General features: G+C 34.1%; 1 protein-coding gene across 1 annotated transcript; it reads left to right on the forward strand.

The window, feature by feature from the left end:
- The first annotated feature begins 21466 nt into the window (after window positions 1–21466).
- Window positions 21467–39381, forward strand: LOC119640521 (protein teashirt). Its single transcript, XM_038038608.1, has 3 exons — window positions 21467–22006; window positions 34874–38377; window positions 38884–39381. Exons 1-2 carry the CDS (start codon window positions 21954–21956, stop codon window positions 37710–37712), a joined length of 2892 nt encoding a protein of 963 aa, XP_037894536.1. The 5' UTR covers window positions 21467–21953; the 3' UTR covers window positions 37713–38377; window positions 38884–39381.
- The last annotated feature ends 32708 nt before the right edge of the window (window positions 39382–72089 follow it).

Below are 72089 nucleotides of genomic sequence, written 5' to 3' on the forward strand. Positions count from 1 at the left end.
GGCTTTTTCGTATAAACTTTTTGCTTATAAATTATGAAAATCATTGACATTAAATCATAAAAATTGTGACAAGAAAATGTTTAATAATTCTCACGCGCACACACAAATCACTAACCTTCTTCTTTTTGTTTACCACCGAGCGTTTGGAATGTATTCATTTTATCAAAACGCCTGCAACGCCAAGAATCATCAAATCCTGAATCGAGGTAAGAATGCCCTTCCGTCCGTCTGTCTGTCTGTGTATACAATATCTCTATGGAAATGAAATATTCTTCTTGTCTTTATTGGTTCAATCGTTTGTCCGAAACCTTGCCTTTGCGTTTTCGCAAAAGTGAAGCGAGACGAGGGTAATCGCGTATAAGAGATGTGCTGAACACTTCGTAACATCATGTAAGGCAAGCGTCTTTGATCAAATCCGTCTAACTACCATCCCACCACCACTCTCTATCGAGCAATAAAGAAGACAGAAGATGGACGTGCTGAGGATTTCGTACATTACATGTGCTTTGTACGTGCTTCCTTGTATACGGGATACGAAACTGTGAACACCTCTGTTTTTTCAAAAACGAAATTTTCTCGTTATTTACACTCGTCGGCAGATACAGTTATTCAAGAGGAATTTCCATGAAAATTGAAAATATTGAGCATTGAAGTTTCATTTTATTTCCGTTTTTCTTCTCAGATAGGTAGAAAGTAGTGAGTATACAAATGATTCGGCCATAGCTGAATATAATTTTTTTATTTCTTACTCCTAATTATTAATCGCTTTTTATATTTGTCGTTTTGGTATTGTTTTCCTTAAGCATTAATTCTATATAAAAATGACCAATAATCGATATCTGAAAATTTCAGTACTATTTTCTAAATATTCTACCAAAAGTTCGATTAATAAAAGTGTCTCAGTAGCGATCAGTGTAGTGCTTGCAAATAATGCTTTTAAATGCATCTGACTATTCAATTATTCATTTGTTCTTCGCATATGACAGACGGACAAGGAAAAATCGTTGGGCGCTAAGTAAGCTATTCGGATCTTTCGAGGTCACAAGCAAAATCAGAAGGCTTCTTTCGTGTCAACTGAATGAATTAATATCATAAATACCTGCAGACATTTAATATCGTCATTTATTGTTCAAAAAAGTTGTTTTTGCAGACTGTGCATCAAGTGAGAACTGTGTGGTAAAAATTAATAGCTACTCAGGGAGATTAAACAATCGATTGCTTTTCCCAAAGTGTAAAATCTTCCATTCTCGTAGTGAAAAGAAGAACGACAAAAATTTTTCTCAATTTTTTAAAAGAGAAAGAAAAGTATTACAATAATAATCTGTAGCGAATTAATATTTTTAAAGCATAAAAACAAAAATGTATTTCCTAAAAATATTAGAAAAAGGCAACACCGGCCCCTTTCTTGCAAAGTGCTATCCACTTAAAAGGTTTTTTCGAACACAGTGTGATTGGTCCAAATATGAACTGAATTGAAGAACAAAAAGCTTAATTTACATGCCTACAGGCGGTTAAACCAGCAAGACTTTTTAAAAATATTGAAATTATTTACTGGCCGTCTGCGTTAGTTAGTACCGCGCAATTATATTTGACGAAAGCTTAGAAAGGTTGATATTTGATCACGAATTCCATTCTTTAGATCATGTAAGCATTGAGAATTTCCTTATATCTCTGCATGAAAAATCTTCGTTGTATCTCTTAAATATAAGGACAGGTTTGCCTTAGAAGGATATTTCAATTCGTTTATATTGTTGTCCTCTACCTAACTAGCGGTACAAAGGTATATTACATCTGTGCGGATGTACACAACATCCAAAAAGGCTTATCATAGACTCAACTTTTATTACACTGACTGATTCATCAGAAAGTGAAACTAAATTGATTTCAGAAAGTGAATTTGTTCTCTCGCCTTCAAACTACAGGCCATAGTCTTTGAGATATTTTGATGAATTTTGGTTCACTGACTGGCTTTCGCCCAACTGAAAACGGTTCGGATTGAAATATTTTTTCGGCCTTTCTACTTATTAACGCCTTTTTTTGAAAAGTTGTTAAGTGAATAGCTATAGGGTTGTGTAGGGTATTTAATGGTGGGCAATAGCGTTTTACCTTGTTTTTGTGCTAAATTATTTAGATTATTAAACAACAGATAAAGTTATTCTTGAAATTGTCAGCAATTATTAAAAATACTCTCTTATCACAATTATGCTAACAGCTAACGAGCTCAATTATTTGATCCAGTGCAACACCTCCGTGTTGTATGCCATCCCTGTTGACAATGTGCAATTTCAAAGGCTATCAATTAGCTTAAATTGACCATTAATTAAAGTGATAAGTAAAATTGACATAAATTCACTCTCGCAAATTACTCGAATGCCTGGGAAATAAAGCCTATAGTAACAACAACAACAACAACAACAACAACAACAAGTGCAACAACAAAACTTAAAAACTATTTGAAAAACCCTCCAAAAAACAGACATAAAAAAACTATTTTATAAAATCATTTAAACACACTCGAGTTCAGTAAAGAAGTAGTGTTTCATAGAGAAGATAAAAAAGTAAATAACAAATTTCATTGTAGGACAAAATCCCTGCTCATAATATACGCGGCCCAGAGTTTCAAGTATTTTTTCATGTTGATCCGTAGAGCTTAAGGGGTGACGCCTATAATTTTATTCCGCAATGTTGTCTACAGTTATTGTTTGTGGGTAGTTTGTTCGCGTCTGAACTACCCTTTCAGTCCGTTTGGGCGTTGAGAGCTTTAGGATATTTATAGACGTGGGACGAGATAAGTGAGTGAATGGTATGGTATGAATACTGAAAAAAAAGAAAAAACAAAAAAAAACAAAAAATTATTATAAAACATTTTGTTTATAATTTGTTGTCGCTGACGGTGTAGCTGGTCAAAACATAACTAACAGAAAAAGCAGCTATAGCATCATCGTCATCACCATCACCAGCCGTGTAGTCATCATCAACAACAACATCATCATCACTTGTGATAACCAGTGCAGCTACAGCAGAGAATACAACACAGGCACAACTTTATTGGAAAACATAGTAGATATTGCGCCTGCTGGTTGGTATTGTGTGTTGTATATCCTGGCGATAGTGATGTTCGTAGTTTTGTATATGAAAAAAATGTTTTTTATTCGCGCTTTCATAAATTTGCCTCTTCATTTACATGTAATTCGATTAAAGCTGTGGCTTCACCATAATTCTCTTACTCCCATATCCCAGTGTATAAGTAAATACCGACACACTCATTTATATTTATACGTACTTGTACACATCTGTATGTATAACTAAATATGTATATACAAATAAATAAATAGTAGTGGTAGTAGCAGCATAAGCAATATATATATAGGTCTGCCGCTTGTTTTCGTTTGGGCTTTTTATGACAGAGCGTTCACAAATTCGTGTTTTGTCATAATGATAATTTCGCCAACCGTCCAACGCTTTTGTTGACGATATTTTTGTTTTGTTGTTAGTGCTACTACTACTACTACTACTACTATTCTACTACTTAAGTTATCGTAGACGACGGGATTTTTTTTTTAATTATCAATCGGTCGGCTTCTAGCTTGGTTGAGTTAGAAAAGAACACTGATCCGCTGCTCCTATGTTAATATTTTATGCTTTCTTTTAACGCTCTCTCTACTCTGTTCATAAACACTACGTTGCACTGCTTTGCTTAGCTTTTCTGTTCTGTTTTCTTCAAGTTAACTGGGTGTCATAATAATTCTATGCTTTGATTGAGAAAAAATGTGCCGCGTTCTTCTGTGTTCAAAAAATAATCTTCCTTTTTATTTGTTTTTGTGATTTTCAGGAATATCGTAATAAAATTAAGTAAATATTTGAGGTAGAGCCGATAGCCTGTGTTGCTAGTGCTCAATGTCTCTTTTTTTAGTCTAAGAATTCAATTCATTAGTCTAAAATTAAAATAATAATAATAATAATATTTGAGGTAATTAAAAATGAATTTATTAAATAATTTAAAAGAAATAATTTCAATTCACAGAGCCCTTGACAATCGGCATTATAAATTTAAGGCAATGTTTCAACTTCTTATAACCTTCTATAATCTTGAATTAATGAACAATGTTCTTGTGTCAAAGTTCACATTTCTCTGCTTCGACATCTAAACTACTGCTAAAAGTAGAGCTCAACAAAGTTGGCGTAATCACATATATAAATGATAGACAACCTGGAAAACCATAAAAAATCGAAAGGAACTTTACATTTACTTTACTTAAGAGGCAAACCACTGCAACAGTCTTAAAGAAAGCCTTTATTTTTGAAAATTTTTTTTTTTTGGAGGAAAGTGACGACGTAACAGATAAATAATAATAACAGACTAATAACATACTCGAAGATGTTATTGTATTAATATATCCAAGCGTTCAAAAATTTTTTTTCCCTAAAGAAGCAATAGGCGAAGTACAGTAAGTAATGTAAAGGACCATAGGACACAAAGTGTTCATCTATATAGCTATATATGTACTAAAAGTGAAAGCGAGAGCGTTAGGTTATGATATAAGAGCATTGCTCTTTGTGCGAAAAAGCTCAAGTTTTCAATTTTTTGGATCAATTAAATTCTTACCACGCCCATAATCATCTTTTTTCGATTATTTTTGACTATTTAAGGTGTCATTTGAGTCAAAATAAAAAATTGATTTTTTGAAAAATGGTACAACCGTTTCCCCTCTTATCACTAGAACTACCGGTATTTTGCATGCATACATTTCTAGTGAAATCTTCCGAATTGAAAGTTATAGGACACGAAAGTGAAAGACAAAAATAAGAAATCATTTGTCAATGTTCTTCCGTAATTCACGGCGGGCGTTTGTACAGGCACATCAGTAGCGTTTTGAACTTGGATTCCCCGCATCTTGGATCGGTCAACGATTAGCTGTGCAGCATTCAACTTCTTGTCTCTATTTTGTCATCGTGGCAACTCCGCATAGAAAAGGGATTAACATCAACATGATCCCTTTTGGTAGAAATAGGAGTTAGTCACCGGTATCTCGAAAACTAGAGCAGATAGACGAAAGTAAAAGTCAACACACAATTTTGGCAACTTATATGCGGTATGAACGTTCTCTTTGTGAATATAGAAAGAAAGAAACCGAACTCAGGATTTTATAAAAAAATCTTTTTTTTTTTTGTCGGTATATCGCCACACATCTTTTTCTTGCGGCCGGGACGTAAGGTAACTAAAGCAGACCATCTGAAGTAGCAACCTTCTATATAACTTCGTACAAGTAGTAGCGAATGACAAACGTGACATAAAAACCTAAGGTATTAATAGTAGACTAGGTACCAAATGATTTTAGATGTCTTTTGAAAACGAAATATCGGATTTTTCTAAACTGTTCTATATTATTCTAAATCAATGCACGATGCAAGTGAAGTCGTTAATTAAAAGAATGCAAAACATTCTCTACACACATTTTAGAAAAAACAATATCATCAGTGGTATATAACAGCACCAACAAGAAAAAAAAAAGCAGAAGAGGAAAAAAGAATAATTCAAATTTAATTTTATTGTTTCTAAATATTTATTAGCACGCCTCCCTTTCACATATATTATTAAGTAATCGCGTAAATAAATCGTCATGCGGTCATTAGTAGAATAATAACATATCAGAGTAACATGTTTCACTCCAGACTTCTGTACGCTTGTATGAGCGCGTAGACCTCAAACATGATGAACCGAAAACCAAAACAACGAAAATAGGCTACAAACGTGTGGTCACCAGCTAAATGCAAATAAGCAACGAACACAAATCAATACACAAACGGGGATGGTTGGCTGAACAGTATGCTTCTCCCATGTAGCTAATAAGCAGTGTGCGGAGGCGTTTATCTATATCGTATGTTTTGCTCGAAAAATGAAAAAAAAAAAAACTAGAATATTATTATTATCGCATTATTTACGAGCAATTGTGGACTCAATAATATTCAAAGCTAATGGCGGACAATTTAAAACTACAAACATACTACGACTGAAAAAGATATTAAAGGATTAAAGGTGAGCATGTGATTTGTGCCCATATGGATCCATAGGGAAGTGTCTGCGTGTGCGTATCCATGTACGTGTGCATGAATATAATTATTAGATGGCGCGGAGCAATAAGTTCAAATTAGAAATTAAACCGAGGCAGAGAGAAAGAAAGAGAGAGAACACGCGTTCGCCTTATGACATAAATTATAAAGTTTTTAATATTCCAGCCAATAGCATGCAGAACTATTCGAAATATGTTTAATCATTTGATCTAAACGAAATGGCGAAAATATTTCTAATTTTATTCATTTATTATATTTCAATCTCTTTCACTGATTGCGTGAGCTTAGCTTTCCTAGACATCATTTTGCGTCTAATTCTCATTTCGCTTTTGGGTGATGAACGGTGGATGAGTCATATTAATGAGAGCGAAAGAGAATTTATTTGTACGGCTTACTCTGCTCATTCTGCAATTACAAATTTTGCAATCTTTGAACTATCACTTTACTGCTATCGAAGCATGCAGAAAGTTTCGGCGGAAGTTCCCAAAAAGTCTTCAGATACATTTTGTATTCGCCACAGATGAGAGTTTAATGTTATGTTGACTAAGTGACTGCTATCGAATCCAGAGTCACAAAGGACATTAAAGCATGACAAGCACGCGACCAAAGAACTTTTTTTAGCTCCGTAGAACATAAGGACTGTTTTGATAACTAGCGGGAAGCTAAGAAAACAAGTCATCCTCAGAATATATCGCAAAATGTGTACTGCTCCGTCGATAAAATACTGGGTGTAATGTTGTGACAAACCGAGGAGAACGACTCTAAGGCTGCCAATTTGAGGTTATGCTCAGACGGTCAATCCAAGGTAGTATTTAATTATAAATTAAATATGTAATTAATATTAATGGTAGTGCAGGGAGAATTATACATACCGCCGGACTTTTTAGTCGCTGCGTGTTCCAGCTTGTCGCTAGACATTAAATGCCTTCGCCTTCTTTTAAAAAAAAAACACATTTTTTTAATGACTGCATTTATAATAAATATGAAAATAAAACAAGAGATAGGAAGAAATTTATCTCACAATAGAACAATGCGAAGTTCTTGGCAATATTTTCTTGCTCCAATTGTACGTAAGTTTGTTGTTTCATGCCTCGGTCTCACTATTTTTTTGTCTCTTAATCCATAAATCGACAGCTTCATTGTTGCGGCGAGTAGAATGGTTGAAACACACAATTTGCTACTGATCAAGCTTCTGTGGAGTCTCTAAGGCTTCCTTCTTCAGGGATGGATATAAAAAAAACACATATCACAACTCTAAACTCCTTCTCGTCGAGGGACAAAACGTCACGAAGCATATCTCAAACAACTTTCATTCTTTTTTCATTCGGATTTTTAAGGGTTGAAACACATTCTCGGGTTAATCATTTTCTACAACAATATTCTCTAAAGCATGACGCAGAATATCTTTGATAAGTTAATTTAATTGAATTTTATTAACAAGAATATGCTTTTCCGGTTGAAAAATCAATTTTTTCATCAAACACTTGTCAATTACGCAAAATCTAGTATTTCTACATGGCCCTACATTATTCTATAGAAATAGGAATATAGATTGAATGATTTTTTGTTTGTTAACATTCACAGCAGATAAATCTACAAAACTTTGACCATATATTCTATGGGTGATCGTCTAATATCTCTACAAAACGGGAAAAATTCGACCACGCCTACTCTATTTTATAGTGTGTAGAGTATGAAAATATACTTCCTTTCCCCTCTTTATGATCGCGGTGATGAGTCAGTCGAAAGTTTCGGTTACTTGTTTGCGTTGTAATTACTTGGGATATTTCTTTTCTTACATTTTTTATCCAGCGAATCAAAGGAACTATAGTCACTAACGGATTTTGATGATAAGTTGGGTAATTATTCGAATCTAATTAGATTTTACCTTCGGTTTTATACCGAAATATTTATAGCCTTCTACGCAACCGACTGCTACAGGTAATATATATAATAGTGTGGACTTTGAGCCATGACATACAAATTAATTTAATATAAATATATATATCAGTTTCTTTTTTGCTGTCAATCCAACTAAACAAACTTTCGAATCGTACAAAGATAACGCGTTCACCTGAACCTGTAATAAATATGAACTGTCAGACATGTTTCCATTTCACTAAAATACAAAATTTTGATTAGCTTCACGTACATTGATTGATTAAAAGATTGATTTTGATTGTAAGTCAATATGAAAATTACTGATATTGTTTATAGTATTGTATGGTGTATCAAAGAAGGTATAAAATATCCGACTCCTCAGAGTTCAATGCAATAAAAATGATGATGAATGGGTTGATATGTAATCGGACAACAATAAACAATAACAAAATTATCAAATTTTTACACTTTGTAGAAAGGCAAAACGCACGTACGTTGCTTTGACACTTGCAACTAAACTAGTGAGCGAGTTGTGATGGATTGCTTTCTTCATTTTGAAACAAAAGTGACACATACCTAGGGATAATGACACGTTAAGCAAGTAGATCGCTACAGAATAGTGAAGAGAGTACAGTAGACCTCACTATAACACGGTAGACTTGTTCACAGCTATATTATTCCGTCTTGCGCGACTCTCTTAGTTTATACAACTGTGCTTGCACAACAAACTTTTTGTTTTTATAGAAACTGTAGATGCAAATTTATCAAGGCATGTTTTCTACTTTTTCTTCTATGGACTTAACCGTTTTATTAATTATTGGAACTAAAACGTAATAAAATCGTAGCATCAATCTCATTTTTTTAATGTTTTATACGAACGTGGCCACGATTTTTCTGCAGTGTACTACGAGCACATCTTACATGGGCGATATTGAAAGATATTTAATTTTTTACTAATACACTAAAAAACTTGATAAAAGGTATAAACGAATATTAAATACATACTAGATATCTACATAGAAAACCGACACTTTTGCAGAAACGGAGTAGCAAATGCAAGTCAGCCTACCTCTCGCTAGACAAACCTAGTTGCACCCGTCTGATAAATTGTGCGCGTCGCCACAAAAAACCTCTTACTCCTTTGAGAAGAGCATATTTTCGTAAGCAGTGAAGCAAACAAAGGGTAACTGAAACAGTAGGAATTCAGTGAGTAAGCCGCATGGATTAACACTTCGTAGTTGCGTCCTCTCAACGGTTCAAATCGATAACTGCTGTTGGTAACGTCCATCAGACTTCAACAGTTTATATGTACTGGCTATTCGAGAAGGTATATATGTTCTGGAATGAAAATTCTATCGTCATAGAGAATACTGTTCAAATAGATTCATTAATCTGTGTTTATCTCTTTATATAATTTATGAAGAGAAACACTGTTTGTTGCCTTCCACTCTCTTATATAAGATATTTTGATAGAGCGTTCTTTTCAAATACGATTTTTTCTAAGCTCTCTAAAAGCAAATGCAAACCTCAAATAGATAAGGAGAGCAATAAGCCAGAGCAAGGCAGAAGAATATGTAAATTCTTTCAATTGCTAACGGCTTACATTTACACTTCCAATAATGTTAATATAGCAAAGCGCACTTAAGCTTTGTTGCTATATACGTGAGGTATAGTGAGATAGAGTGAAATATTTATTGATTGAATTCTCGTCACAATTGATATCAACAAATTGTTTTAAAAGTTAACAATAAACACAAAAATAAACAATTCTAAGACGGATTTATGGCCTACAATTCAATTGAGGCGAACTCTAGTGATGACGATGATAATGCGAACACATATTGTACACATATGTCGACTAATACCTGATAAATCTTTCAATTTTTAATATTAAATTGTGATATCTCGTTGAGGCGCCAAAAATATGTTATATATATATATATATATATATACACATATGCATGCATACGATTGCTCTGAATACATTGTATGCGGTGTGGCCTTCTTCGTTATGTTTGGTTTCTTCTTTCCTCGTAAGCTCGTACTAACCGCAACCAGATTGAAAGAAAAATTTTGAAATTATTTTTTTTTCTAAAGCAATATAACAAACAACAAACTTTGATACAAATACACTCACCGATTCAGCGACGACACTAGTTTATTGAAGAACTTTTCACACACTAACCGAAGACTTTCTGTGTTTACATTCTAATGCTTTCGCTTAGTGTTAAATGTAAAGATGAGAGCTGTTTGTTGTTCGGGGCTCGTGTGTTTAAAGCTAAAGATCAATTTATTTGACAGACGTTTTGATTTGTTGCTTCTATATATGTTTTCTATGTGTGCACAAACACGCCTACATAAGCACATATATGTTTTTAAATAAATCTTACAAATTTTCAGCATTTTGTGTTTATTCATGAATCTCCTTCAATGCTTTATAAATGATTGTTTATTTTCATAGCAACATTTAAATTTTGCATGTAGACGTATCATGCATGCATACATGCATACACACATACACACGTTCATATATTTTTCAATATTATTCCAAATATTCACAAATCAATTGAAGCAAATAAATATATTCTTCACTGTAAATATATTAAATGACACTCCAAGTTTTCATTAGCTTCGATTTTAAAGATGATTATAGTTTAATATAGTAGACACGCAAAGCGGATTTTGGTTATAGACGGCCCTACAACACCACATGCCGCTCCAAAAGCTACCGTAATCTGAAAAATGGACGACCGAGAGCTGGTTAACTATATGTTAAGAACACGCAATGGGGAAGAGCTAGCCCTGCGGCTTACTCACCATATTCGAGCTCTGCTGATTAGCACTTGCATGTGTGCACGAGCCAGGCAACTGCTGAGCAGCGATTCACTTCTTATGAGAAGGTCCCGGTTCGGATTGGTTCGTCTCAAAAGAGCAATGCTTTTTTATGGCTTAGCATACACAAATTGTCAGAAATTGGGATAAATGTAGAGCTATCACTTATAACGTGTATATATAAAATGTTTCTATATAAAAAAATCACGTTTTCTATGCACATACTTGGCATAAGAAGTTAACTTTTCTAAATCCTTCGTGGCTTCTTTAATTTTCTCTGTTTCTCCTCAAAGTTAATAAATTTTACTCGTCAGCCGACAACATGGACTTTTTTGATAGAAAATTTATGCATGCCATGAGAATAAATGCGTAGCTTAAATGAAGGCGGCATCACTTGTTTACAAAAAGCGTGGAATATATTTGTGCATACGCCGAACGCGTACTTTTCGTTCGACAATCGTTCGAGCGAATGATTTTGTGAAAATGGAAATGACTGAGTATAGGAAAGCTGTTGAAAGGCAATAGAGCTACACTAATGAAAGACGATTTGGACACTGTGTACGTATAGCCTGCGTTAGCATTTCATTTTCGCCAACTTTGGATCATGATGAATGTTCGAAGCCTTCAAAAACATTCTTCAAGTTGACCGAATTGCGTTCGACGAGCGTCCAGTTCCAGTCTACGAGGTCTTGAGTTCCTTTAACGTTTCAAAAATTCGCGATCCGAGTTTGTACAAACCTTTTTCCACTTGAGTTTATATATTTTGAGATTACTTTTAGGGTGGTAGACGAAAATTCCCTTTCTAAATATTAAACGCATATACGACAAAAGTATATGTCAAATGTGGCTTGAGCATATTTGTATCTATACCGACGTTCTATTGAAACGGGCGCTACATTTCTATTCATCTAATCTGATATAACAGAACTGTAATCGCGAACATACAGCTATAATAAGGTTGGGCATTAAAGTGATTTTTGTTAGTTACCAAGTCGCTGTTCGCGAACTCAATTCTCTAGGTGGTTAGAACATACTTAGCCGTAGCTATAGTGAGTGATCCGTCGGTAGAGGCATAAAGCATACGGATTGCACACGTATCCATCATGGCGACGGGAAGTCTCCATGGAATAGTCACTGAGAGTGTCGTCTGCTTGCAGATTTCTTTACTAACCTATCAGCTACTACTGGATGTTCAAAATCTATTATAATTCTTTGATTTATTGAGGAGAGTAGGCTAGAAGTAGTAGTGTGATCGCGTGCCTGACTTCCCTGATTGAATTCAATGATTGAAAGTGCTCATCTTCTTGACTAGAGGCAGGTGTTTGGACATTAGCCAAAGTCTTATTTACACATCGTCTGCCCCATCTTGGGCATAGGCATTCTAAGTGATGCAGAATGGTTTTGCAAGCTGGAGGCGCGAAGGCGTTGTGCACTTGCTATTGCGAAACCTGATAGGGGAAATGAAATTAAATTATCAAGTCAACGAAACTTTTCATTGCGTTGCTCGGTTCTAGAAATCGAAGCCCTCTACTATTCCCAACATTAAAGTATCCACGAAATGCTCTTGTCATCTATGATGTAGCATTATTAAGACTAAGCAAAAAAAAATTGTTAATGTTAATAAAGTTAATAATAAACTTAAGTGCATTTAAAAGAAACTTAATTATGTCTTCAGGTAAGAAACCCAATTACTCTCACATTTTTCGCTTATTCTCGTATGTGGCCAAATTTTTATACAAATACTTGAACAATTATTCAACAGATGTAAACAAATTGGACGCTTATTGTATATATATTTTCTTTTTAACTTTTTAAGTCATTTATTGTTCTTCGCTTCGTTGGCGGTAATTACAGCGCAAGTGCTTTTTCCTGGCTTAAGAGTAAACCAAGTGCCGCTTTTGCAGCCAACAGGTAATCTGCATATTGTGCGAACAGTTGAATTAGCCACGCCAAGACCACTGCTGCAACAGTTTAAATAAACTCGAATTTAGAGCGATTATTTATATAATATTATTAAGTAAAGAAGAAGAAAAATAAAATAAAATTTATGTACGCATTTAATGCAATAAGAAAGAAATTTGTGAATATTTAATTAAGATTTTTTACTCGTAAGGTACTCCAATGTATTACTCACTTAATCCTTTGCTATTATATTATTATATTGGATTTAGTTACGCTAACGCACTACAACTTAATAAATAAATAGTTCGTCTGCCTGGTTTTGATATTTTCACAATCATAAAAGTAGGAACGAAATACGCATATATTCCCCGATAGACTGAAATTAATCTAAAATATTGCTGGAATATTTACCAGACTTACAATTGCCTTAAAAATAATTCGAGATGGTGGTTGCCCAATATTCGCCTCTGAGCGGACGTAGTATTTTTCTATTCCTTACATTTGTTCATAAACTTGATAAGTTTTTTTCATAGAGCACAAATTGTATTACAATGTATTTACAGAGAACGATAATTTAACTAATATATGAATGAAAATGTTTAAATAATTGAAATGTATGCAGCTATGCGTATGTTTTAAATATTTTTCAATTCAAAAATATATTATTGTATGAAACCATGATTTGGAAAGTGTCTTTAAATTCATTTTAATTTGATTGTTGACAAAAAACGAAATCAGAACAAAAATCGCTAGATGCCAGCAAGTCTAAAAACAATTTTTATACGAATTGCGAAAATATATTGCTTTGATATAGATGCAATTTTTAAATTATATTATTAGTGCCATTGTAAGTAAGACCGAAAATAAATAAAGGTTCTTCTATAGGCTATACACCCAGGCAAGTATCATTATGTATGTGTCGTACACTCAAGTTATTTTATTATTATACTTTTCTCTTCTTTTCGCTTTGCATCAAATTTAACACATATTTTATCCGATTTCTTGAAATTCTGTTAAACCTATTATTTGACTAAAAATTATGCACAAAAATGACAAAAGAGAATGCGAAAATCTTGGAAACGGGTTTTTCTATATGGCTTGCCTTGGTTTTAACGAATGCTTTACGATTTTTTGAAATAAGTTTCCATGAATCAGGCGTAGATTGTCGTTTAACTAATTGAAGTATTACGCGCGCTAAGTAACCGTTGAACTCGTGGCACTCGAAGGTGGATGATAAAAGATTGTCTCTATAAGGGATTGTATCCGCCGTCGTGGATAGAAAACGATCTCTTCGGGCACGGTATACATTTGAAATGCAGTCAAATATCACCAGTTATACCGCATGAATATAAGGATTCATCCATACCGTGCGCCGTATTCATATGGACCGTCGAGAACATAAGCGAAGAAGAACGCACTGTTTCCATATTCAAAGATGTACAGACTCTTAGACGGACATTGACATTTCTTCTTACAAATTATTTATTTACCTCACAAGGTCTCCGATGGGCACTTCTTTATGAGAACAAAAATGTAACTTATATATAAATGTTTACATGTATATTAACTGTTTGCAAGTTAAACGTTTGAAGCATGTGTAGTTATGTGTATGTTTTAAATGCATTTCAATTCAAAAATATATTAATATATGGAAGCTTGGTTCAAAAAGTGTCTTTATATTCATTTTAATTTAATTGTTGACAAAAAAAAAACACACACACACAAACGTATAGAACGTTTCAAAACAAATACATCTACTAAAATGACGGCATATTAGTGATTAGTTATACAAAATGTTAGTGATTAGTTATTAATGATTAGTTATACAAAAATCAAATAAAAAACGAAAATTTGAAAATGACACAGCCACATCGTTGGGTATGTCAACGCATCCTTTCCTTAATGATTGAGTGGTGATTTTTTTACGATAAAAATAGAATTATTGGATGAAGTTATGAAATAATTGTACTGGGCACGAAAAATAACAACCACTGGCATAAAAGCCTAGAATAAATGAACCCCCATTTACACAGTTCGTTTTTACATATATGTGAATATCCAAATTTTTCTTTAATCAATAACCAATCAACGTTTAAGAGATAATCATTCCTCCAAAAAAAAAAAAAAAAAGGAAAGAATTCGTCGCCATTAGCGTCATTTAAATATAAATTCAATCACCGAAGCGACAGCAGGTATTAATTGCTTTCGTTCATCCATATAATCTCATAGTGATTCGTAGGCAAAGATATACATATTTTTTTTATAATAATATGAAAAAATGGCTTAGTGCCCATGCATTTGCGTTGATATATGAAAATCCATTTTACGATCGATCAATTAAAAACAAGCACGTTTTTAAACTCACTCAGAGAGAAAAAAAGAAGAAAATGTGCGAAATCTAGTCATTTCGATTCGAGAAGACAAAATAATTCATTCAGTGATGACATTGATGATCGTAAAAAGGAAATGAAATAAATGACGGAAATCGCTGAAGGCAGCGCGCGCACATACTCTATTTGGTCTTTTGCCTTTCATATTCGGCCTGCGCACGGCCAGCAGTGATGTTGCCACACGGGACCAAACCCAATAAGAGATTCGTTTTGTTTTAACGTTTCTCTTCAAGGAAGTCATAAACGCATTTACGACTTTTTAATATGATTTGAATCGTTTTTGTCGTACTTGTCGGTTTCGATTCCGTAAGGGTATGAGCTCAGTTTCTCTTTTATTCGCTTTCGAATTCTTCTATACTTTTAATATAATTTAAATAAATTTTTTTAAGCGTTTTAAAGGAATTGTCAAAATACCCTACAGAGAATGTACTTCATGTTTGATTCACAACCAAACTGGAGACTGAATCTCTTATGGAGACTAAGTAAGTGACTTAACGTGCTTATCGTAAATCTAAGTGAAAGAAAAGCTGAGCACCTTTGATGATATCATCAATGATCTTAAGCACACACAAGAGATCCTAAGCGCAACACAAATATATTACATTAATCATCAAGGCGTTGCAGTGCTATCAAAAATCGTGAACCGTTGCTTCGTGTACTTGTCCTTCCTTGCGTCTTTTTCCTAGTGTATTCATCCCTCCCAGTGTCTGTCTCCCCTTGAACCAGAGTCTTCATCTATATGAAACATTGCGTGTCTATTAATTCGTGTCCTTGCCGTGCCTTCCGAAATGCGCCCAAGGCACGTGGAATATCTTGATACAAAACGACGTGGAAAGTTGAGTTGGAACGCGGTAAGTTATTCTCTCCTCAGGAATCGGGTTCACCTTAAAGGTCTTTTTTTTCACAAATTTCCAGCTCCATTACTGAAGGCATATTCATGTTGACATTCTCTTCGTAAGCGTATATAAAAACACATATATATCTTGGCCAGCATGAGAGGACTAATCCATCGATTATTTACGCGCTTTAGTGATCCGCTTGTTTGTAGATATCCTGGTAAAAAAGAGAGTTTTGATATGTTAATTCTTAAAAGTGGTTGAGGAGCTGAAACTATCTGAAAATACCTTGCGAAGTTAAACGTTATTGGGTCCATAAATGAAGTGACAGCAGATTTAGCGTAACACGACTTTTTCAAAAGTTATACTGATCAGCCCATGAACCTCTCTACAACAAACAGTGTGACTGGGTATCCACAATTCGCTTTTAGACGAGTGTAGTTTTCTGATGATTTTATCAAGCAAACAAACTCTTACCATAATTGAGAACATATGCGCATAAATGTGGTCTTGAATGTGCTTATTAATGTGAGGCATTGCAGTGGCATTACGATACCTTTGTGAAGATTTCTGCAAAGAGAAGTCAATATAGATTGAAAACTTTTTGGTCTTTCTTTGCTTTTATATTTTATTAAAATTCTTTGATGATAATTTTGTTGCCATAAAATTTTAACGACATTAAGAAATAACATAAAAGTAATGTTTGATAAATTATTATTTTACATAAAATTCTTAAATAATTCTAAAAATATATATAGACATACAAGGAGAATCATAGGTGTATGAAAAAAGATTAGTTAAATTTTTTCGAATTAGTCTCAGTAATAAATTATTTATCGATTTCGTGGAATATCTATGCACGCGAATACGAATCATGACTCATAAGAAATTTCCTTAAGATTTAACGTAAATTTTGCATAATTTGACCGTTTTTAAACAAAGTCGTACTCTTGATTATTAGATAAGTAATCATTGCACCCTATTAACCTTTAATTAAGAAACCTGCACCTTACGGCTAATACTGTTAGTATATTCTGTGCTTTTTACACCGATGAGCCATATGTATTCTTGTAGTTTGATAGGGTTTTATAACCAGATCCTGTTTTTTTTGTTTGTTTCTTTCGCAAGAACGAAAAAATTTTCTCGTTTCATTGCAGTTTCTTAACATGGTGGATGGAAGATTTTCGACAGTAGACCGATAGGCAGATACTTAGAGAATAACATAGTAAAGCAGAAAAGAGTCGCGGCTACCACGTCGATCTTATCCACAAGTTCAAATCGCAGCGCGATTACATCAAACTTGAGCGCAGCTTTGGTGAGAGGGTCCCAGTCTTTTTCTCTTTTCTCAATTCTTTCTGTCGCACATGTAACAAACATCCCTTGGTTGATAAATATAATAATTCTAAAACATATGCATATATATATATATATTTTGGACAATTATATTTTCTCTAAGAAATTATTAAGCAGAAAATAATCACCTCTTCTCTATGTAAAACTCACCCATTCTAATCTTGAAGTAAAATTTCTAGTCAATCTCCGCCATTTTTTATACAAAAAATTTATCTTTACCCTTAACCTACAACAAAATCAATAGCGTAACACTAGGCTGGAGCGAAGGCAATACCCAGACAAGGTATTAGAAATATTGATTACTTGGAGACAACGGATCTGCCAAATTACGAAAACAGAGAAAGGTAATGCAGTTGAAGCATTTATATGCATACGCGCAACAATACTTATAAAAAAACGCGAGGGTTAAGCAGAACATTCTACATTGAAACATTACACATATACTACCACCCATTGCATTGTAAAGTTTACATAATTTGTTCAGCATAAAACCGTATATGTAAATGTGCTCGTCGTGTATGAAAACTTGTGACGAAACACACACCAAAACGTCAAACAAATGAGACGGTAACAAAAAATAAATGTAAACTACAATATGAAACAAGTGCAACACGATAAGCTCGCCGCCTCCCCTTGGTGAGAACGCGAGCGAATCGAGAAAATCTGCAATTGAAGTAAAAGATGGGAAGAAAAAACAAATAAAACTAAGAGCAAAATAATAGTGAAAAATAAAACAATTTGAAACACACCTCTACACCTCAACGCAATACATACAAACGGAAAATCAGACAGACTAAGGAACACATCAGAAAGGCTAAATGAACAGTCAAAACTCTCTGTTACAATAAGAGTCGAGAAAAAGCAAAACAGAACGACTCAGAAAGAAAATGTTTAGGTGTACATACATATATACACGTTATACATAAGAGCAATACGAAAGGGTAGCATGAGGATATAAATATGACGAAAATAAAACTAACAACGAATTCGAAAATTTTCGCAAGACTTTTACATACAAAAGCACAAATAAATATTTATACACCCTTACCTAGTGTAGAGTAGCCAAAGCCAGCAGCTAGTAGCCTCCGTGTGTACGTCGCAAAACAAAAGCAAAGAAAAACGACGACACTATTACGAAAATGATGAAATGAAGAAAACTGGCATTTCATTTCAAACTAAATAGAGAACATACATGCTTATATCTATGCATATAAGCAGTGTGAAAAGAAAAACGAAAAAACAGGAAAGACAGAAAACCCCATAGCATATACATACCCCTTTTACCACACACTATAGGGGAGACAAAAATGTCAAACGAGAGTTTAATATCGAATGGGTTGTAAGTTAGAGCGAGAAAGATTGCAATGCGAAGAGAACGTGACACAAGATCAAACACATACAAGCATTCTAAGGAATCATCGTTGGAAGAACTGTCATAAATTTTATTTGCATTACGGAACCTAAAACGAAAGCAAACAAACTTATTGAATATACCAGGAATAATTTGTAAAAAGCGTAAAAGAAATCTCCAAAGTCAATTACATATCGCAGACATGGTTATTAGTTGAAAAAGATTGCTTTTAATTTTAGGTTTTTAGATTATTAATCATGTTTATCAATTCCATTGATACTTTTTTTTTTTAAATACAATGAAAATATGTTTTAGTTTACTTTAATCCCTCACTAAGCTATACATAACAAGAGCAAAAGAGACAACCTCTCATGTTTGCTAGCACGTGTTTTTTTGTATGTGTTTTACATTTGCTTTTCTACATAATGCCATCACTGTCTATCATATGCTTGCTTTATTAATTTAATGAGCATCAAGCATTTCATCAAGGAAGGCACGTCAAAATTGTAACAAAAAAAAAACGTTCACTTTTAAAAAGAGAACGAAACAGTCTGATAACGAAACAACTGGTTTTGAGTATGACTGCAACATGTCGAAGGAGAAAGGAAAAAAAGAACTTGCAATTGAATTATACGAAATAAATGGAAATATAAAATAAATTGTAAAAGAGATTTACGTATTCTTTTAACGCTAACGAAGGAGTAACATATTTGCAAAGAGATTAGAAATAAGTGAGCGCAGTACAAAATGGAAAGAGTTTTCGACGAATGTATTATTTTATAGATAAAAAAACAAGAGTTAATTCAGGGGAAACAGTGCAATAAGAGTTTGATATGAAAATCAGAGAGTGTTTTGAAAATTTTGACACGTTATTTTTTAAAATATTTAGTCTCAGTCTCTTCCCGTTCGTTAAGTCGCTAGAACATGTGTTATTAATTATTTATTGCGTGCGGGGAATTTTTTTTTTTTTTTAAATAAAGTTATTTAAAAAGCCGTCGTCATTTTAAAGTGTGAAGTTGTAAAAAATTGTAAAATACATCTATATTTTTTTATTGATGGTGTACCCAAAAGAGCTTTGAGCTTTTGCATAAAGAATTTTTACAAAGAGAAAAACCAAACCAAATGTTTTGGAATACGCGCACTAAAGGATAAAGTTCTTAAATGTGTAAATACATGATAAAAAAAAAAACAAAAAAAAAATTGAGAAATTCCATTTATGTAGTCCGGGATGACAAAAAATGTCATGAATATTAGTTAAGCACGTTACTTCTAAGTAACATGGATACGGAGCTCTTAAAGATTAAAGCATATTTTTAAGATCCCATCGACTAAATAAAAAAAAAAGAAAACTTAAATACCGACGGGTGCATGGAAATACGTAACTTAAGGGAACAAAAATGTTAGAAAACAAAATTTTGATTATATTTAAAAAAGAAAATTAGTTATATATATATGTTTAATAAATTTTTAGGCTAATTGATGATGATTGTTTTTAAAAGATATCTCTTAGCTTGTTATTGTGTTAGTAGTTTTGTATAAACTCATTAAAAAAAAAAAAAGGAAAAAAGAAGACTCATCTAATTTTCCAACAAACAAATCTCACGCATCACAGTAAGCAGAGAAAAAAAAGTAGAATACTAGCAGCAGAGCACAACTGAACATTTGATAAACATACGAAGACACGCGAGACACGAAACGACAGCGACATTACGAAGAAGCATCAACAACGCATCAAACACACACAACAGCAACAATATAAGAGCAACCTTAAAACAGCAAAAACAATAAGACCAGCAGCCAAAGCTAGTCACAGCCAGCAGCAGAACCATCACCATCATCTCATCACCATTAATGATGGTTGTATGCCGCTCTTGTTGCTTTTATTGTTGTTGTTTTTGTTGTTATTATTGCATGTATTTGAGTTGATTGTGAGTGTGTCAGGCCAATGTACATAGCAGCAGTCAGTCAAAGCCATGAAGGCAGGCAGGCAGGCAGGCAGTTAGGAGCTAACAGACAATTTTTTGTGAACAAGTGACGACATTCGTTGTTCGACTCTCAAACGGGTAACGACGGTTAGAATACGCACGCGGATACCAAAACAAAAAAAAGAGTTCAGAACAGAAATTAATCAAAAAAAAAAATGTTAAAATCAATTAATTACAGTAAAGTATGACTGACATCATCAACACTAGAAAAATGTTAATAAAAATTCGGAAATTCAATTAAAAGCCAGAAAGCATCATATACATGCTTGAACGTGTTTTCAACGGGCAATTAAATGCAATTATTTAAAAAGAAGAAATTATCAACATCTAGTCAAATTACTTGTGAAAAAAGATTAAGCGAGAGAAAGGGAAAGGGAAAGAGAGAAAAGAAGATGAATAAACTTTTATTTACTAAATAAAGAAAGACTGAAAATAAATAAATAAATAAAACTAATTATTATTAAAAAGAATTCTTTACAAAATAAGAAAACATAAAAAAAAAACAACAAATAAAAAAAATTAACAAATATTACAACAAGTATACGTAATGAAAATTTAAAAATTATAAAATAAAGTCTAAAAAAAGGAGAAAAAAATACAAAGTTCAAAATTTAGAAAAAAATTCAAAAAATAAAATGCTCAAAACACAAAAACCACAAAAATAGTTAAATAATAGTAAAGAAAAAATCCCACACTCTTTATTCACTAAACTACCTACAATTCAACCAATGTATACGATTCATGGCAATTATTAATTATTAAAGAAAGGAGAAGAATTAATAACTTAATAAAATTAATTTTAAAAATATGCATTATTTTCTTTTTCCTAAACGTATTTCACTGAAAATTTTAGTAATAATAATAATAACAATAATAAAAATAATAATAATAAGAGAAAGACAAACCAAAACAAAAATCCAGTTATACGAAATCGTAACGTCAGTGCTAATAAAAAAGTTTCCTCCTCTTAAAACAAATCTAAATTATAAGTCCTCCAAAAATATTTAACTTTAAATACATTTCCAAAATTAAAAAAAAAAAAAAAATTATTAATTATAAGCGTGTGAACGTATGTGAATGGTTGCGCCCATCAGCCTCATAAATCACTTTAAACTAAAAATAAAATATTAAAAAAAAAAAAAAGAAACAAAAAACAAAACTTTTCTGACACAAATATTTATAAAAACCCGATACCAGCGTGCTCTAGTATACATCAAAGTTCCCCTATTAGAAATATAAAGAAAAAAATAACAAAATAGAAATTAAAAAAAATTATTTTATTATAAAATAAATTCGTGTATTTATTGAATATTGTCAAGAAAAGGAAAAACTCTACAACAAAATTCATAAAATGTTGCATGAAGCTTTAATGTTAGAAATCTATCGCCAGGCTCTTAACGCTGGGTAAGTTTTCTAACTACTTGCTATTCACCTTTTACTTAAGACAGCTTGTGTTGAACGAATGCAAATTAAGAAGAAATGGATGAATTATGATTACTTTGAACCTTTAACTTATATAGCCTTCAGAGAACTTGAAAGAAAATGACAGATTACTTCCTGCTTACATAAAATCAAGTGTACGAACGGACGGACAGTTATTGCTAAACATTGTGCTGAAACCATACAAATTTCTACTATTTTTATAATATATATATATATGTATATATATATATAAAGAAGTATTTGTCTGTTCATTAATATATTTAATGGTGGAATGTACTTGAGGGTAGAAAAAATTTCTAAGATACTCTTAATGCGGGAAGATCAGTCTTTTAATTATTTACTTCTCACATTTTTCCACCTGTCACTTAAGACAACTTAAGTTAAAGGATTGAAAATTAAAAAGAAATGGACCGAATACTTTGAACCGTAAACTAATAAACTCTAGAGAAAGTTCACAAAAAATATATTACTACGTGGACGGACGGACGTTAATTGTCAAGCTTTCTTTGAAACAATGGGCATATGCGTCATATATCCCATATATCTATCCTGTCTATAACTGAAGAATTATTCCTCGTTATCGGTTCGTATGTCCATTAATGTATTTATTAGTAAAATATATTTGAGTATAGAGAAGTTTTAATGTATACTTAAGACTGAATAAGTATTTTAGTTAGTTATAATAACATTCATCTTTTCACATCTGTCTTACATTTATGACTGCTTGGATTGACAAATTGAAAATAAATAAGAAATAAACGGATTAAGAGCATTTAAGAGAGCACTAAACTAATAAAGCCTCCAGAGGAAATTTAAAAAAAAAAAAACTGCTCAGCGGCTAAATGAAATCAAGTGTACGGACGGACACTAATTGTTAAACCATTTCTACTTTCAATGTATATATATATATGTATATATATATATATATATAGATATATATCATATATCCCATATACTTTAATATCATATATGATTTCTATCTATCGTATATACACATATATATGTATAAATATATTAATAAAGAAATGTTCCATCTTATTCATCCATCCGTCCATCTGTCCATTAATATAGCTGTTGTTAAACGTATTTGAAGGTAGAAAATTCCTTATATGTCCGTTGACTTGATTTTAATAAACTAATTTGGAAATACAATGTAACGGACCGAAAAGACGGGCATAGACAGCTGAAAATTGAAATTGAAATCGCTTCGAACCAAAACAGAAAACTTTGAAATGCTTTATTTCACATATATCCATAAATAAATCCATAAATATGTTTTGCTGATCCTCCCCCACGTGCTGGCAATAATTTAATTTCAACTCAATTCTCCGGCTATTCAAGACATAAATTTTCTATTTTCATCGTTCGTAGACTTATCTAGTATTAGAAAGCATATGTGTAGGTGGCGAGCATTAAGAAAAAATAATGTGAAAAGATTTTAGAGAATAAACCTCTTCTTTTTGATCATTTCTATTCGAAAGATAGATATTCATAGCTATTCAATCATTTCTTAAAGCTGCAGCTACTATCATGCCTATTGCGGGCGGGGCGCATACGCACTAGGTAGATAGACTGCATTGAAAATATATAAACCTTTTGTTTAGACTGCTAAGCGAACTGAAGAGTTCCGCTCGCATGTCTTATTAGCTTTAAGCGAATCTTGACTATCCTCAAACTTGATTTAAGTTGTCTTTTTTTTTCATTCGAGGGTAATTCGACTCAGGATCTTGCATATGGTCTGTAAACCCTTCAAATGCGTATTTCCAGTTGTTGTTATCAATGAAGTAAAATATCTAATATGTTCTGCGATTTCAAACGATTTGTGGAAATTTTGACAAAAAAAAAAGAGAAGAATTTGCTAAAAGGCTATGGAGGCTGGAATTCCAAAACACCTGCACACGAAAGACGTTATGTATGTCTGACTTTAGAGAATTGACAATTATATAATTTCTTTGATATGATTAAGCCATTCTGCGAGGTATGAGAAGAAACAGATAATACAACGCATGTAACACATTTCTAAATTGTTTCAATCCAGAACACTCTGCTTTGTTGAATAAAACGTTTTAAAAAGAAATATGAATTATATGTATGTATGTACGTATGTATTATCGAATGCACTGCCACTGAGTAACTAATTTAGTTAACTAGGAAATATGAAAACACGAAATCAAAAAATCGAGCAAAATATTGGCTCGTCAAGGTTAGAATTTATAGATACTGGACTAGTAAATCCGTGAGGACTCAATAAATGAATTGCTGGCAATGTGAAAAATAGAAGATCTGTTCACCATTTTGATGCTGAATTATAATGCATGACACTCCCCAAGGTCGCTGGTCATACACAGAGAAAAGAAGGCTATGACGATGCGTTGCCATCACAGCGCAAGCATCAAATGTTCTTTATAGATAAAGAGCTTGAAAAATAGCTAAAAAGAGAGAAATTTTGGGCTTAATTGAAGAAGAGAAAGAGCTTTAATAAGCTAATTCACTAAAATCGCTTTATATCGAGATGCGTTTTCGTGCGTAAGCGAAATTTTCCGTTCATGGATATAATTCTAATAACTGATTGTGACATAATTTGGAAACGCTTTTGAAATGTTTCTTCCCATAGACTTGGAGACCTTCGAAATTTGCAACTCTACAGATGTGATATCAATGATTGAAACATGCTGTTCCGAAAACTGGGGGGCATTCAAAGCTTGAAAATGCTTTTTAAAATTATCAGAAAAAAATTGAAGAAGATAGGAGCCCTCGTTGAAACGTCTCATAGTAAGTACAGGATTGCAACCCAGTTTTTCAAAGTTGAAGATTTTTTAAATTATCTTCCATAATAACTAGGAAAGTATTAGTGTTTCGCTTAAATTATATGTTCGATTTGTTTATTTAAAACATTGATTTCTTAAGGTTCTTAAGTTGTATGTTGCGCTTGTGTTTTGGCTTTAATTGTTCGGAAAATAGACAAATAAATAACTTTTAATCAAATATTCCTTTTATGTAGTAAAAGAGTTGCGTGTTATAAGTTAATTCATTATACGAGGAAGAGTGGAAAAAAAAGAAAAGAAATCTAATGTCAAAATGGAAAAGTAGGAAATTTATCATTAAAATGCAACGCATGTCTGTAATTCGGTTTTTACAAATACAATTCCTTTCGCCTTAAGATGAATTGTAAAAATTCACAAACTTGCAAATAAATTTAATAAAGAGCGGCCGAATAAGGGAGCTTTTCCAATTGAAATAAGAAGTGAGGGAAATGAAAAGGTAGAAGGTATTAAGATGATTTGTTTCTGTTTTAAATACTGATTCATGCCACTTTTGTTTTTAAAATGATTTCATGCTAATGATTGCACTTGGGTGTTGGTAAGAAATTCAATCGTTTGAAACAACAATTTTTATCCACTTTACGGCACAAGTCTCAACAATGAGAAGAACGATGGGAAAGAAATATAAAGTCAGTATGAATTAGTGGAGCAAATCATGAACTCTCAATCGGTAGAGGGTTTATGGCTTGTTCAATGATTCTCAAGTGCTGTCACATGACCTTGATGGCCGATTTTCAAAGGAATATCTGAAATTACCCGATCAATCAATTTTTCTTCCAAGAAGCATGGAAGAGTGATTGGGCCGCGAGAAGATGTGTGTTGAAACTACAAACCATCCCAAACGTAAGTATCTAATGCCTGCCACACAAATATTAACAATCATGTGGCTGTAGCGTTTTCCGTTAAAGATAACTGCCATAATATTTTCGTTTTCAAAAAGGACAATTTCGGTCCACAATTCTCATGCAAGGGTTAAAGTTTGTGCACATGAAGTTCTTTAGAAACAGCAGGAGATATCCTTTACTCCAAGGAGGCAATGTTTCTTATTTACGAAGCCATTGAGCTTCATGCCCACAAGCCCGAATGGATTCATTACTTTTGTAATAAATTCTAATAATTCCTACATGCTATGCAACTGCTTTATTTTACAATAAAAACATCAATTTTGGTGGGAGCCTGACAAAAAGCATTGATGGTATTTTATTTATTTTTTATTAAAATTAATCACTCAGAGAGTGCCTCCTATACGTGCGAAACGATGACGGTCACAATAAAATGACGAGAGAAAGGGATGGAGACAGGGTGTGGCGGCAACCTGGTGGAGATGTGTGTCTGAGCGGTAATTGTTGTGTCTTCACTCACGGAGCACCTAACTGCAGCTTTATCGACTAGCCCCTCATGGTACCTACAACCAAAAGTGGTCATACACCGCCTCGTAGGTTTGACGTTCAACATAAAGAGGTACTAATTTTGATCGCTCGCTATATATGTGCTGTTCGAAGACTCAAAAACTCAATAACTGATTGAATCCATTTACATGTGTTATTAGAGTACTGCGATACTCGTATTTATGGTCATTTCACATAAAGAGAACACAACTTTATCTTCTTACCACCAACGTATCTACATAGTCTGTCGAGGTCAGTTGAACTACCGTTTCTTCTTTCTTTTTAGATCTAAGAAAGGGTAGAAGAATAAGAATATTTGATGAGGTTATTAGGCGTATATTCAAGTATTAGAAGAAGACAACTCCTGAAAAATATAAGAAATAGGCAACACTGGAGCCATTCTCGCGAAGCATTATCATTTTAACAGGCCCTGCGGCACGCACTGTAACTGGTACAAATTTGAATTGAAAAAAAGTCTATATCTAGCGAATCATGTAGGGGCTTTTAGAAATATCGATTGTTGTGTGATTGACTCGCATTTGAATAAAAAAGTTCAATTTTCGACCGAAGAGACTCCATTTTTTCATTAATAATCAAGTAAGAACACAATAATGATCCACGGCCCGCTAATAAATCCCCCATACTACCCTATAATTATTCACACTACGACTTTTGAAAATGACGCATTATAAGGGCAGTAGTTGAGAAAGTACTCCGATCCGAACCATTTTCAATAGGGATCTCCGTTGCGAGAAAACATGGCAATGTACAAAATTTCACATAAAGATCCCAGGAATTGCGGTCTATTGCTTGAGTTAAAGAAAAACTGACAAACATGCTTAAATGAAATCAGAAAGCGATTCTGAATGGATAGCTATAAGAAAAGGTACATATGTCCTAGCAGTGGCGTGCGTTTCCACAAACTTGATATACCATTGCGTCGCAACTTGTGTACGGTATGAAAATGGATGGATTAATTTGTTAAAAAAAATGCTACGTATTTGTCTGGAGATTGGAGAAGATTCGAACGAAAAGATTGGAAATTGCTCGAGTTATGTTGCTTGCAATTCTGAAAAGCCAAGTTTTGGGAGGCACATATTCAAAGCCTCCTAGTGGCCATTTGTTATGCAATTAAAATTTTGCCACGCCCGCAATACTTTTTGATGTCATTCCTGATTAGTTAAGGTATCGTTTAAGCTAATTAAAGAAAAACTTGATTTTCCGAAAAATTCTTTTTATAGGACGCAAAGAGGTCACAGTTTTGCACTCAATATAAAGAGATATACTTGTTGCTAATTATCTTTAACAAGGACTGTGGAATATGTTAAGCGATTAAGCGATTATGATCTTCTGCGTTTAATTAGTTTTCGAATAACAGAATTAATTTGAAAATAATTTGATTGCCAATTATTGGACGTCTTCGAAATTCGCCCTACCTGCGAACATGATAAAGAAAGGCAGCCTTGCATAGTATTCGCGTGTTTGGAATCATTTAATAATGTTGATATAAATTAGTTTAGTTTTATATTAAGTCCGTAATACAAATATTAATTTTAAATTATCCTCATGAAATCGTGATTTGTGTATACATAAGAGGTGATTACTGATATTCTTAATGCTTCCATCATTTATTTAGTAAAAGTATTGTAATAAATTTAGCATACGATTTGATTTTTTTTTTAATACCTTTTTTTTTTTTTTTTTTTGTAAGCATAATAAATTTTATTGATTTTTATACATAACACACAGCCGAATAAATTTTCAGCTTGAACCACAGTGATGCCAATTACGGGCAAGTCTGAGCAAAAGAACTAATCGCAAATACAGAAGAAAATATATTTACGTGCAAATGCCTTAAATTCGGTGCCAATAATGCAGACTATAAATAAAAGAAATAGCAAAGAATCTTCTCAGGAAAAATAATAATTATTATTAACACAATGATAATTACTATCTTATGTCCTATTAAGAATATATCTCATGGGGACAAAATTTCGGTTGAACGATACGGTCCATAACGTTATTCTACTCTACGCAACATTTTCATTTGAAAAATTAAAACTGTTGATAAGAGACTGATGAGCTTGCTTACGTTTCCCTCATCTAAATATAAATACTTTGTTTTAAAAATGGATTACGTTTAAAACCTCAGGTAGGTATCGTCTCACATGTCGACATACGGACCAAACACACATTTTTTTCTTTGGTAATTGTCATTCTGCTATGTAACGCGCAGAATGGCTTAAGATAGCACGGGTGTTGCACGAGAAGAAGTCCAAAAAGTGGTGCGATCCGAACCATTTGAAAAGCGTTCGTCTTTTGGCAATATGTGCCAGTGCACCAAATTTCAGGTTGGACAAAATGAAACAAAGCGGACAGGTGGACAGCCAGACAAACAAGTTTAAATCGATTCCGCAAGTTATTCTGAATTTTCATTTTTGCTTCATTTATTTCATAAAAGCTCAGTATGGTTTTGTTTTGGAACGGAATTGAAAGTAAGATAAATTTATTATACAACAAGCGAAAGGACTACATTTGAGAAATGTCAATTCTTTCACATCCAATAAACCATTGCGAGCGGATTCCGATTGTTTACAAAGTTAAACTCCTTTTCTTTTTTATCTAATACGGGCAATCACTGAGGGGATAAGTGATACGTGTAATGCTGTGATGGTCAGAAAGAAGCGTGCGAGGCGGTATAGGAAGTGGCTGCAACTTAGAAGGTGTGTACCCCACCGACTTCGTTAAGCTGACTTGATGGTCTCTAGAACCATGTGCCTATGCGGTAGCATCACAACATATGTACCAATTGACATCGTAGCCTTCATTATTTGGAATTTGGAAAGCTTTTCGGCAGCATGCGACTTAAAAGCACATTCTTATCTCGGATACACGCATTTTAAGCGGTATCTGAGAAATATTTTAGGCACTAAAGCAAAATGAAAGCCTTCAACTTCTTGCTGTAAAAACTAGTTGACGTGGGATTCCCAGAATTAATATTGAGCAGGGCTGGCACATGTGAAAATGTTACGCGGGCTCCGTGAGAGCTATCTGTTAGATTTTATGTGGCATAGCACTGAAAAATACGACTCGTACTTATTTTTATGACCATACATGCATGTACGCACGTGTCCACGCTTATCGGATCATCCTAAAGGACTCAAAATTTAGGAATTGTGTCGTTAGTAAATTTTGTGTTGCATGAGATGAGTAAAACAAGATATGACTTCCAGGAATACATATTTCTATTGTTCAATTTACTGCACACGATTGCGTTCAAAATTCAAATCCCAGAAATTTTTAAATCATTCCAAACCAAAAAAAATCCATAGGCTTTATCCTAACAAAACGTAAAAGGTATAAAAATAGAGTTAGATTTAACGCCCTAGTGTTGCAGACGAAATCGTGACTTTAGCGTAATTCCTGTTTCTAAATAACTCTGAGAGGTCTATTGACGCTTTTGGTAAAATCGGTTTTCTTAGATAAGGTATGCTGAGTAAAGTGAATCGGCGCTTGTAGAATATAATTTCATTTCCTCTTCGAGGCTTGTGGATTTCGCCAAAGTGATGGTACGTTAGCTATTTTTGGCTTATAAAGTGGAAACATTTTACGGAAACTTCGTTTGAAATAACTATCTGTTTTGCTTTTCTGAAGCAAATGGTAGCTTAATATATTGAGAGGTCTGCCGGATTTTTCAACACTCAAGTTTCGTTAATATCCTCAAGTTTGATTCAATTTACTTTTTGTTGATGAAAATTTATCAAGAATCGTCTTAATCAGAATTGCGGAAAAGTTTCAAAGTTTTGAAGGTGCATTGCATCATGCTTCTTTCGGAATTAGATGTAGATACTTTGACAAAATATTTTTTATTATTTTATGTTTGTATACAAAAATTCAGATATCATATACACATACCTGAAAAGGTTGACTGCAGTTTGATTTACACTCCAACAAAACGAAAATTTTACTTCCTTTGCATCGAATTTCTAATACTTGATCTGGCAGGGAATGTTTTATAGCGTCATACGTCCATGTGATATATAGTTTAATAGAAACGCGAGGACGAATGGCGAAGGACAGTATTTGGGAGTTAGCTTTCCTTTAATTTTAAGCATTATTGATTATTCAATTCTAATGTAGAGAGCTGTTCGGGGAGTAACGAATGGCAAACGGGATTGTGAAAGACTAAATGGAAAATCGCTCGAGCCTTTTACGCCAAATAATTTATGTTTTGCCTCTCTTTGCTGATTTACTTTCATAACACATTACTTTACAGCTACACCATCTGAAAATATTGCATATATATATGTAAAATCCAATCTGAAATAACAAAAATATATTGCACTTACCGTAGGCGCAAACAGACAATCTCTCTGAAGTTAATGTAAATGCAATTTAAATAATTTCTTTTCTCTCTCTCTTTTTTCCGCCTGCATGACTAAATCATTTATAATATTTTATTCAATATAGTGAAAAATTATATTAATTTAAACATTAACAATGAATATAATTTATTAACTTTGAACTAATGCTGGCGAATTATGTGACCTTATAACCAATAAATTTATTTTTTCTTTTTCGAGAAGAGAGAAAGAGAGAGATAACCAGCTGACCAGCTTGAACCGATTATTTGATACTCATTATAAGCATTAAGTTTAGTATAGTGGCGTGGTTAATTTTTAAAAAACATTGTGATCCGAATTATTTGCGACGTTCAGTTAATGTTATTTTCCTTTCTGTCTGAAGCTTGACGATTTCTTTGCTGTGGATTATACTTAAGTTCTTCATGATTTGCAATCCATCAGCCCAGTTAAGTTCTAAATTGTACGATGCATGCAGAAACATGTGCTTTATTTACTGTAATTCAAATCTCTTGAAGGCCATGAAGGTGCATGAACAAGCAGAAATAACTGCTATCGGCTTGATATTGAAATCTTTGGTGCATACGAAACGACGTATGCAGCTTACTATAATTCATTGTATGGAATTCTTAACAAAAATAGAAAAAATTTTATTTTTTAAAGCAAAGAGTTTTATATTTAGTCGTTAACACACAACCTACAAAACCTACAAACATTTGATTGCATTGTATAAATTTTATTTAATGTAAAATACAACAAAAAGTATTTAGCATTATAAGCAAACACATGCTCACTTATACATATACATATCCAAGTAAAGTGAATAGAGACATGTGTACATGTGTGTGTGCGTACATAGACTTATATTTATTGACATACGATACTAAATATTAATGATTTATGAACCAGACTCAAAAACAAGTCACATACATTTTTCTGCTAAGAATTCTCTAATACAGGTAGAGGTGGTTTTTCCTTCTTATATATATATATATATATAAGATATATATATATATAGTATAATATAGTATAATCAGTTGCAAGTGTTCGTGCATGTGTGTCGACATGTACGTGCGTACGAGTTAAACAAATATTAATCGACAGTATTTATGAAGAAACTAAAGCAATAAACCAAAGTTAACTTTAATATATTTAATATATTATATGTTTCTGTGCCGTGTTTGCTTTTACATGCTTATATGTATGCGAATATTTTGTACACAAAAAAAAAAAACGCACCCACACATCTGAAACATTTTCCTTTTTTTTTAATTTTCTGGTTTATTTGTTTAGCGCAAAATGAATTCCATAAATAATTACGTGTGCTTACAGTTTATCTGATTTAATTCATTATAATTTACTGAAACTATATTAATTAAAATTGTTACACACACAATTTTTTTTTATTTTCCTATAGAGTCTTCTCTTTCTTCCTATTTCTCGCTCCGTATTTTTCGCTCTCCTTCTCACTCTCCTCTCTCTTTTTCACGTGCATTCTCTCCCTCTCTCTCTCTCTCACTCTCCCTCTCTCCTATTATGACTCACTCTCTATTTTATTTGTATACAGTCCCGTGTTTTGTTTGTTGGGCTCAGTTATATGTATTTTAAACACATTTTGAGCAACAATAACAAAGACAAAAAATAGCACGCATTGAACTTGAAATTGAAATTATAACACCCCAGAGTTGCTTTCATTAGCATACTTGGCATTGTTGCTGTTGTTTTAATCTTATATATATATATATATATATAAGTATATGGTTACATATATATATACATGAGTTTGCGGTATATTTTTTCTCTCTTATTCTCTCTCTATTTAAAAATATTTAATATATAAAATGAGACATTGGCCTGTGAACTTCGAGATATTTGCATCTCCTATCTTCAACTATCCGCAATTACAAAATTGTACAGTGCATCCATTAAGTTGGTCCATACATTTATAGTCAGGCTTTCAAGGCAACAACACATTGGTAATCGAATGTAATAAAAAGAAGGTAAACTAATTATTTTCTTGATAGTTAGCGCTCGGTCGATACTCTCAAACGCGCAATATAACGACATTCTTTTATCTGTTTTCTTCTTTCTTAAAAACCGCCGCTGAAATAAGAATTAATAAATAGATTTCACACAATATATATATATATATATATATATATGTATATGTGTATATATGTACTTATGTATATTCATATTCACATTCACGTATATATATTTAAATGTTGGCCTAAAATTCAGAAAGTTTACATGTTTTCGGTTTTTGTTGTTGGCTCCCGATCAAACTAATTTAGTTCAATAAGTTAATTTTTTCAATACACGAATCTAGATCAATTCCACCGGACCATCTTGAGATAAATTGAGATAAATAAATGGTGACCTATGCAGCCCGGCTACTTGACACCACGACTTAGCTTTGTTGATTTGTTTGGAATTCAAATTCTAGGATTTAAATAAGGGATTGAATCTGTCATTGTTGGCTTTCAGCTCTTCTGTTGAAAGCCCATTTTTCAGCCGCGTGCACTTTGTCTTTCTCCTAAGGTAATTTTTCGATTGTTTACTTTTCATCAAAAGCGAGAGGGAGGAGCTAAGTTTTTTTTTCTATTTTAAATACGATATTTAACACTAAAACTATATTGACTAATTTCAAGATTTTTATTTTTTTAAATGGAAGACTTTTATTCAATTCTTCTCCTATCTATTCTCGTTTCGAGCTGCCGCGGACAAACATATATCTATTTCTACCAAAGCGGAGCATTCTGTCTCACCTGTTTTTGTAAGATTGCCACAACTGCAAACATTAAAATACAAACTTCAAATTTGACATGTGCCAAGATGGGGTTAAAAAATAAGGTTGATCTACTGCGTGACTGAAGGCAACGTCGAAGCGCAGATTTTTCTTCATTTTCGTCAACAGCTTACGTTTCCGTGAAGATAAATTTCGAATGAATGTAATCTACACATTTGTCAAATCGGCTCAGAATTGGTCGTAAACGATTTACTAACCTACCTGCCATTAACGGGAGTTTTAGTGTTAAAATAGTGTTTTTGAAGAAACCGCAATATATGAAAAATTAAAAACTTTTGTTTTTTTTTATGAATAAAATATTAAATCGGGATATGTGGTAATTAGTTAAATAGCAGCCGAAGTTAATTCATAATTCAGTTTGCAAAAGCGTTTACAATACCCGTAAGCAAGCTTCAAAAACTCTCTGAAATGCGAGAATTCTTGACATGTACCGGATTACGAATTGATCCAGGAATGTCCGTTGTCTGCCTGTGTAATGCCCATGGCAAAAATTCTCCAGATCGTAAAAATCAATATCATGGCTTTAAATTTGGAAGAACAATTGCAAGTGCTCCAAGAGATCGGTTGCAACATACACAAGCACTGCGCTTGTTAAAGGTCGAAAAACTTGTTTTTTCGCTTAAGGCCTATATATGCAATAAACACAACGAACAAAACTTCCACACATATATTCCGTGAGGGATATGAATATGAAATTGCAAAAATTTCAACTATTATAGATTATCGAAACTTTCTTTGGTTTGGTTGAGTTATTTTTACATGAAAATGGCGAATAAGAAAATTATGTTGAACTAAAACCAAATCCTTTATACGTTTATCTCTTAAAAAAGGCTAAAAATAAAACGAGAAAACTGAATTTCTGTACTCTATAATACAGGACGTGGGCGTGGTAGGCGAATGTTCACCGTAGACATTACTTAGACAGACATACGGACTTACCTCAATCCAATCAGATTTTAATGCTGTTCAAAATAAATATGTAAGGCAGGAGATTGGTACTATCCAGACACTGTAGGGGTCTATCAGTAGTGTTACCAACTATGCGCCATACGGTCAAATGGCAATAGAACTTCTGATCGATTAAATATACAAAGAGTGGGTAGGCTGTTTCAAACCTAATAGAAATGTTAAACCTATAAACTGCATCCAACATTCTTCGATAATGAGTAAGAAAATTTAAAAAAATTGAACGAAATTCTCAAGGAGCAGTTGGCTATGTTTACAGGCTTACCCACAGTTCCCCATTGATTACTCGACTTCAACATTAAAGTCAGTTGGACGTTTGAACTCATGCATACAAAGAGCGGTTCTCTCGTATAAGGAAACTAGTGTTTTCGCCTACTAGGTTTAATATGAGGCTTCAGTCTTCTATTATAAATATTTTAAGTTGAATGTCTGTCTGTTCTCAAAATGTTTATATAAATATTTTATTTTCATTTTCTTTATAGAGCTCTACCTACTGCTCGTCCACGTTCCACAGATTCAGCCAACTCAAGTGAACGTTGTCCATCTCATGAATCGAATTCCTCCGAAAATGGTAAAGAGTCCCGAGAGAATGCAGTTAGTAGTGCAGCAGCAGCGGCAGCGGCCGCAGCTGTAGCCGGTGTCTTACCTCTGCCCAATTCTCCGACTGCGACTTTTCCGACTTTGCCAAATATACCTGCACAGCCGCCTTCCATGGAAGCATATCTACATATGGTAGCAGCAGCTGCCCAACAATACGGATTTCCTTTAGGACCAGCAACCGGTCCAAGACTGCCTTTACCTCTACCCACGGAAAGTTCAGCGTCTTTTAAGTTACCACCGCAAGCATCACCCACAGCTTCGAGTAATAATTCAGAGGCTTTGGACTTTCGCACTAACCTATTTGATCGCTCCGCATCCGTAGAGCCGCCCGCTTCAGATGAAGACGAAGAGGAAGAGAATGCAGACAACCCCTTAGATTTATCAGTAGGTACAAGAAAACGTTTAGCTGATGATGCAGCTGAACCAGACTCGACTATAGGTCAAATTCAGGTTAAAAAAATCTTCAAGTCAGATAGTCCACCAATGTCAGCTGTTCCAACTTCAGGTGCGGCTAATCAAGTACCTACTACACCCATGTTGCCCAGTGTTAATCCCTACCTCGCAGCCGTGGCAGCAGCAAATATTTTTCGTGCTGGTCAGTTTCCCGATTGGAATGGTAAAAGTGATCTCGTTGTCGATCCGTTGGAGAAAATGTCCGATATCGTTAAAGGTCCGCGTAAGGAGAAACCTACCCGATCTTCTGGGCCAAGTGTTTCGACAGCAGCTGGTGTAAATCCTGTGGCTCCACCTCCTCCTCCCGTTCCGACAAGTACGGCTGCTCCTTTGCCCGCCTCAAATGAGGGCATAACTAAAACTCGTCACAATATATGGCAATCTCATTGGCAGAACAAGGGTGTGGCTAGTTCAGTGTTTCGCTGCGTTTGGTGCAAGCAAAGTTTCGCAACACTGGAAGCATTAACAGCTCACATGAAGGACAGCAAACACTGCGGTGTTAATGTTCCACCATTCGGAAATCTTCCTACTACGGCCGATAGAACACCAATGTCCTCTGCTCAAGCCCCGTCCGGTGGTCAAGGTCATATGCGACAAACATCAAATAAATCTAACGCAAATACACCCTCTGCAGCTGCTAAGAATGCATTCCAATATAGAGGCGATCCCCCCACTCCACTTCCCCGTAAATTAGTACGCGGTCAAAATGTATGGTTGGGCAAAGGCGTCGAGCAAGCAATGCAGATCTTAAAATGCATGCGCTGCGGTGAAAGTTTTCGTTCACTAAGTGAAATGACCAAACACATGCAAGAAACTCAACACTATACTAATATTCTCTCGCAAGAGCAAACGATCTCTATGAAATCGTCCTCCACTACAGGTGATAATAAAGATGGTCAGAATAGCTTGAGTTCCGAAGAAAGTCGCACACTTAGTGCAGTGCTGACGTGCAAAGTTTGCGATAAAGCTTTTAACTCCCTAGGGGATCTTAGCAATCACATGGCAAAAAATAATCATTATGCCGAACCATTAATGCAGTCCATGGGTGGAGCAGGTAACAGGAAACGTCCAGCGCCTAAAAAGAGGGAAAAATCTTTACCCGTACGCAAACTATTGGAAATGAAAGGAGCTCAAATGGAACAAGAACATCAGGAAATGGACATGAAATTACAACGACCTGGCTTGGGTCCAAGTCCCGACAAAACTGAGGCTGCGTTGTTCGCTGAGCGCATGCATCAATTTATTTCAAGTGTGAAGACAGCTGGGGAGAATGCAAAAACTAATTTAAGTGTCAATAATTTAATTTCCAAAACCAAATCTCCTGAGATAATGGAACCAAAAAATGGCGCCAACAAATCGACGACTGGTACATCGTCGGTCTTAAGCGCCATAGAGCAAATGTTCACAACCAGCTTTGACACGCCTCCTAGACACGCCACGCTACCAGCAAACAGTCCTTCCAATTCGTCTACCAAAAATACCTCGCCTGTAGCTTCAAGTATACTCAAGCGTTTAGGCATTGATGAAAATGTTGACTACAATAAACCATTAATTGATACAACAGATCCTTATTATCAGCACTACCGTTATACAAGCAGTGAGAGAAGTGCTAGCGAATGTAGTGCTGAGACGCATGTTGAAACACGCAAATTAGAAAATCCTACACCAGAGAAAATGCATATTGAAGAACCGTGTTCTCATAAAACGGATTATGGCCTAGAAATTAAGAAGGAACCTGGAGCCGAAAAATTGTTCGTTGAAGTTCTACACACCGAAGAGCATGGCAGAGGCGAACGTGTGCCAAAAATTAAAATGGAAATCAAGTCCGAAGTCGATGAGGATGACGAGCGGAAAAGCCCTAAGATCAAAATAAATGATGTAACCGCTAACGGCACCGACTATAGCAACAATAACACCAAAGAATGTAATGTAACCTCGCCTAAGGATATAAGTCCTGTACCTCGTACATTGCCTCCGCGTAGTCCCACCGATAGCCATCGCTCCATAACTCCTAAATCCCCAGCTTCAAGTATCAAATCTTACGATGGTGGTGAAAAGAAATATCCAAGTGATTCTTTAAATGCTCTATCTTCCATGTTCGATTCTTTGGGCAGTAACGCTTCGTCTTCCACCAGTATTGGAAATCGAAATTCAGCGGCGACCAGCTCAATGCTCAGCAATAAGATCGATTCGCCAGATAATCTAAGCACCTCCAATTCTCTTGCCGCCCTACGTCAATTCTGTATTAAGAAAGAGAAAACTGCTTAAATTCTCGTATTCGTTTTCGTTTTCAGTTTGTTTAAAACTACACGGAAGAGAAAAAGAGAGTCGCTCGTCAGCTACACACAAATGTGTCTTCACAAAACATTTGTTTTTTGTTTTGCTCTAATTTCGTTGGTGTTTGCCAGCCGCCACGAATTTTACTGATTTCTGTTTTCCACACAATGGTGTTTGCGCCAAAGGCAAGAGTCCTTTTAATCAAATGGTCCGCCTGAATGTGGTTATCCTTGGATTATTTTTTTAAATCTGCGAATACAAATATAAATGAAGGAATAAACAATAATAAGATTTAAATGTGAAACTTGCTTGCTTCTCTGGGAGTGTTGTTCGTTAATGACAAGGAAATCGTTAGGCACAAGACCCGAGAATGTTAAGATCTTCGGTACGAAGATATACGTTTGAGCAGTTGATTAGAAGCTGAAGAAGAAAGGGGAGCATGCTACGGCAAAAGCCTTGCGAAACAGAGTGCACAAGGCACAGGAGCGAGAGAAAAGAAGCGAAGATCGTCGCGCGTCCATTTAAACGATGACTGATGTCCAAGAAATGGATCTCAATTCTCTCTGTGTACCTTTAACATCAATATTATAAGACCAGTACTATTACATAGCGGATTAAAGCCACAATTACTCGTGCTATCAAGAGAACAGCATAAGGTATATACAATATTTTTATTTTTATATTTTTACACCCTGCATAGCTTGGGGGTGCGAGGATATATTAACGGTATTATTAAGTTTGTGCGGATGTACGCAGCTCCCTGAAAGACTTGAGGCAAACACACGTCTTATTTTACCGATCAATTCAGAATCATGTTCTGAATCTGAAGTTCTGTCCGTCTGTCACTCGTGTTTTTTTACGTTTGGCCAATAGTTCGCCATTTTTGAGATATTTTGACGAAATTTTGTGCACTGGAGTACTTCGGTCCAACGGCGAACATTACTCAAAATGGTTCGTATCCGACCTGTCTGTCGACTCACCTTCCATATAACGCCTTATTTTGAAAACCTGTTGTTAATCCTCAATTCGTAAATGTCCTCAAGACGTAACATTTTAATAGCCAATAGAACGCGCTAATATTTCATTAATTACTTAACTATTTCTACATCATTTGCTGGTGCCATAATTATCAAGAGTTTGTTTTATTTTATTCTATTTTCAGTGTTTTAACTCAGATTGTTCTCGCATATCCAGTGGTCACTATGCAAAGAACACTCAATCGTAATAAGTCCGGAAATTTTCGCTTACAACTAGAAACTGGACAACATCAAAAACGTTATGAAGGATTACATGGATTAAATCTGTTTAGTTATGTGTGATTTCAAAAAAAAACTGAATGCCGACAAAATTTGCTGTAACATCAGCCCTTTTCAGGGCTGCAATTAACTACGATAAAAAGAGATGAAATTTTGAAGCGTTTTAGCATAAAACTAATTTCTCAAAAATGACAAAGATATCTTCTAGTGTCTTAAACCAATAAAACTGGGGTCGATTCGTTCACGTTCTCGAGCTAGCTCACGTGACGAAACATAAGAGAGACAGAATCGTTTTTTGGGTTCGTGGTACTCGATTGCTGTCGTATCAACTTAAGGTTAACATTCATTGTATGTTCAACAAATGTGATATCGTCGTCGTCTGTGTAGCAAAATAATGCCGATAATACAGTTTAAAATGAAAAATTACTTTTCAGCTAAGTGGGGAACGAAAACTATAAACTGACTACTGATTTTTAAATTTCTCTCATCCCAGTAAGTCGCTGTCATTGATCTGCACTTCAAAGGGGTTTACAAATTTCATAATATTCATATTAGAATAGAGAGAGGTTTTAGGGTGAAACGTACATGTAACGCGATGAGAATTATATTTAACGAGGTTTTAGGAATGTGGAGGGACACTATTTAAAGTCCATCATATCAATCACAACACTTCTTATAGGCGAACTTTGGAAACAGTTCCCGGCTAGCTATTATAGAGCACAGGATACCGACGCATTACAAAATAGAAGTGGTACTTGAGTCTAATATTATAAAATGAGTTTTCCGCTTCTTTTAATGTCAAAGATATATATACATTTATGCAAAGTCAGGCCGACGGCTTGTTGCAAAGGTGAGCCAAATTAGTTGGGAAAATTAATACTTTTTTCGTACATTTTATTTAAAGTAGATTCCCCTACAACACGATAATTCGTTTTTTGTTATGTAAATGTGTGAGTCAGTTAGATTATATCAATACAAAGTCATCCACGACCCGAAGCCATTTTTTTACTTTTTTTATGTGTAAAATAAGTTTTTTAAATATATATATCATTTTCATCATTTCATTTCTTCAGAGACCTTTAACCTTTTTATGGCCCGAAAAAATTGACTTTCTTTATACGGTATATTCACTTTATATTAAAAGGAATTGGAAAATCGGGGTCAAGACGCCACATGACAACAATTGCTATAATCGTTAAATAATGCATTTTTTTTTCCATAAGAGACAGAGAGAGAAATATATATAAAATTGATCAATACATGTTTTCTGTCCTATACTTTTACCGTACTACGTGAGCCGATTTCAGCATATTATACGAATATGATCGTCATTTTCTTGCGAATTCTATAAATGCGTCTTACATAAAGGTATGTAGGTCTATCGTATTTACATTCCATCATTGGGGCATTTGTCAATATAAAAAATAATTTTAAGCTTAAGAATTTGTTGAATATTTTTTTTTAGCTTTTGAAATTGAAAATAAGTTTCAAATCTTTCCAACAATTTGACACTTCGGCGTATACCTGCCAACTTCACGGACTCAACATACGCTATAAAAAATGTGTTTCTTTGAATAGAAAAGCCTCGTTAATCTATACGCATACACATAGAACATTTTTTATTTTCGCGTATCGCGCAACGCTATTTTACGTTAAATGCATGTGTGCAGCTAATAGACGGGCGCATAAATAGTAATTAAACATATTTCAAAATCATTCAGTTTTTAGAATTCCAATTATCATAAAATTTACGAAAAAAACACTAAAATGGACCGCCCTCCGACACGCCTCACTCATAATTGTCTGTCAAAAATTTAAATAAAAAAATCTAAGAAAAAAAAAATAAATTTCAAAAAAATTATATTCGCGTAAGCCATTGCATGCAATTGCATTGCAACTGTGAGTTGCTGTCTAGCATATGTGCAACAGAATGTGTTATGCTATCTGTGTTCACAGGCGCTCGCTTGTGTGTGTGCTGCATTGTGTTATATCACATGCATCTAATTTATCAACAAGTTTAATTTCTGTAAAAATAAATTTACTTTTAATCATTTAATTGAATAATTAAAATTTTTTTAATGCACACAAAATTTTCTCAATCGCTTTTTTGTTGTTGTTATTGGTCTCGTTGAGCGCTTTTAAAAAATATAAAAAATTTACCGAATAATAGAATGGAGAAAATAGCATACAAACATCCATTCGAATGCAACAACAGTAACAACAATAGTGGCATTAGCAAGCAACCTGTTTTTCTAAAGTCGAATAAAGTTATTTGCCGACGGTTGGCTGAAAAGGTGTAAATGACGGCTCCAACACACCAGCAGGCGAGCAAAAATGGAAAATCGTTGCCAGGGAATAAATGCATACATACATACATACATACGTGCATAGACATTAACAGCAAAATACCTGTTTCTTGCAACTTGTGAAGCTCTCTACTGTGTGTTCTGTTCGACGGCGTTGGCGGTGGTAGCACAACTTAGAGAGTTGCACCTAATCATTACGATAATAACGCAAGCGAGGATAAACATGTACTTAAAAATACTCGTCTAGCATGTGCTAACTGACTATAACTAATCTATAAATCAGCTATTTTTTACGGAGAATAAAGAGATGCTCAAAGTTTTCTTACTCTAGTAATTATTGAATTTTATGCTATTGTTCGTTAAACCTATCAAAAGTGCCTCAAGATTCTCAGGAGACATTTTAGAGAAAATAATGCGCAAACTTCTCCGTTAGACTCTGTATCTGTTAGATGTGTAAAATTCATCAAATGATGTTCATGTAAAATTCATATTTGAAGCTAACCTCAAACTATTTCAACAATTGTGAGCCCTTTTTTAATTTAACCATTTTCGAAAATAAATTACATTTAGCAAGTTTTCTGGTTTATAGGGACCGTCCTTTGCCTTATTTTTTGCATAACCCAACTTGATTTGTTTACTAATACATAATATATTAATCGCTCTATTGGCTTAGTTCATCTCCTTTCAGCATACCAAAAAAAAAATAAAATAAAATATATATATTAATCGTTTTTACAAGAAAAAATGCAAACAAAAAAAATCATACTTTTCTAGCTTCCTATGAAAGCAAAAAAAGAAAACAATAATAATAATAATAATTGCTTGAAATTTGAATAATAGTTTAAGAAAAGAGGTACAATCGTCTCCTTAAGGTTTGAATCTTCTTCCATCTCGTTATTATTGTTGCTTATAATGTTCTTATGTTCTTATATTTAAAGTGAATGTTAATGATAGTGATTCGTGTCGTAAACATCAGTGTGTGTGTGTGTGTGTATGTATGAATATGTGCATTTTTTTTTATTTATAATAAATGTTTCTGATCACAAAAACCGAAGTCGTGACAATTTGATGTGCTTTTGTTTCGTTTTAACATAATACGAGCATAAAGGTTTTATGCACATATATACACAACATGTCCACCATAATGATTTGGTTTTGCTGGTTACTGTTTTTGATGGCGTAAAGGCAGGCAACAATAACAACATTGGCAATCGTAAAAGTAACCGATCGCAGAAACCTCTACCACCATTAAGAGAAATAACAACAACTACAACAAACTGCATATACAATACTTATTTCTCCGCTTTCGTTGCTTTGTTTATATGCACGTAAAACAACCACCAATTGCTGCACCATCGTGCACATCATCAAAACTTACTCACACAACTTGCATCAATATTGTGTCTTTTTTTTGTCTTACATTACATTGCACATGCTTCATGATCGTGTTTGTGCATTCAATCGATAGATCTACTCATATTTGGTTTGCCTGTTATTCAAGTTGGTTGGTACTGTTTCTTGGTGGTGCTGTTATAGTCCTCCTTCGGTCAATGTGAAATATGTGCCAAAGGGTTTGACAAACAAATACACTTACACGCATACAAACAAAACACATTTTTTGCTCTCTGCTTTCTCCCTTTCTCTCTCTGTCTCTCTCTCTCTCTCTCTGTCTCTCTCTCTTCCCACTCCTTCTTTCTTTCTTTCTCTTTCAACATACTTTCTCACTTAACCATTACGTTTGCGTTGCTAAAGTGCTCTTGATCGTTTTATGCCTGCATTCTCTGCCATACTTTAACACTCGGGAGTTTCAACATTTTTTCCTCAAATCAATGGAGGTATACACATACACATATTGGATTGCACGTGTATTTGTTGCATGTCGTTTAAAGCTAGAAATTTCGTTATTTTTAATGTGTTCATGTTCAGTTCGTTCAGTCATGTTGCATCTGCTTTTAAACAATTTCAATTGACAGTTTTGTCACTCGAACACTAGGAAAATATTTCGTGTTAATGATCCCTGGTTAAGTTTCTGATATATAGTATAATATAATGATAATGGGCTACTTCTGCTAAAAAAAGTACAGGCATACAAATCCACTGTCACACATATACGTACGTGCTTGCATTCAAATGCACAGAGCTGCCAAGTGGCAAATTAGTCATCAAGCCATTTTTTTATATTTACGTAAAAACTGAAACTCTGCTCAATAAGTGCTAATCCCATCGATGAAAATTAGTGTTAACCGAAAGGACTCGAATTTGGAGGACAAGCCTCGTGAGGCAGCATTTCTCAGTTCACTGCCTCCAATTTGTCGCGAATCGGTTTCGCCGTAGCGGAAAGCTAGTTTTCATTGGAACAAAAAAACGTGTCTTACCCATTTTTGATATTCCAGTCATTCTTTGAACACCAATATCGTATTTGCATACCTAATAAGAATAACATAACTATAGCTTAAGTTTCTTACATCTATTTTTTTGGCAACACTCTCATTTAAAGCGAATAGAAAGCACTTAATCCATGTAGTAGTGCTGCAGCAAGCAGTTTCACTTACTCAAAAGAAAAACGCGTTATTTTTCATGTTAAGCTCAGTAACTCTTCCAGCTTACGTGATACGAAAGTGATTAATTGTACCACTTAATATAACTTTACAATTACAAGATTTAAACGTCTTAGTACAACACTTTGATTAAAGTAACAAATGCTTATATGATTATCACACTTGATATCCCTGAAAGTTGGTTTTTGTCACAACCATTTAGTCTGCAACAAAAGATTGGCTCTGGGAAACCGAAGGAGTATTACTTTGTTATTGGCCGAGGAGGTCCGCCTGCCGCAGCGAATATGAAATGTCAATAGTTGTTTTGCTTACTCAGCCCGCGCCTACCATTCTCGCGAAATATAATAGGAGATCATATAGAAAGATATGAATTTCGATGTTCTTGGTAACCCTGCGTTTTCTGTTTTTATCTTTTTCTCTCCCTTTCTCCTTCTTTCTCTCGCGCATTCTTTCACATCTGTTTTTTATAACAATTCGTAAATAAATGTGATTTTGTAATAAGATAAACTTTTTTCAAGTGTTTTACTTGTTGCATGTGCATGTGATAAGTGTGTACAATGTCGATACGCTGCTGCTGCTGCTGCTGATGCTGTTAATGCTGATGCTATGGCTCTTATTGTTGTTGCTGTTGTCGTTATATTTAGTTATTAACGTAGTTGTTGTCCAGGTTATTTGTGATAGTCGTTACTGTTGTTAAATAGTGTTGGTGCTATAAAGTTGGCAGCATGTGCAATAATTTTCATATATTACTTGACAATAAGTTAATAGACGTAAGCATGATAAAAAAGAAAAAAAAAAAAAAAAAAAAACTACAAGCGCTGCGGCAACAGCAACAACAACCAATAGGATGCTTATAAAAAGGAATTTTTTGCTTGAAAAAGTAGACACACTCGCGCATACCGTTTATAAAAAGTTATTAACATGCTGTGTGTCCGTCTGGTTTGATAAGCATTTTTGTGTGCAAAAATATGCGCAAGCGCACATTGATTATAATAAATGTTTTATTGTTAAATTGATGATTATTGTTGCTGTAGTTGTTGTTGTTGTTGTTGCAGTTACTTTTTACGTATTATTCCACAGATCGGAAGCAAATTTGCGGCAATGTGTGCAATGAATAAGAAATTTTATTAAAAAATCGTGTATATTACTACAAGGAATGTTTGTTGGTATGATGCATATGCCGACCGACTAACGCAAATGAAACTACGTGCGACTATGATGATGATTATAGGTGAGTGATTCAATTCAAAGCAAAATTTATTTTGAAAATCTATACAAAAGGAGTTGAGTTTTTTGCAAACGATTTGCTCTGATATATCACTTCCTGAGGATGAAGGTATTTCTAAATTGAGTTTGTCGTGTTGTGATGTATACAACATTATAAATCTCTGTTGATTGTGAGATGCATTCCATGAATTTTAAATTCAAGAGAATTTGAAAATGTGCTAAGTTATGCGCAACGATGTCAATATTAAATTGAGGCAACCTATCACTACAAACTGTTATAGTAGATCCCAAAATCCAGATGAAACTCTCAGTGAAGGAAAGAAGAGCACAAAAAATTATGTATATATTTTGAATTTTGTGCAAATAATTTCAAGAATTGCGCCAAACTAAATAAATCACTCAAATATTGAATGAATGTTTAAGACAACACACACGCTGGACAATAAAGACGGCCAAAAAATCGTGCGATACTTTGGTTGAAAAAAAACAAATAAATGAATAAATAAATAAAAAAATGAAAAAATAGCAGCCATTGAAAATGAGAAAAAGGGTCGCCAACTTGCTATATCCATCCACCACAAACTGAACAGAACAGCAAGAAAACATTTAGAGGGATGACAATAACAATCAATGTGCTTTAAACGAACAAAGTTAAATCTGTTAGGCTGATCTCCCTACTGAGCGACGTAAGAGATTTTTGTCGACGACAATGACGATGACGACAATGATGATGATCATAATGATGCTGATGACGACGATGATGACGGTACTGATGTTGATAACAGTATTGGTGTCAACAGTGGTGGTATATGGGTCTGACCGTTCAACTTGAAGCTATTGTTTGTTGATTCTCAAAATAATCCCTTTCATACATTGGAAGCGTATATATGTAGATATATATGCACAGATACAATATTTAATGGTAATTTTTTAAAATCCTCAACTTAATATACCTTCCTCGACAAGACAAATATATATCTGTTCAATGAAAGAACACGATGACATGAATATTGAAGATGACGTCTACTTTGTGTTTTCGTTTTAGCATTTCTTACTTGATTTGTTGTTAAACTTTAAACAAAAGCTTGTCAAAGGTGGCTAAAACAAAAATTTATAATTCATGTTTTAAAATTTTAGTTTCAATTTTCCAAAAAGATAAAGCATGCAATGCTCGATCTATAAAGAGATAGCATTGCTTATCAAAACCTTTTTACGTTTCGCGTGAGGTTTTTTATAAATAAAACTAACGTTTTATCGAGTACTGAGTGTAAATTTCATATAAAAAATGGCGAAGAACATAGGTGCGCGCCCTATATTCTTGTTTTAAAGCGTTTCTTTGCGTAACCATTTAGAAGACTACTAGAAAACGGGAATTGAAAATTTACTTGAAAAAAGTTCACTGGATGTAAGGCTGAGATTAAAGATCATCGCCTTTTTTGATAAGGCATCTGTCTTATGAGTTTAATTTTTCAAGTGACACACCCCGTAATTATTACTGCACCCATTCGGAACGATTTTATAGTGACACAGTAATTACAAGACTGATAGACATGATGTGATATTGCTGTCATCATGTTAGACGGTTTGTAATATATGTACGCTAAACCTAACGCTCTCCGCAATTGATTTGCAAAAAAGGCATAAGAAGTGTTCTACATAAAAAAATTTAAATATTTCGAATTTAGTATTTGGGAGATAAAAAAAACATTTTAAACGATCGGCATAGCAGTGGGGAGCGTTCGGATGGGAATGTTCGACGGGAGTCGTTTATTTCAAATGAAAATTGCGATTAGAGCAAGAAACGACATAAGGTAAAATGAATACCTTCTGACGATGGCTTTCACGATTTTGTATGAGGGTTAATTTAACATCAGTGCCTCGATCGAATCAGCTTTTGCGTTTTCCTGATCACCTTCCTAGTCAAATAACTATATATGCATTCAGACACGCAAATGCAAATGCATTGTGACACGGTTGTATCAAAATCGATTTTGATAGGAATTCATCCGATCCAATGTTATCACAGGATGCGAACTTTTCGCAGAATCAGCATTTAGCAGAAACGTTTCCTATGATAATGGCCAATATTATGCTGTTTGCCGATTCTTTTATATAAGGAGTTGAGCCTGAAATATTGCTAAAAGATCGTTAAGAAATTTTTTTGTAAAGTAACTATTGGTTGTTGCACCAAAGCGTATATTGCAGGTTTAAGAACTTCGTGATCAGACTCGACCTCTTCCGATTGGCACGGTGAACCAATTATTGTTAATTCGCTGAAACATTAGACGAACTAGTTGCGCTACGTAGTCTTCTTTTGGCAACAACAACAACTGAAGAATAATCTGTTTGAACAATGCCTTCTAGGGTTTTCAAGTTTACGGAAAAATTCCTACGAAAATTTGGATTTTCAATCCGTCAATGTCTCAAGGTAACAGTGTTTTCATAAATAATGGAAAATGTATATTTGATTTTGAATATTTCTAAGGAAAGCAAGTGTTACGACACAGCGGCCGATTGATAGGCAAAAATAATGAAAAATGAAAAAAAAGAACATGGCGACCGTATAAGACGCAGAACATAATGTAATTATAAATGAACTGAATGATTGAAGTTAATAAAGAAACATTAATAAGCAAGAAAATTAGAACAAAAAGTTGTAAGCAAAAGTAACTTCTAACTTTACTCATGTTCAGACAAAGACCACCGATGCACTGCTCGCTGATAGATAAAAAACTTTTTAATTGAAATTTTTATAAGAAAAAAGAAGAAAATAAGTAAACAAATTGAAACATAACCTATCAGAACCTTACAATACCTTCAACATCTTTTTAATTCTCATTTCATTTTTCATTCGCATTGACTAACCTCATGTGCACAAAGGAGTATTTTATCCACTTATCGGATTCCCCGAACCCCTAGTCATCAATTCCAAGCTATCATCAAAATAAAGGATCTTTCTTCATGTTGTTTTGTTTATTTATTCTTTTATGCCTACAAAAAACCTTCATGCGAACTAAGCAACACTTTTAAAGACCAAGGGCTTAAGCTATGACTGTGGAGAAAAAAATATCGATCAGAAGCGACAACGAAGTTCCAAGTAAAAATTTTGCAATATTTTTAAATTTAAAATACTAATCAGTGAATATAAGCTTTTGTCTATATGTAGCCACTATAATGTATAGTCTGCCGACTAAGCAATGGCTAGTCTTATCTCCTGCTCCTTACAGTAGTTACTGGAGGTATAGGTCTCAACCATTGAAAAGAACAAAGAATGCAATATCTAATAAATGCATTACAACAATCGTGGAGACTAACTGTGACGTCTGTCACTAATTCGAGTGGATGGAGAAGAAGTTAGTGGTTTGAGTCAGTTTTCAAAAAATCGATTTTGGAATGGTTGGCTTGATAAAATTACATCGAATAAAAGCGATGCTTAGTATTTTTCCATTTCCAATAACAAAGAATAGGAAGATAGAAATTTTACAAGCGACCGTTTTCTGTGCAAGTATTTGAAGTGTTTAGCAATAATCCTTGGATTCTAATAATTTTTAAGAAAGCGAGGAGAGAGGTGGAGTGTATGAAAAATGAACAAAAAACGAGTCTAGAAATGTCGAAATAAAAAAAAATAAAAAATACGAAAAATCAACAGCAACAACAACAACAGTAAACACGACAATAACAAAACAACAACACTATTAGCCGAACATGAAGTAGCCGCAATAATGGCAGTAAATTTAGACAATATTTAAGTATCATTAGGTGGTAAACGAAAGCTACCAGATGTAGATATTGCAGCGCGCCGCACCAAGCCATGCAAACTTGTACGCAGTATGTAGTGTCCATGTATATGGTTAACACTAACAGATGAGAAAAGTGTTAGATTGTGTTAGAGAGGTAATGCGATATTACCATGGTCATGGGAAGGCGAAACAAGCAATAGCTTAGCGTGGCCTGAAATAGAATGGTTTGCTTTAGCATGGCTTGGCGGCGTATCAAGTCATGTTGCATGCTATCGAAAGCTTTACAGAAGAAATTTGTAAAAGTCATCACAAATGATTAGTGGCAACAGTAAACAGCAACCGTAGTATGACTATGATTGCGAGTTAATGGTATTAATTCAACCTTAGAAATGAACTTTTACCACCACCCGAAACAAAATGTTAACTCAAATTACAGCTGCTGGCTAACACTGCGGCCATTTAATGCTGTACATTTTTGCTGCACATAAATATGCGCCAGCAGTAAAGATGTTCGCTAGTTCTCTTACATAAAAAAAAAAATTGAATTTTTGAAAAATTTCTTTAAGTAATCATCTGAACCGATACTTGATTTGTTAAAAATATTTTATTGAATTTCAAAATATTGATAAGCGCATCATACCATTAGCGGTAAACCAAATTACTTGACCCTATCATTAGGATTGCGAATGGCGCCTTTACAAAGCATCAGAAAGAGTTTATGGGAAATACTGTAAAATTACAACCGAACAGAATGGTAAGAGATCAGAAGATTTTGATGTTCAAACTATAAGCGATTATTGCATTTTGTAGTTAATTTGATTTTGTATTAATCATAACAACCACGCCTTTAAGAAAATCTTTTACGGAAAAGCCTCCATTTTACTTATTCTTTTTATAGGTGAATTGCTGCCCGTGCCTCGCTGTGTCAAAATTGTTCCTGCGTCATCGTTTATGTGCCGTGCGTCCGTTTAGAAAATGCCTAGCGAAAAAACGTTGGTTTAGTGAGAAAAACGAAGATTAGTTTCGTTTACATATATTCAAGTACTTATGGCGGTTTATAGCTAAACGGCGTTCGCGGTCGCTCCTTGTTCGATTCGGAGATGATGGAGTTCAAAGACAGACAGCGCCGGTGCCTCAATTTGCTCCTCATATCAGTTTCATGAAACTGTGGTCACGATTCTGTAATAATGTTTTCTTAAATATTGTTACTGCGTCTAAGTGCAGGTATGTTCGCCTTCACTATGCCTGCCTCCTCTACTTTCAATGATTCAATATATTCAATATTTGAACGTTTTAAAGCAATTCAATGCTATGCGATTTACAGATCTGTTGCTTATATCTGAAGAAAGAAGCATGACTATATGTACATATATACACAACCATTCATACATTCATCTAAACGTATATTATATGCTTATAAGTCAATAGTCTCATATTGCTTAGCATTTTTTTTCCTTTTTTTTTTGTTTTTTTTGCTTTATTTCTCTACATAGAGGGACTAAAGTCGATATTTGTAGCAATTGTTTCTGTTTTTCTTTTTTTTTATATGTTTCCACAATCGACAATAACCACACAAACATTCATTTAAGATTGGCTTTACGGATAAACATAAAATTGTTCATTTAAAGTAGCTGCTGTTCGATGACTGTTATTGCTTCTGTTGCTCTTATGTTTTCTTAAAAACAAAAAAAAAGAAGAAAAACCGTAACAATTTTTGTTTTTCTTTCATTTTCTTATACAAAACTTTGCCCATCATCGGTTGGCTCTTGCTGCCTTTAACACTCCTCAAACCAAACCAAAGTCATACATGTGTATGTATGATGAATAACAACAAAGCTTTATCCGATAACCATTGCTTTCTATTTTCTATAACAGTCTGTCCATGGAATAAAAAAATAATAAATAAAAAAAAAAAAAAAAAATGGGAAAGGTTTCAAAGGTTAATTTTCTTGGTATTTATTCACTTTTAATGGTTGTTAAATGAGTGAAGATGAAAGGCTAGTAGTCAGAAAGTTGTCATGACGGTAATGTAAGCAGCAAAACATTTTAATCAAAATATTAAACGTATTGCTTAAGCGCGATCACGTTTTCCATTTTATAATTAAAAGTAACAGCATTACCGTGATTGATTGAATTTTTCCCTTAACGACTTCCTCTTATAACTCCTCGAGAGTATCAATCAATTTGTGGAGAGAAACTGTTAAATGTGTAAGCTGTAGGAGAAATATTAACGAGGGGGGAAAGCGCCAGAAATAATTTTTCGAAAAATTCTATGCAGAAAGTCTGAAAAGCTTTGATAAATTCGAAATCGACATGTAAGTCTACACTGGGCGGCTAACCATCATATTTCGTGGCTTATAAGAATCCCTTGAACGATATATTGAGTACATCTTGTGACAAACACTAGAACGTTTTCAAAGTCGAAATATGACGGTGTACCAAATTTCATCAAAATATCTCAAAAATTGTTACCTTTGGGTTAAACATAAGAAAACAAGAAAGACAGAGAGATAGACAAGTTTAGTGGAACCACTTTCTGAATCGATAGGTGTAATAAGAGTTGATTCTATTTCAAGTGTTTCTGGGCGGTGCATACAACCGCATAAGCTTAATATATCCTTGTAAAACAGCTTCTGTAGAGCATAAAGTAGAATGAAGATAGCCAGCACATCCTAAGCCTTACGCGACTTTGCTAAGGTCACTGACAAGAGAAAGTCATTCAAAGAATTGATTGAATGAAAAATGTTGAACAAAAATGCAAGATACAAACATAAATAGAAAACAAAATGGTGTGTTACACACCAAAATAAAAATCTACGCGAAATAGGAACGTTTGCAAGATGATCGATGTGTTTTAAGGGACATTAAAAACGTTTAAACAATGCTTAGATATACATACTTTCGAGCCTGAAGACGCAGCACATAAATGGTACTTTGACGGCTATAAACTGGAATATGGCAAAAATGCGAAAACGATATATTGAAAAGCCATTTCGCTGGGATATACTCGCGCTATATTTTACTCAGCAACCTATGTAATCTCTGCAAATGCAAGGTAGCATCTGTCGCAGTGAATGCAGATCGATAGCCTAACTGTTGTATAGGCCTTGAAAGGGTTGAACCAGAACATCTAGCCTCCGAGTGTACCTGTGTTCGCGTGTTTTCAAACCTTGAGTGAGCTGGCTAATCGCCTAATGTGGGACATTTGAATATCGAAGGCAACGAGACTATTTAGCTAACAGGGAATTCCGAAACACTACGATAGGTCCAATACCTTTCTGTGGCGTACTATGGCGCACAAATGCGTGGTATAGCAATAGGCTCAGCGTAGCGTAGTGCACGACAACGGCAAGCAAATAGGTTTATAAAATCTGTCGGCACGGCATACAAGCTACTGGAATTGCAAAGGAGCGACATTCGTCTGATCGCGAGTTTCTGCGCGGTTCATTACTCTCCCGTGAGGAGACATAGGAAATGTCCCACCATAACCCATGTAAACGTGTGATTATCTGCAGAATCTGCTATTTTTACTTCAGTAAAAGGTAACACATGGTGATGCTGTTATGCTCGGCATCGTGGTGAGAGGCGTATCTTACCTTTCTTCCGTAGCTGCTATTCCCCAAATTCCCAATTTCGTTTACTGCCCTTCAAAATTATTATAAATTGTGATTGCGGAATTTTATTTTGTTCACGGAAGATTAGTTTCGTGTGGTAAGAGTACAACAGCTCGATAGATTATTTGTTACTACTAAGTTGTATTTCACTATATGTCCTTTCGTATTATAATCAGGAAAGAATTCTAATTCTTTATTTTGATCACATGACTTTATTTAAGTAAAAAGATTTTGTTCATTTTCGTTTGTCATTGCATTCCTGTAGGTTGTTGCTTACAGCTTCATAGTTGACTAGGACTAGGGAAAGTTGTGTCCGACGTGTGGCATATTATGCAACGCATGGAAAATATTGATTTAAAATTTAAAGCAATTATTTTGTAAAAATCTTCCAAAATTCGAAAGTAGAGTTGATCAACTAAAGGCAACACATTCAAAATTAAAGAAAACTTTGCGGTTTTTGCATATTTGCCCCAATTGGGCGGTAATAAAAATAATGTTTAAAGATAAACCTTTAAATGAATCTTTAAATCAACACACTAAACTATTGGCTCTCAAATTAAATTCCTTTTTTTGCATTGATATAAGGCAAACTCTACTCTTTTGCATTTATACGTAAAAAAAAAAGAATACTGGACGATCATTATAAGCACGCGCTCACATAAAATTGAAAAGTTTGTAATAAATAGAGAGTTATGCCATTTTTAACAATTGCGATGGTGCAGATGTGTGAGTAAAAGCAGTGAAAAAATGGTTGCAAGAGAAGTAAGTGTAAGCTGTATTCTAATATCTAACTGCTGCTGCTCTACAAAAACGATTGTATTGTATGCTCTTTGCTTAGATGCTGTTCGAAATATTGGTAACGATTTGCTCGAATGGATAAATGCGAGTAATCGCAATATAAACACAGCAAGCGTAGGAAAAAATGAGGAAAAAAAGAAAAAATAAATAAAAAGTAAAAACAATAACTTGACGGAAAAAAGAAATAAAAAGGAAAACATAATACAAATATGGCGCGGAATTTGGTTTAGAGAATCGAACAGCAAACATTGAGTTTTAAGCATTGTTGTCATTGAAAACAATAATGTTGAAAGCTCATGGAAGGATGGCTCGGCTCGGTTTTGTTGCTTGTTGGTTGTTGGTTGTTGGTATAAGCTGGAGCTGACGGCGAGTGTAGAAGCTAAGTTAAAAAATGCATGCAGGCTGACTGGCTGGCAGGCAAATACAGGCATATTATGGTCGTCACAGACGACATCACACGTTGCCAATGAAAATTTAGTGCTCACTATTTCCCAACAACAATAAGCAGTAGTGCAGCAGCAGCAGCAACAACAAGAGCAACTCAGTGACAACAAAGCGCATTGAGATTGCAATAAGAACAAGAAAACAGTATCCATTTAAACAGTAGTTGTTTGTTGTATTTAACTGCTTAAGCTTCCAATGAATTTCCGGCAAAGCTATGTTTTCTCTTCCAAATGGTCACTATGAGTCAATGCGATATATTGCTCGCATGCCCGTTTACATGCATACATCTCTCTAGGAGCCGAATGTAGAGTTATTGTTAACGACTTTGTTTGGGGTCATCTATAGTTTGTTCCTCTTTCCTTTCTTTTTTCCTTTTTTTATAATATTTCCTCTCAATTCGCTATTGTTACAAATGCTAATTTCGCTGGAGTGTGTAAGCGTATATGCTGCCAACCTAACTTCAGACACTTAGCTGCCTATGTAGATGAATAAGGAGAACTATTTGATGTTTTGTAAACCAAACATAGGCGCAGTTAAGATTTTTTTCACTAAGGGGATTTAATGCAATTTACATTTCTACTTAGTAGATCTCTAATCCCAAGCAGAATCGATTGCTATCAAGCACGTTTCCGGTGTAAGGGATTACGCTATTTGAGTATTGGTAAAAAGATAGGATTATTTGACATTGTGAACACGATGAACCTGCGAGCGTCGTTTAAGCTCTGAACTGCATTTTTTGCTTACCGTTATAATACGAAGATTTTTTTTGGATCACCTTCTATTAACAGAAAAAAACCAAAAAGAAACAACAAAAAAGAGTTACTCATGAACTTGAAGTCAGTTGTCTGTAGACATCAAAGTTAGGTCTTTCCGCAGAATGTTTATGATTATCATACCGCGATGTGCTTTCTAGTCTTGCAGTGTAAAAAGGAACGCTTTGTCTTGCACAGAAGGGACCCAGTCGAGCCAAGATTTGAGACAGATATGCGTTGAAGAGCTGTGCATACCATTACAAATCATCAGGACCCGATTTGATAACTTCCTTTCGAGCTATGGGATGAACCGTAGCTTATCCAGAACTTGGACAACAAATAAATTTTTTCCCATCTTTTGAAGCGTTTTTTTTTTTTTTTATATATATTTATAATTCGAAATTGTAAACTATCTGATCTGTGCAATATATATATGTATACATATATATATTTTTAGTTCATATATTGCTTTTCTGGATAAATAAATGAATTTAAACTATAAAGAAAAACAATAAAATTGTAATTATTGCCATTATGATCATAAGTGATTGGGGGCATATTCTGTATAATAATATGTGTTTTGATTAGTGTTGATCGACATTGCAACTTGCTTCCTGTGTTTTAGTAAGAGATGGTGTAAAGAGTTTGATGATCCCCTACATTGCGAAAAAGTTTTATGCGTCCTCGGTTAGACCGTTTCTAGAATATTCACTTGCGGTGTGGGTGGGAAGTTATTAATTTCCCATCTTTTCGGTAAAGGGCCGAAGGTGGCGGAGCATGTTATTTGTGATTAAATTAATGAAGGATGATATTTTCGCCCCGTCCGGGGTTCCTAAGCATCACATTCGTTTGCGTCTAGCACACTGCCGTGCAAACGATCTGCTGCGTAATCAATTTCGTGTCCTTTGTGTAATTGTAAATGAGATTTACAATACCTTGGACTCGAGTTTTAGTTCCTGCAAGGTAATAAAAAAAATATATTGACCCGATAGTTTAAAATTTAAGATAAATTATATATATATGCAGGTGTCCGTTTTAGGATCAGCTGGATTTAATATATCTGCCTTCTTTATGATGTAGTTTTCTCTACTAATTTTTGTTAAGCTCATTTGTACCGTTAAATATGCTTTGTAACTAGCAGGATTAAATTTTTAGAACATTTCCAACAATTAAATTAAGGTTGAAAGTATAAAATTATTTCAAAACCTATTGGAAATATAAGGAATCTTTGACGCCAGTAAAAAATATTCAGGGATTTTTCCTGACGTTGATGTTGGTGTAAGAAGAGACCCTTGTAAAGAAAAAAGAAAAAAAGAAGAATTAAGGGTGCTTTCAGCAATACATCAAATCTTCGCAAAACTTGCTATTCTGAGGTAATAAAGATGTATTCATAGAATTTGGGCTTGAGTTATGTTAAAATTTTGCATCGAAAGGAAAACTCTATAAACTAGAGATGATAGAATCGAATGTTATTAGGATGGAGTTCATTGCTTTCTGAAGCTTTGCTAAGTGTATAGCGTTTCCCCCGGCCCATATATCGTTATTAATACATGCGACTCAATGCCCAATGGAACTCCACTTAAGAGCAGCTGGACTTGTTCCAAACATTGTTGTGTTATTTCACACTCGAAACTATAATAATTAAAATAATAGATCGGAGCTTAAAAGTGTATGGTGTATGCATTTGACCGTAGCAAAACTTTTCTACGGCTATGTAGATAATTTAGGTGCAAATCCTTGGTTTATACTAAACGTTTATTTTACGTTTATTGTTCTTGTGTGTGTGAATGTAATCATATATATATGCATATATATGCGTATATGAACGTGTGTTTGCATTTGTGTATGTAAGAATGTTTGTACTATATGGCACATGTAAGCTGTCTTTAGAAAAGTATTGAATTTCATATTGCTCGCGCTTTTTAGTACTTGTTGTTCAAAATGCCCAAACGTTTCCCGGTAGTTCGTCTAGGAACTTGGAACATAGTATAGAGATCATTTTTACCTCTTTCACCTCTTTCTAGTAAATTTTAGTGTAGTTGGCATAGAAATGATTCTTTAGCATGGCGATCAACTAAGTTAGCATAGCATATCACACACAAAATAACAAAAGAAGAGCGGAGGATAGCCATGGAGCAGCAGCAGCAGCAGCAGCAGCAGTCAACAATCATTGCTATGTATGGATAAAGGTTTGTAAGAAAAAAGCAAAAAAAAAAGAAAGAAATCTTGCATCTCTACAGCAATTCGAGGCACATCGCATGTCTTATGGTGCTGGCAACTGTCTTTCCAATGTTGCACTATTATACCCTTTCGATCGAAGCAACAAATATATGAACTACAATAATAAAAAAGAGAAGCCTGCAGGAATGTAATCAATAAGTGAGTACGGCATCAACAACATCAGCAGTAACAGCACCAGCCACTAACAGCAGCTATAACATAACATACATACATAACAATCGACAAACGTACACAATCATTACAAACTTATCGTTGCGCTTATTTTTTTTTTTTCTTTGCGATGCAGATCAAGTAATATCTACCCGTGTGTATGTAAGTGTGTATGTGTGTGTATATGTGTGACAGTATTAAGCAAAAAACTGTAGAAAAGACAAACAACAGAGGAGAATATTATATCGCATTCAGAATGTTTGGCATATCGTATCGTTTTGTCTGTATCGCTCACATCACCCATCGACCACATTACATACTGTAACCTATGGGAATATGCTGATGTGGTTGTGTGTTGTAGCTTTATTTGGTCCTTTTTTTGATTTTGTTTATTGTTCGATATGGCGATTTGAATGAATTTTCAATATCACCAGCCAAAGAAACGCTTCAATATATACATACATACATATATACATATACATATATATATATATATATATATATATATATATATATAGAAACACATACATTAAGATGCTTGGTCTTGGCAAACATATCTTTTCAACTGCATCTGCATCTGGATAATGATCCATTGTTTTGCATCTGAACTTGTTTTAAATGCCAGTTTCATCCATTTTTGGTTTGGTTTTTGTCGTTATTTTTCCTTCCAATCTTTGTTGATTTAGTTATGTTTGCTTTGCTTTCTTTCGCCTTTTTAAAGGTGATTCATTCTCTATAGTCAACTTATAAGCAAAACCGATGTTTCATGCTTCCTTGGAGTTCTATTGCAATGTGCGTGCTTGTCTATCCAAAAACTACACTAATGCGCGTTCGTTTGTCTTAAAAACAAACTTTTAATCAAAATTTATTCATTGTAAGCAGTTCTCTTTTTCTCTTGCGTGTATTCGTATGTGTTGAACAGTTTTTCAAAAGCTTCCAGTAGTTGCCTTAATTGTATGTCCTAAGAGAATTCAAATTTCTAATCACCTTTACAATATTTACTGCTCCTTTCGGTGGATCAGAGCAAAGACTAGTGCGTTCAAATGGAAAAGTGTTTGCATTCCAAGGATTGGCTCTAAATAATTCTAACGAAAAGTCGTTAAAAAAGTGATGAACTCATTCAAAAAAAGCCAAACTCTGCTGGCGGGGAAAATGGATGTAGTTCGATCAATGATAATTAAAGTTAATTAGCATTTTTGCTCAACTAGAACTTAAAGCCTTCAAGCGAGCATAGCATGCATTTCTTCACATTATTGTAACAGGTTCTCTTCTTTTCCTTTCTTTGAGTCTTTCTTGAATCGAGTTGATGTGATTACGATAAGACGACTGCACTGACGATATTGGGAATGACAACTAGTCCGGTCCGTTTTTTTTTTTCTTTTTAGTTAAAAATGCGTTTCTTTCAAAACAACGAGAATGAACAGAGAAATTAAAATATTGTTGCTGGCTACCACTTTTTTTCACCTCACACGACATCTCGAAGAAATGCCTCGTCATTTAAAGATATTCTCAAAAGCATCACACTTGGATATCGTCATAAAAATGGAAGCACCGATGGAACAAGCAGTAAGTCATACATTGAAGCTCGTATTAATAGGGGGACATTTCAGATTAGAACAGTAAACATGTTCTGAGAGAGTTTTGCTAACAAGAATCGAATCTCTTCATACGGAAAACTCACGACACCGTGATTTTTTGTCTATTACGCCCAGTTTTTGTCGCAATTGCCTCAACTGTCAACTGACAACACCAACGGAGTCATGAGGTGCTATTGATACTTAGCTTTATCGTCGATGTTGCTGCCTTTCGCCTGCTCTAGAACAAAGGCTTTAGATATCGTAACGATTCGCTGTTCATCATTACGTTTTCTCTCTTAGACTTAAGGCGAGACTAATTTGTTCTGCCGACAATAAACTGCGGCCCATTGTGTTCGTCATAAAGCTTGACATTGTGTTTTTAGCTGGTACGCTTGTAATTCAAACGCCATTAAAGCAGTGCGTCCTTACTTCATATTTTCAGATTCTTAAGAAAACTCTATTGAATTCCCAATAGAGGACGAACGCCTCAGGACACCATTAATACGAGCAACATTTTCAATTTTTTTTCAAGAGTTGAATTTGAGCTCGACGATAAGTGGCAAATTATTACATAAATTTCCTAAAGTAATCCCAATGTGCAGAAAGACCGTAACTTGTACAAGAGAGAGAGAGAGAGAGCAAGAAGAGACGAGTTACGACAAATTGTTTCTCATTAGGTGAAATAAGCATGGCAACGAAGCGCTTTCTCGATCAACTTTAATTGGCATGTGGGCTCTTGTATATAAAAAATTGAACGATTGATCAAAATCATTTAAAGATGCAAGAATCAATATTTTCGCGAGGGTCATACTCTTAATCTTGTAACAAGGGGACTTTAAGCTAGTACTGAATTTTGAACGTCGTTTTTTGATTAGTTTATATTATATTCTATATTTATTACCTATTTAACCTGTAAAATCCATGCAAAAAGATGACAACTAAACATTACTGTAAGGTGAGAAAAATAACGGGGGCTATTGTCTCTTAATGGGAAAACACAATATATGTATGATGTCACATTTAAATAAATATATAATAATTTCTGAATAAAAGAAGAAAATATGTAACGCATTTCTACTGTTCTTATCTAATCGGATTCATCCAGGAAAGACATGGAATTTAAACCAAAAACATAAACAATAATGTTGTAGCTATTGCCGGGATTCTCATAAGTGGCTAAGAGTCACATCTTAGTACTATTCGTTACAAAAAAACGTAGCAAGGTTGGGAGAGAAGGGAGAACTGATTGTTATCCTCAGTTTAGGCAAACGTGTGTCGATCATCAAAGAGAATGTTTTGAAAAACAAACAAGACAATATCCAGCGCAAAACATTTGCTTTTGCAATGTGCGTATTTATCAGAATTGTTACTTGCAGTTAATAACGAACAGTGATCGAAGAAGGTATTGAATCGTCGAGGATGAAATTTGAAGATAATAAATTCTTAAATGCTTACTATACAAAATTGCACTTTTCCACTTATCTACAAATTTCATCCTTGAAGACCCAGCACAACGGATATTTAAGAGTAGATGTGCAGAACAATGAACCCCACCCTCACAGGTTTTGTTCCCTGTCGTTGATTATTTTTTAAAATTAAAATTAGTATTAAATATTTATTGTTCAATGTTGCTTTAAATTTAATGTTGAACTTTATTTATTGGCCGATGGACTTGTAATTACTTTAAAGTTAAAATAACATAAGTCGTGGACACATGAAGCATACACATACACATACTATATGAATGCCATTCGATTATATAGCCAAACCTTAGAAAAATTACCGATATAAAAAAATTCATTGGTTATTGAATTCTCCTCGCTGAAGGCCTACATTTAAATTTTAAACACAAAAAGAAAAAAAAAATTCGATACTTCTAATAGAGATAATTCCGAGTAAAAGTAATAAATTTTCCTACGATTCTCCACACTTTTCTAATTTTTGTTTTCGTTTTTGTTCTCCAATAGTCGACAAAAAGAAAAACAGAAAATTTTTCAAATTTCTGGAAATCATCATATGTGAGATCATAAATTATAAAATTATGTACAATAACAACAACAGAGAAACAAAAGAAAATCTGAGAAGAAATTTAAAAAAAAAAAAACAACAGAAATAGCAAAGCAAAGAGATCGAGAAATGTACAAAAATGAAAAACCAAACAAGCAACCACTAAAGAATTGTCGAAGAATGAATTATGACAGCACTAATTGACTGAAACGATTGCGTATAAGAGTTGAAATGAGTTGAGTTAAGTGCTATTGGATGGTGGCTGCGAAAGTCTGGTATTCGTCATAAAATCAAAAGATACGAACCAAGTTTTAGAGTAAAAATTTTCAAAATATGAAATTAATTTAAAATAAGGGATAATGCCGTAGATTAGATTTTAACACAGATCACTTAACACCCTACATTGTTGTAGATAGGTAGACGAATAATGGCTTTTGCTCAAAAAATTTTGAAACTCTGAGTTCAACTATGGTAAAGGCATTTGTGCCCGGCTTAAAAACAAGCTCGTATAGTTTTTAAATTAAAATAGTGGACCGTATGCGGAAAGGGACTTATAAATGGTCTTTGCCGGATGTAATCTGTCCAACTCATAAATTCTATTGTCTTTTTCTTTCGTAAATACACGGCGACCGCAATATTTGGCTAGAAAGCTATCCGTTCAACATATTACTATCTTAGTGAGAATTCTACAAATTTACATTGCTGGACCGTGAATTGTAGTCAATTTCTCCCCAAAGCTCCCCAGTCCATTCGGTTGATGAGTGTACATTGGACGAAAAACACTATAATGCCGAACGGTAGCTGGACCCTGGCAGCCCTATCAGCTTGTTTGACTCTTCCAGCTTTTGGGTCAATTTTTATTTCACGTAGCCAGATATTGATTGGTATTAACGGCTAGAGACCTACGCGCTTAGGCCTCTACTTCTACAACCAATCATCTACTTACATTGCTTTACGAACTGCAGTGACTATTCGTCTACTTATCAGATATTGGGTCTGTGTAGGTACGAATGTTTAAAATACTTTACTAGCAATTAGTTTACAATATTCATAATTAATTATCAGATCATTGATATTTATAATCGTTTTAGGAAAATAGCATATTTATAGTTTTTTTGTTTCTCGAAAGATTTTATGGTTTTACTTTAAAAATTAGAAAAAAAAATAAATAAAGAATGGAGGGAGGATTTTTTCCTTTTATTGTTGCTGTCATTTATTCCATCGTCATCATCACAATTTTCATTAAGATTTGCCACCAACACCATTATAATATTATCGTAACAGAAATCTTATGTTCTTTAAACATAGTATTCTTCTCTTTGGTTTCGCCGCTACTTCATAGCACACACACTTAGCCAAGTAGACATGCATTTATATGAGGGAATAGTTTTATATATTTTATATATACAATTATTCACACACACACACACACACACACACGCAATAATAAGAAAAGGAAACGCCAACCCATAAGTAATGCTAGAAATGGATTTTTGACAGATTTATGACTATCGAGCCGTCTTCATTTTTTGAATTATTGCCATCGAAATAGATGAGAGACCCCGACCGTTAAGATTTCTACTTTAGTTCTTTCTTTTCTTCATATTGTTATTGGTATAGTTAATTTCTTTTTTCTTTTTAGTTTTGATTTTTTTCCACGATGGTTGCTCGCGTTTGCATTTGTATTGTGCGCTTACACATATTCTACATATATTGTTTGGTTTAGTTAGTTAAACCTAAAAACTCGGCAGGAAATTCATTCGCTCTCGTTTCGTCTTGATTTTCTTTTGGGAAATTACTTTGTGCAGTAGCTTGGATAGAATTATTAAAAGCAGATCCTAGGTACTTGAGCATACACACTTACATCTAACGACTGGATAGTATGTGTAATCTTGTTTGCTTTCTTTTCATATCATTTTTTTAAAAACTCTTATATTGTATTTCCTGAAAGTAGTTTTGTTTCTTGTGCTGTCAACGATTTCATACGCTATCTATTGATACACCTTGAAACTCCATCAACACGATGGAATCGAATCTCTGGAATTTTAATCGCATATCTAAAATTTTCTTCGAGGGGAAATTTAAAAGAAGCTTTAAACAATTTGGATCTCTTGGCAGGACTTCAAAAATACAAAGCAGCCATCAAAGTTTTATTGTTGCTGTTCTTCTTGTGAAGTAGTCAGCCCGTTGTAATAGAACAGGCTTAGCGTGAACACAAAATGCTTTATCTGAGAAGAAAGCAGGGGTTTATCATTGCTTAGAACTTCATCCTTTTGTTTATGTATCGACTCTAATTGTTACTAATGTCTCTAGAGTGTTCTTGTAGAGGATTTTCTTTTTACAGTTTCATAGCTTTTTTGGCAGTCTTTATATGCCCATCGCCGAAAAATGGGAAAAAATGAATTTTGTCAAGATGTTTGCAACACCCAGAACTTAGCCTCTATTCTAAAGTGCTTTAAGCTTGTCTGCGTCCGCTTTCCCGCCTGTGGTAAATATATTTCTAGACGCAAAAATGCAGCAATCAACTTCAAATTTGGCACAATAGTTGGAAATTCCCTCACGTAGGTTGGTAGCGAAATTGAGCCAAAGGACACGACCATAGTACAAACTAATCTAAAATGACCCTTGTTTTCAAAATTAAAAAAAAATGGCTTTTTCCCTTTTACTTATAATTCATAGCATTGGATGGCTAGTTAGTCATAGCATGGATGTAAAAGACTCGACAGCAGCTGTATACAATTTTACATGTTACAATACTTACTTGTTTCGATATATTATTATTGCTATAACTATTTAATATATACGTTTTCGTTTCAATCATCTTCAAATATTTTAACGTCCGCTCTAATTCTTTTTGATCAACGATGGTTCGCACAACCTATCGAAAGCCAAAATAGTTTATCTTCTTTGTTTTATGAAACCTTGCATGGAGGTTCGTTCCAAGGTTTAAAAATGAAGACGGCAAAGTTGCGGTATAGATTAAAAAGTTGTTGATCTTGTCTATACTCTGTCTTTCGGTGTCCGTCAAAGAGAAAAATTCTTGCTTTCGGAACCAAAAGGAAGGTAATTTAGTTATCGTAAATTTTAATACATAAATAACGCAAGTCAAATAATGCGATTCAAGTTCCATCTCTTAAATCTTTGATTTTTCGAAATCCCTAATATACACATTACAAAATTATCAAAGTTTTATAAAACAAAGGAAAAGGATGGTTATTGCAATGCGACACCAAGCAACTTTCGATAGACCATATTTTTTTTATAAAAACCGGCGCATTTTATTTAACAATAGTTGGTGAGTTGGTGGTAGGTAGGCTTAAATGTGTAAAGTTGCCTGCTAGTCTCTTCACACGCGAGCTTTTCAATCGTTGAGCGCACATCTGTGGTAAATCATTTTAAGAAGATGTGCTAGTTCACACGTCAAACGCGCGAAATAATTGTACAATTATTCGCAAACGGACCTTAAGCTGTTGGAGCCTATCTGTAGATATAATGATGCACACAATGGAATGAAGTAAAGGTGATCTGACAATTAAAATATTCCGAAAACATATTATTTCTTATATTTATTATTACAATAGTATTATAATTTATTTAGACCAGAGAAATAAGTTATAGAAAGTATAATGACCACTAATAACTAAACCTACCGGTTCTACTTTTTAGTTATTTGAAATGATTTATATAAAATTTTTAACACAATATTCTGAGAAATTATCATACAAGACTCATACAAATTTGTGAGCCTTTCTCATTAATATTCAGCCATTCACAATTACCCCTAAATTACGCAGTCGTGTCTGTTAAAGCTTATAACTAATGAGGAAACAAATGCAATTTGTTTTGCTTCTGAATATTATCGTTTTACAGCAGGCGTTTCCTTTAAACGGATTTGCTTGTTTTCAGCTTGCGCAGGAATTGCTTTTGTGAAACGTTTCAAGCCGACATATCAATTTTTGTGTTCAATGCAACATTCACTAGAGACATTTGGTAAAGTAGATAGATGGACAGACGGGAATCTGAAGTTTCTTTTTAGGCCGTCCGCTTCCTTCATTCCCTTGGTAACTGGACATGCACGAATTGACGAAAACCTTTTTTTAAGAGAACTAATCATTCAATTAGTTTTCTTTATCGTTATACTCTGCGCCACTTATTGTATAAGGTATGTTAAATTTGTGCAGGCGTACGCAGCACCCACAAGGACGTAGGTAGTCCCAACTTTTATTATACCTATCTAAGCTTGTCTGTTCGCATATTTTGGTTTTCAATATATAGCTCGCAATTTTTAAATATTTTGATAAAGGCTGTTTTGGCTCAAGGACGTACGCTATTGAAAATGGTTCGGATTGAACTTTTTTTTCTAATTTCTAGTTTTTTACAAAAATAATAAAATATTCTGCAAGTGAATTGTTTATATTATTTGTTCTTCAGTATCCGGGGTTTCATACAAATTACGCCTTTTCATGCGCGTAAAGTGTAATTTTTGATGTATTATATTCAAACCAGTTGAATAACTGTACAAGATAAAGTAGTGTGAGGTATCTTATTGCGTAGTATCCGAGCAGTCTGCAAATAAAAACAACTTTTAAAAAATTGCTATGAATCTTTTCACAAAACAGCGCCAAAGTTGTAAGGGAATTGGGGCTAATAGCTTCTTGTTGACTTAGAGAAATTTAATAGGCGTGGGAAAAAAATTAGGCGAAATTTAATAATCGATGTGTACGCCTCTCATTCAAAGTTCATATCAATGGTTATGCTTTCACCTTTCAACGAATTTTAGGCGTATCTTTTAAATCTGGCTTGCTTTGAATGTTTTGTTCATACGACACTTTTTGGGAAAATAAACCAAACATGTGTTCAATCGATATACTTTACATGTCGTACAAATTTTGATTTATATTTCCCTATAACTTGTTATCATAGATTGATAGAGGTACTCGTACAAACTAAAAGTTGTATTTTCATATCGCGCCCAAGCAGGGGGTATAGTAGATTCTTTCAATATTTGCAACACACCAAAAAATGCAACAAATGCCTTATAAGGCGAGTACATTCGTAATAAGAGTAAATAGCGGAATTAGTTTTGTCAATTTTGTCTCTACATTCCTTTGATCGCATATCGATTGTTCGTCCAATTGTTGATATCACAATTAACCTTAAAACTTGACATTGGACTGTTCCCTAACAAAATTCGCAATCAGGCCTGACCAAGCATTGTACCATAGTTACTGAAATGCAATGGCGAGAAGGACTTGAGGTAGACCCTCCTTTTTTTATACCGATCATTTTAGAATCACTTTCTAAATCGATCTAAGCTAGTCTGTCCGTCTATCCTTTTTTCCTTTTTCTGATGTTCAAACTACAGACTGCAGTTTTTCAGATATTTTTACAAGATTCGGCACATTTCCGTGTTTTAGCCCAAGAACGAACGCACAGCACTTTTTCGATCACTCATCATACAACGGCTTATCTTGAATATGAACGATTGTATTAAGTGGAGCGCTGTGAGGTATTGAATGGTGGGCCGTAGCCCACTATAGTGTTTTTACTTGTTTTTAATTCAAATATAATTTTTACATCCTATATCGCCTGCAGTGAGATTATGTTGACTTACTGCCAATACATGTAGCACTTCGCCAATGCATGTCGATATCGTCCTCATTGGACCAGTCATCACTTTCTAAATTAATTGAAACTTGTATACCTCTGCACGTTTGATGTCTGCTCGCGTATTTTTAGCTTCTTTTATAGACCAAAAGTTTCGAGATATTTTGAAGAGCTTGGCAATATGTTTTTACCCAAGAGCGAACCATTTTGCGACCTTTCTTATGTCAAAAATTTTTCTAGCTTTGATGTACTCTTTCGCCAAATTTCCGATACAACAACCCCTGAAACGTTCTAACTTGTTTGTTTCATTTTAGGTAGTTGCTGTCAAGAGAAATAGTTTAGTTTAGTTTAGCCCCCTAATGAACTTTATTTTTCGTTCTGGTCTGAATCAGTAATATACAGAAAGCGAATATATATGTAAATATTGAGTGTAATTGATATTTTTGGCGCTCCCACGTCTCCTAGTTTCTTCAAAATTCAATTGAGAGTTTCGTTGGAAATGTGTTTAACTAAACAATTACTTTTACATTTTTTTTTCCTTTTATTTTTTGGTAAATTGAAAGTCGTTCAACTTGCACCTAAAATTGTCGACATAAATGATTTCTGCCATTTTGAACGGTTTCAAAGCAAGACTGCGTATAAATATGAACGAATAAGTAAAACGCTAGTAAAAATCCTTTTATGTCATGACAAGTGGAAGAAGACCAAGCAGCCTGATTGGTTGCTCGTATGTCTTGTTTTTTTCGTACTATAAACGCATCTAGAGAACTCTTACTCAGAATGCACAAACACATTTACTCAAATATTTAGAAGTATACAAAGAACACTTGAATGCAAACAATGAATGCGCCCGGCAAACGATTCCATCAACTGGCATTTTGATGTGAGGCATGAGGCATGACTTGACAGCTCAATGCATGTATGCGGGCATGTACTACGTATTTATACACAAGAAGGTTGCTTTGGGTTTCTTATTCGTTTTGCTTTACCATTCATGGACATGTTGCAACAACTCGCATATACGGGAATGAGAAAGCAATGTTTTTCTTTTAATGCCATAAATTCATGTCGGTATGGTCGGTTCATGTATTTGTAAGTGTGCATGTTTCCCATGCTTGAGAATCCATCAATTTTTATGTTATACGTGTTCTTCGGGTTTTGCTATATGCAACCATGGTTTCGCTATTGATTCAAAATGCAAATCATTTTGACCATTGTCCTTATAGTTGTGGTTGTTTGCTATGGCAACAATATCGTATTTTATAGGCAAGCATATTTAGGAATGGCATTGTTAATTTTATTTGTTGCTGAGCATATACGTTGTGGGCTTGGACTTACGCTCTCCCTAACAACAGAAGATAAACTAAGCCTATCCATTTATTTGCGCGGCATAATTGTTTTATTGTAGTAAGTCTAAGAAAGCACTTAGAGTAAAATTCCTTTGAAATTTCCTTTCATATTAAAAGAATGACAAGAGAAACAAAAATTGAAAAAATTAACCTTGATCGATTGAGGAAGTTCAAGACTTATAATGCTTCCAAGGTACAAGTATGCAGCGTGCCTATGACTTTAGTAAAATAAGGTAAATAATGCAGTAACGTCGTCATGTGAGCGGAGATAAAAGTTTCGACGCAACATATTTCGCCTTGCATTTGAATTAAAGGGAGCCAGATTTATAATAGATTCTTATACGATCTTCTCCTGCATAAGACTACAATAATTATAGGGTATTGTGAATGCAACCTAAACGTCATAGACTTCCTTTTTATGTTACTTTTTCATCTCATCTCTTTATGGTAAATTCCACCCCTTTTTCTATTGTTCTGTCAATCAAATTGTTTAAAGTTGTAGATTCATTTTTACTGTTTTGCTTTTCTCTTAGCCTTATCTTTTGATTTGTTTTCATTTTTCTAGAGCACTGTAAAAGTACCATTATTGATTTCTTTGTTTGTTATCGTTATTCTTGCTATGTAAGATGCACATGCTTGCCTACTCTGACTTTAAAAGATGAAAGGGAAGGATAGAAGGTCTGCCTACTTTTAATTTAACTTAAGTCATTGCAAAGAGTGGACAGACTGAGAATAGCTCGATTAATTGACCATTTTCAGATATCGCAAAAATCTTGGCGTTAGTTTTCAAGAAAGTACGTAGTATATTTCCGCTTTTAGAATTGATCCTCGTTGTCTATCACCTCCTATATATTTCATATGCAATGCTTGAATATTACAAAATTTGTTCGGTGCTTACATATTAAACTTGACGGAAATCGTGGTGACAGCTGTGGTGCCGCTTTAAAATAGACCATTTCACTCCTTAGTCAATTTAAGATCGCATGTGGATCGAGACCGTATTTCTTACAAGTAAGCTCAGCCATTTCTAAAGCAGATCAGCGAAACAAAATTTGACTTGCATTTAGCACGAATTCACACAGTCTTTGTAAGGTTTTCTTTTCCAGTTCCAGACAAAAAGAACTATAATTGTTTTTGGCTGATACCTGATATATACATATAAGTGAGTCTTAACAAGTCCGCTACAGAAACAGTTCCTTCAAATTCCCGCATTTTAGAGCACGATCAGCGGTTGTTCAACTATTCATTTTCCAAGATGGCAGTTCTGTTTTACATATGTTACTGAAACAGGGCTACCACATCGGGACTACGAAAAGGATAACCCCTTATTAGATTTTATTTTTATATATGAGCCGTTTATTTTAAAAGTGCGACAAGTCAATTTTTTTATTGCAGCATATTTAAAGGTTTGGAGTTTTAATAAACTTGAAAATATTTCGGCGTTTATCGAGGGAATTTCATTTGAATGAGAAGGACCTTCACCATTCTCGAACTAAAAAAATTTAAAATACCGATTATAGCTAAAAGTTCCATCTCTCCAATATAAGGGAATATGAATTGTTTTTGATTATAAATGGTTTGCAGATAAAAAAATCGCAGTAAATTTGATCTATAATTATATATGTATAAAAGTGGACTTATCTGACTTTCGTAACAAACGGCTCGTAGATATTAGATGTATATAAATATTGCAATGGTTTGCTAAAAGATAGCTTGTAAATGGTTTTACTTAATCGGCAAAGGCATTGTTTACTACACAGCGCTACTTTCTGGACCCTTAGTCAATATGATCGTAACATATGCAAGTGTTTTCTTAGTCGCCTGCGGAGATGTTACATAAAGAATAATACCTTCATTTTTTTGTAATATTTTTTTTCGAATTTCGCGCAATATTATCTAATGTGACTAACACATTCACAGAAAAGAAAAAAAGAAAAACGCGAGACAGATTTCTACAAATGAAATAATCTTAAACTATGGTGATCTTCTCTATATCCATAGCAGCAAATAAGTAACTTGGAAATGGAGACAATAGAGATCTTTATAATATGAAAAAAAAAGCAAAGACGTTAAGCACGCACTATATTATGGTGGAAAAAATGGAAACAAATCGTTAACATAACAAACTAAAGAAAAAACAACAAACAGGTCGTTACGTGGAAATCAAATGAATGAGAGAACTACCGCTAGTGTGTTTGTAGGAATTGGTGTCTCTGCAAGCACATGGAGGACTTGTTGTATAAGAAAAAAATTTTAAGATAAATCACAAGACAAATAGAAAAATGTCAAGTGTAATTTTTTAAAATGTAATTGCATTACGAGTATTAATAAATTAAAAAAAAAAAAATATATAAAACACATATATGCTTATAAGTGCTTAATCATATGAGGCAGAAAAATGAGAATGCCATGCTGGTTAGATGACATGTTAATACTTTTCGCCCTATTAGTTGCATCTTTTTTCACTAATTGTTGGGAATGTCAACTGCAAGCTATAACATTTTAAATAATCTGAGCAAGAAAGTGAAATATCAAGACGTCTATCTGAAAATGTAGATAAATACCTTGTGTAGGTAAGGAATTATTTGGCAGTATTTCTTAATATAATAGCATTGCTACGTGCCTACTTTTAGTTTCCTATCTCAGTTTGCACGATCATAGAATCTTGACAATAGGTGAAAGATATTTCGACCATATACTTGCACTACATCCGTGATCCAACATTTTAAGCTCAGTATGAATAAGTCCTTTTCATGAATGTCGCAAACGGTACGATAATTCTAGTAAACCATTATCGCCGCTCAGCTTGAGAGGCTCACAAACGCGTAGTAAAGAAATGATAAGTAACGTCTTGTTTAAGTAAAGGTCTTTCGTATTAAAAGTGATAAAGTTAAAGTTAAAAACCAACAATTGTTCAATTAATCATAGATTTCATTGTGTTTACTCCCAAACTCATCTTCATTTACTTCTTCTTCTTCTTCTTCTTCTTTAAGGCAATGAACACTTAAGTGTACGAATATAAAGTGGAAAAGAGATGGAGTTAGAGAGATTGAAGTATGAATTCCGGAGTTTTTTCTCTTTTTGCTGTTAACGAATGTTAAACAACGTAGTTTGTATAAAGTGAATAATTGAAATGTCAAAGAGAAGCTAGAAAGTTGATGGCGGACACAACATAGCAGGTACTCAGGAGTGCACGTCTTTATTGAATGAGGCTATGTGCACGAATAAATAAAGATGAGCACCGCTCATGTAAAAGCGAAAACAAACCACTTTAGAGATTTTCAGATCTTCATTATCTGTACAATCCGTACAGATACAAAGTAGATTCTAAAACTAGTGATTAATTATTTTCTAATAAGCAACCAATTAATTTTTAAAGATCGTCTTCAGTATTTTATTGTTATTGCTTAGGTTTCCCACTACAAGTTACGCAACTTGCTTGCTTGTATTTTCGTAGCCACTTCAATAAGGGATACGAATGCCTTTTCAGATTTTTTCTATTAATTTTAAAATTTTCCATGCCCGTCGTTCTCCTTCTTAATAACAGGATGCGATTGATTGTAGTTTATGGAATACGATAAATCTTTTTAAAGAGAAGATCTTAGATCGTTATACCTCACTTTCTAATATTCCGATTTCTTTGGTTTGAAAATGCAGATCACAACCATTACTATTGTTTTATGTTACTATTATTGTCCCGATCAAAGCGATTTGTATTACTTTTAAATGTACAATCTACAAAAGGCTTAGATCCGCACATACGTATTAATTATCGCATTCAAGCTTTGCATTTGCTAAAGTAGACTTTCTTCAATTATATCCTGAAAAATGCAAAAAATTAAACTTACTTGGTTCCTATCCTATCGAATTTCTTCATTTACATGCGTGCTGGCCGGTAAAATGATTTCATTCAGTCAACGGCTACGCATTCGTCCTCAGAGTGAAAAACAGACAAGTTTTATCAAAATATGTCGAAAGTTGTGATCTACGCTTGAAGACAAGAGTATACGAAAAGGAGGAGGAGGATAGACGGGCACACCCTTTTTCAGGAAATCATTCTGGATGTCTTGTTGTTCACGATAACATGAAATGAAGCTTTAAAAACAATTTGCAAATTAATAGCTGGTTTTTATGCCCTACACCACTTGCGGTACGAGTGCGTTTTAAGTGCGTGCGGATGCATGTAACATCCAGAAGACCATGAGATAGACCCATGCAATACCGATTGTTTCAGAATCACTTTCGAACTCCATCTAAGCTTATCTGTCCATCTGTCCGCCTTGTTTTCAGCCCGTAGGTCAGGATTTTTCAGATATTTTGCTGAAATCTTCTACATGGATTTCGCTATTGAAAATGTTTCACACGTGTGTTTGTGTGTTTTTTGACCGCTTCCCATATAACCACTTATTTGAAAATATAATAGTTGTATGAATAATTGTATTAACAGAAGGGGTATAGGGTATTTAATGGAGGCTCCGTGTTGTTTATAAATAATTTAAATTTTATGTAAATCACAGATCTCTGGCTTATAGGATCGAAAAGAAAATCAAAACCAGAAATATTACAGCTGCTTATGGCAATGCTGCGCATAAAAACAAATGTTCGCAAGAAGAGGAACTTTTTTGAGATAAGATCACGGCGTTTAAGATTAAAAACTCTTGATGGTTGATTAGATAGACAGATTAAATTAGTTATCATTTTTAATTTATAGATTCAAGAGGTTCATTTTTTGAGAATAATAA

The sequence above is a fragment of the Glossina fuscipes genome, unplaced genomic scaffold, assembly GCF_014805625.2.
Source record: "Glossina fuscipes isolate IAEA_lab_2018 unplaced genomic scaffold, Yale_Gfus_2 121, whole genome shotgun sequence".
In the NCBI taxonomy this organism is placed as follows: Eukaryota; Metazoa; Arthropoda; class Insecta; order Diptera; family Glossinidae; genus Glossina; species Glossina fuscipes.

Excerpts from the sequence above, each read along its gene's own strand:
- LOC119640521 (XM_038038608.1), top strand. The coding sequence starts at position 21,954 with ATGTTGCATGAAGCTTTAATGTTAGAAATCTATCGCCAGGCTCTTAAC. Across the intron at positions 22,007-34,873 it reads CGCCAGGCTCTTAACGCTGG|AGCTCTACCTACTGCTCGTC; the intron begins GTAAGTTTTCTA and ends TTTTCTTTATAG.